The sequence below is a fragment of the Apteryx rowi genome, unplaced genomic scaffold, assembly GCF_003343035.1.
Source record: "Apteryx rowi isolate R43461 unplaced genomic scaffold, aptRow1 scaffold_400, whole genome shotgun sequence".
Lineage (NCBI taxonomy): Eukaryota > Metazoa > Chordata > Aves > Apterygiformes > Apterygidae > Apteryx > Apteryx rowi.
In genome coordinates, this window is record NW_020450531.1 from 444,735 (window position 1) to 508,768 (window position 64,034).

The 64,034-nt window shown below is 41.6% G+C and overlaps 1 protein-coding gene across 15 annotated transcripts; it reads left to right on the forward strand.

Annotated features, from left to right (window-relative positions):
* Window positions 1-423: 423 nt before the first annotated feature.
* Window positions 424-47,299, forward strand: BLVRA (biliverdin reductase A). Of its 15 annotated transcripts, XR_003255107.1 has the most exons (11): window positions 426-566; window positions 17,853-17,980; window positions 19,673-19,792; window positions 20,412-20,509; window positions 21,893-22,000; window positions 22,721-22,892; window positions 28,524-28,689; window positions 31,756-31,913; window positions 33,363-33,526; window positions 35,652-35,712; window positions 37,965-39,624. XR_003255107.1 is itself a non-coding variant. In XM_026075296.1 (10 exons), exons 3-10 carry the CDS (start codon window positions 17,862-17,864, stop codon window positions 33,412-33,414), a joined length of 993 nt encoding a protein of 330 aa, XP_025931081.1. In that variant the 5' UTR covers window positions 424-566; window positions 9,928-9,995; window positions 17,853-17,861; the 3' UTR covers window positions 33,415-39,624. The 15 variants fall into 15 exon arrangements, 7 of the variants coding, with proteins under 7 accessions (XP_025931081.1, XP_025931080.1, XP_025931087.1 ...); XM_026075296.1 differs by adding an exon at window positions 9,928-9,995 and having other exon boundaries at window positions 424-566; window positions 33,363-39,624; XR_003255111.1 differs by lacking the exons at window positions 35,652-35,712; window positions 37,965-39,624 and adding an exon at window positions 46,099-47,299.
* The last annotated feature ends 16,735 nt before the right edge of the window (window positions 47,300-64,034 follow it).

Consider the following 64,034-nt stretch of genomic DNA (forward strand, 5'->3'; position numbering starts at 1 on the left):
CCTGCCAAGGCAAAGCCAGACGCAGATTGGCGTGTTTGCTTTCCCGCAGGGGAGGCTACCCCAGCCCTGGCGCTGCAGAAACTCCCACTCCCCTGAGCAAGGTCTCAGCCTGCAGCAAAGCCTACAGATGCAGCCGGATGGGTGCATAGGAGGCTGACGTACCAGTCTCCGCAGCCCGGTGCACAGCTGGGCTCCTCTGGGTAATGCCTGGCTGGGACAAGCACTGCTGCGGAGGGTTAATCAGGTCCTTGCCCCAGTCGCCAGGGAGGTGATACCCCTTACTAGCCAGGTGTGGCTTTCTCCATGTTTTCCGGGTGCGGTGAAATTTCCCAGCCTCAGTGCCCGCACCAGCCTTCCTGCTGCTATGGCTGCCCCTGGCTATAGCCCGCCCCTATAGTGTCCTTATTGGATTCCTGGCCGAGGGGGTGTTGCTGCACTGATAGCAGCGGTAGCAGCAGAGAGAGCAGCACATTGATACGCTGCAGCTGCTGARTGTTGTATAAGAAGGAGCTGCAGGGAGTGGATGAGAATTAAACAGGATCACGTTTCTCCTGTGAACTGAAGAGGTTAGTGACTATTACTTAATCCCCGCTAGCAGTAATTAGGATTTGGAAGCACCACTTTAGTCTTCTGACTGCCTCCTCCCTTCCCAAGATTGCTTGTCACCAGCGTTCCCCTTGCTCTCTGCTGTTGTGAAGGGATGGGGGAGTCTAGCAAGTCTTGGTATTTGTGTTGTCCTAGTTACTCCAAGGACAGAGACACCCACCAGAGTACAGGGAACAAGCCAGAACTCAAGGGGGGGGGGGGTAAAAAAAAAAAAAAAAAAGGCAGGGAGAAAAAAAGAAAAACAGAACACCCCTTTGTTTGGAAACRTGTCCAGGGTGCTCTGTGTTGAAGTGGAATGTCACCTCGTAAATAATATGAAAGTAACCAAGTAGTATCAGGGGTGCCCAGAGCACTGCGTGGTGAGATAGTGAGAGTTCATTCAAAACCTTTTATACAAAGTGTCTTCTGGGACCTGCAGAGCTTCCTGCAAATCCTGTTAAAATCTGTGGTTACTGTGAGTCTTTGAAACCCCTTCTGAAAAAATAGACCACTAACCTTGCTGTACCTCAGTTTACCCATGTGCAAAGCGTAGATGATAGTATTGTCCTGTTGCAAAGGAATGTAGTGGGGCTTGTGAGATACTGAAATATTCCAGATGGCCCTTGCTGGGAGATAGGTAACTCTTCTGTTCTCAGATATGGTGTAGAATCCATGTGTAAAATACATTGATACTTTGTTAATATTACTTTATGCTGTAGTCACAGCTACCACTTATTTCTAACTATCTTAGAAAACACATATCATGACTCAATGGTTGTTTCCAGTCTACACACAGTGAAAGATAGGCTCAGTCTTTATATAGCTTTCCTGGCATCATGCTGTACTTCTGTGTTGGAGGTTGTTCAAAAAACCAAACTAGTTAGTGTTAATTAGGGCAGCAGCTTATTGAACTGGTTTTAGGCAAAATAACTTTTATCAGGTACTGGGGGGCACTAGAAGATGATAATGTAGTGCATCAGCAGACTCCTTGCATTGGTTTGCCAAATTAATTTTTCTCTAATGGAGATAGTAATTCAGCTGTTGGTCCTCTGATCACAGATGCTAGCAAAGAATGACACTGCCAAAAATTGATAACGTAGTGTTTAAGCATCTTTCCATGGTCTGTGCCAATAAATGAGAAAATACAGCAATCTGTTTTGATAATATGAATCCATTGTGAAGTTTTAATTTTCACAAACTACAGAGTAATAGATAAATGTTTAAACTTATATTCAGAGGAGTGAGTGACCAGCCTAGCTAATGAAGTTTCTAGTTTGGAATAAAATATTCTTCATAGATTTTGTACGAAGAACTAGTAGTGTTTTCTAAACAAATATTCTTTTTAGTTCACCAGCTTGCCTAATGATGTATTTTTTTCATCTCACTAGTCTTGGAAGTTGTATCATTTTCATTGTAAAACTTCTCTTTCAAATAACAAAAAGACTGCAATTCAGATTTGTTAACTAAACAAATACTTATTGAACACTTGTTCACTGAAGTTATAAATGAACAGCAAATATCAGAAAGCCTTAAATAAAGCCTTACTAAAACTATTGTCACAGGCAGTACCTGTTACTTAGACATTCAATAAGGGATACTAAAATATTAATGATTAATATCATTCTTACTATTAGATCAGAGAACTTTCCTTCTGCTTGAGAGCTGATGTTTTCTGGACCTTGTCCTGTTAATTTTCACATGCACATGGTCAACAGACTTTTTTCTAATACTAACCTCATAGTTTCTTTAGAAAGTCAGTTGAGTTGATGTTTGGGAACAAATGGAGTTTAGGTCAATGAAGTGTGGCATGTGTTATCCTTAAAGGAAGGGCAATACTTATTTTTTGTGGCTAAAATAGAGAATCTTTCTTCTTAGTTTTCAAACTTAGTTTTAGTGAAGAATGTCTGCAGTATCCACTAACTTCAGAAAGTAAGCTCAACATGTGAGAACAGGATGAGCAAAAGGCCAACTTGATCTTTGCTCCTTTTCGCAACTGAACATGAACCTTGTTGAAACAAGTAAAGATGAATGGATAAATGAACTGACCAGTTTCTGAATTAAAACTGGAATTGCTTCCTCTCTTGCACTTGGGTATCAGAATTTCAGTAAAATGCAGGAGTGAAAAAAGCACATTGACATTTGTGCATTTTAATAATACCTCTAAATCACCACAGTTGCATCTGGCTCATAGAGAGGATATTCTGCCTTGTGCACCTCTGCGCAGATTTGCTGTAGAAGCTTCAATAACTAAATGTTTTCCATCAGCCCCAATGTAGTCCGTTAAAGTACTATTTGTGCTGCTCTCCTTGGCCAGGTAAGCAGCAGTCAGATAATAGGACATAAAAACAAACCATTGTTGGAAACAAGTGGAGAAAATAACAGAAAGGGCTAGGATATGTGTCTGCAGTGGGACAGTAACTCCTCAGGCAAGGGTTCCTTCAGCACAGTGATACAGCAGCATTGACATATATGGGACCAGGAACGACTCTTTCACTTAGAGTTTTCAGGAACTGTATCTTTCTGAAGCTTTCAGTTAGTGCTCAGTGTAATAAGAGAAGTTCCTCAATAAAGTACAGTACAAGCATAATGTAAGGAGTTAAAACAGTTACTTTGTTGAGAGGGAAGAGAATGGGGTTTAGGGAAGAAAAGCAGACTTGAAAGCCAAGGTACTTAGCAGCTTAATCCTGTGGTAAAAATATTGAGTGTATACATGCCCAGTTGTAATTTAGGAGAACAAAAGTTACTGAGGGCCTATCTCCCTCCTATGGAGCTGGCCTTACACCGTGAAAAGTGTTCTCATGCACACAGGGCCGAACTGTTGGGCTTACGTCTTCAAACTTTATAAAATAACTGCAACAGTGATAAATATATAAATATGGTTGGCCTTTTTCTTCTCAACTAAGCAAGAAGAGGTTTGACTCTTTGTTTAACTGAACTTAAACGTTTCCTACAAACATTTGCAACCCAGACAGAGATCTGCTGTGCTAATTAGAAAGAATTGTAGAAAACACCTCTGACTGGGAAAGAGAATGAAATGGAATTACTAATCCTGTTATTCCAGATGGATGGAATCTACCATGTAAAAATAGAATTGAACTTTCTTTAACAGCTTGTGTTCAACTGTTAGCATAACAGAAGTTTGTTTCTTTTTTTTTCTTTTTTTTTTCCCCTCAGTATAGTATTATAAGCCAGTTAGAAAGACCCTGGGTTGGGCAACTAGTTTTACTGTTATATTAGCGTGACTATGCTAAACACTAAATTAAAGGCTGCACTGCATTTGCTAATAAAGAAAGCTGTTCTCATGGCTCAAGTAATAAAATGTGTAGGCAGAAAATGTGAGATCTTTATTGTCTTGTCACTACCTTTGTTCTGTGAATGAGAGCAAGTGAAAGCTGTAAGAAAGAATATCGAATTAGTAAATAATCACATAATCCCTAAAAAAGAGAAAGAAGTAGTACAGGGTATGAAGGGAAAAGTTTAGACCATAGTCATTCAGGTTGAAATGCCTGGATGTTTTTAGCTACGCTAAAAACTATAAAGATCTGCAGACCTTTCCGCTGCTAGAGCAAGCAGCCCTTAGTCAGTATTTACTGTTTTTTGCAGACTGCGAAGCAGATTAGCGACAGAAGATTGGTTAGCCTGTTAGTTGGTGATGAATTTAGAGGCTGCAGTGGCTTGCTCATACTTGTCTTTGGAGTAATTTGTTAATTTTTCTCAGGCATATCCACCATATGTTCTGCTGGAAGTGTGAGCAACACGTCTGTATAAATGTCTGTCTGTGCTTAGTCCTAATGACAGATAAAAATATATAGGACTGAGATTTTGTCCTTATTAAATCACAGGTTCATAAAATTTGGATGGAGAAGGCAAATTAACTCCTGACCTCTGTCTTCTAAAACTATGATTCTCCTGTGGCAAAAATCTACGAGGAACTTGCAGAAAAGGATAAAGATAAATTCTGTACTGGTGGCATTTCACTGCCTGTTAAGTGATGAGGTTATAAACCAGAGTGGTACAATCCTGGCATGGGAAGTGACCGTAGACTTTGTCTTCCAATTTAACACAGAGTAGACCTGATTTTTCATAAGTATTGAGTATTGATTACTTGAATTTGCAGTTTGACTATTCTGGACTGCAGTACCTGCTAGAATGAGGCCTGAAGTGCCTTACGTTCATCATCTGGAACTCAGGATAACCAGTGTCGGTGGCTATTGAACGTGTTTGCTTTGAGAAACATGATACTCATTTGGAATTTGTAACCTTCTTACATGGCAACAGCTAAGCAAAACTTTGATTTGGAAATCTATCTTACTTTTGTTTTCTTGCACAATATAGCTATCCTTGCATTTAGCCCAGTATTTATAAAGATAAGACATACCGTCCATTCTTATATGCCTGGCACTTGTAATGGACCCTTAAGACTGAGGGCTACTGAATAAATCTTTTCGAAATAAACAGGTCAGTTGTAGACTCTGATTACTGTTTAAAAATAACAGTATTCTGACAGGTGTTTCCAACTTGGTCCTTCCTGGACAGGTCCTGGTGGCAACCAGCTTGATCTACTAATATTTGCAATATGGACAAAATGAAAGCACAGCAAAAGAACCATAAAAATACCAGACTGCAGCTGGTCCTCTGTTGTTTCAGAGAGAGAGGAAAGATTCTCACATCCCTCCTACTCCACTTGTCCTCTGAGCAGGGAAGGTGGCAATGTAATTCTCGCTGCTTTGAAGCCAGCTCTTCTGTTAGGCTACACCAGAAAGGACACTGCTTTCTCATGAGGGCAGAGATGGAGAACAAAATCTTGCTCCCTACTGGCTACAAAGGAGGGCTCATTTTGCACCAGGGAAGTGCACGATAAACTTTTTTTTTCTTTTTTTTCGAATGGAGGGTCAGCAGTTGTCTTCTCTTCATGTATTCAAGTTGAGGGAGCTCTTTTCACAACTACTGCTGGTCCACTGCAGCTTACTACTGTCCCCATCAGTTGGCTGGGACCTTCCCAGCCTCAAATGGCCCATCGTATTGGAAACAAAATAGTCCTGTTTTTATAAAGTGGGAGGTGTAGTTCTGCTAGGTATTGCTGAGTTATCAGCTCCTAGGGAAGCATGAGGGTGCTGATAATCCTGAAGACATAGCCATTAACTTTCTGTTGTTTCAACCTTTACTGGATGAAGCTTCAGCTCTTCAGTTTTCATGTTTGAGATTTCATACCACCATGCTGACAGAGATGACCTTTTTCATTAAGAGGCTCATAATGAGTAAGAAGAATAAAAAGATGTTCAGAGTGCATTCTTTGCACTGTGCTCATAATTATTTTTAATTTCCAGCTCCTGCATGACCTTATTTTTATCTATATGTCTGTCTGGAATTAACTTCTATTCCAGACTGTGGAACTAAAATCCATATGGTCAGGAGGAAAAGCTGTCTGGCCTTAAAGCAAGTGTACTCAAATGGCTTGTGAGCTATACATCTGGCTCACAAGCCGATATTCGGCCACACTGTCATGCCCTTTCCCCAGCTCCATCTAATCCTAACCAAAGCAAATGGGTCTGAACAGGCTGTGCTCACAGGTCATTGCAAACAGTTGTTGGTTACATATTCTGAACTGCTGAGGCTCCACTACCCTCATTATGTACAGCAGTCTGATCATGGGAGGGCAGAACAGAGATTCATTGTCTGGTACCGAAAGCAGAAATCTATAAAACAGCAGTGACTTACAAATACCCACGTGTAGTGTTTGTGTTTATGGTACAAAAGTAGAATGCCTTGCGTTTTCCATTTCTACTGCTTGAATAAATAAGAAGAATGATTTGTCTGAAACCCGTTTTATGGAGAGGCCCCAATCACAGCTGGTCTCATGCATGAAATGTGAATGACTTAAATAATAGAAATTATTCTGTGAGTTTCCTACCCAGAACCTCAAAATGCTTTGTTGAGTTAGGCTAGCATAAGCCGATGAGAAAAGGGTTTTAGACTTAAATTTAAAAAAGCAGCAAGGCTGACTAAACTAATGAGCATGATAGTCTTTACATGTTAAAATGTCTTTTCTGTTCCCATTGGTAGCACAGGATGGTAGTGTTCCAGTACAGCCGTTCTCTTTTTGTCAGAACTTAGTGTCCTCTTTGGCCACTTACAGGAATGGTGCAGTTAAGAAAATGAACTTTTAGAAGAGAATGGAGTTCTTTTCTTATAAGGATAACTGATAAATCACTTCACGAAAATATTGCTGAAAAAATGAAATAGATATCTTCTGATAAAATCTGGATAAGACTATTTGTGTTATGCTTCAGAGGCAAGTATTGACTTTTGGAAATCCCTTACTTTCACAGTCTGTTTTTTTTTTTTTCCTACCTCTTTTACATGGTATATTTTTTGCTTGCAGTGATCTGAATATTGTCTGCTCCTGAATCTCTGCAGTAGCTGTTTTAGTTATTGCAAAGTTAGGCAGTTGTGCCTATCTTGTCAAAGGCAGTTCTGCCACACTTGTTATATTAAAATAGTGGTCCACACTGAGTGGGCTCACTTGACAGAGGAGATGAAAAGAGTGGCATTGGGTTCTTTAGTCCTGATTATGTGCCCACGTTGGCCTTGAATAGGTTGTGTGTCTAAAATATGCCTGTGTGCAGGYAGTCAGCTTCACTGAAACCTTCCCGCTCCACATCTTTGAAGACAGACCAGATGGTGAAGAGTAATGTTGTTTAAGCATATTCAATGATTGTAGGTTTTTTACAGAGGTTTTTGAGGGGATCATGAACTTTGTAGATGCTGCTAGCAGCTTCAAAGGCTAATACCAGTCCCAGTGCAAGAAGGTTTAATGAAGTGACTAGAACCTACACTATCCCTGGTAATCTGGCAAAATCCATCCCCTATCCTTCTCCAGCTATCATTATCTCATGGGCCCAAACATTGAGTCCTGAAATCACTTTTTAATGAGTTTTATATTTATTACATGTGTCCATACCTTTTGTGGTTTTGGTTTAAACAAAAAATGCAAGTGCCTTGAGGAGACTCTACACACTGTTCTATTTAGGGTACAAAAAGAGACCTGTTGTTTGGAAAAGAAAAAAACAGTAGCATGAACAGATGGCATAACATTAAAAGCATAATGTTTTAGTTGTTCCGGCCCATGTTGTAGGAGGCAGCAATCAGAGTGCTAATGTTATGCACAAGATGCCGCATACCTGTTCTATGAGCTGCAATATGTATTCATCTTTAGATATGTTTTTAATATTAGTACTTGATAGAGTGGCTTGTATGAAATAGGAGCTTCTGTTTGCTTGCTGTGGGACACAACTTGATGGCCGTTGATTAGATTTCTTTTGGAGAGTTTCTGTAGCGATAAATCTGATGATGGTGGATCTGTAAAGAGGCAGAGAGTTGTAAATTGGAGCCATTTTGTAGGTCATTCTTTTGCTAGTTTGTTTTTCATAACAGTTTCAAGCTCTGGGTTGGCACATTCAAATTTGAAGGTTCAGGTTTAGGCATGCTCAGAGCTGTCTGACTGTACATGCAGATCAAAACTGCTGGGTAATCTAGCCAGCTGGTTGGCATATAAAACTGCCTCTCTGCTTGTAGAAATCTTGGGGTTTATTGGGGGAGACCTTGCAAGGGGAGATGTGGAATTTGTTTTTGAAATGCGTCCTGTTACGCACAAAGCATCATTCTTCCAAAAAATTTGCGTGAGACATAAGGTGCAATTGAAGTACCATGGGAAAAATACTTTAAAAGTATTTCTGTAACCTTTGTATGCACATGCTTTTATTCACTTTATTTTTTTATCACTATAATGTAAATGGCATACCAAAAGCTCCCTCTAGTGGCTGATATTTCGATGAAGGTGTTTTCCATTTCTTGGGACAATCTTAGTAGATAAGAGGTATTTCAGAACTAGCTGACTGCTAAATCRCATTGAATTGCAGACTGACAGTTCCTGAGAGAAAAGGCTAGTGGCTGGCTTGTACGCTTTTTGAACATTATGATGGCCAATAACATAAAAACACCAAGTGGGCATTAAAGGTAGGAGGGATTTTAGTCACCTCGGTTACTCTTCTTTCTGGAAATTTTTTTCTCTCCTACTCTCAAGCAATTGCTGCAGGTGGTAGCTTTCCAAAACTTGATGGGGATGGAAAGCATCAATTGCTTTTTCCAGGTCCTTTTGAAGAGTGTTAGACTGATAAAATGACTCAGGTGTTAGCCATTGCATGCATCACTTTTAAGATTACAATGCTATGTGAAGCATCTACTCCTCAAGTGATCTTAATCTAGTTATAAAACAAATGCTTTCCATCACAATCCATTTATTTTAGAAGGGTGAAAACATTTTGGATGGGATGGGGAGAGAAAGTCAAGTAAAAAAGGCACTTGTCTGACTAGCTACAATTTCTGTATGTATATATTGTTTGCTCTGCAGAGAGTATGGGCCAGGCGCCTGGTGGTGTGAACTGCCATCATGTTCATGGTGGAGGCTGAGAGTTTCACCAGCCATGCTAAGCACTAGCTTTATAGTGTCTGCAGCTTGTAGCAGGAGGTGGAGGGGGGTTTATTTGTGAGGGAATCTCAAAATAGGTCATCCTGTCATGGAGCTGGGATTCGGTGACCTTCAGTGGACCGGAAGATAGATATCATCTCTTGGGCTGAGTCCATAAAGGTATTAAAAGGACATGCCTGTGGCTGGATATGTGTTTTGTTCTTGTGCCTACTAATATTACACTTAACAGCAAAGGCTCCTATTTCTTAGTGTACAGGTATGAGTATTCTTGTTAAAATCAATGGGATTATTCATGATTAAAGCTAAGCATGCATATAATTCTTTGCAGGGCTGGGATTTCAGATGAATTTAGTAGAAAGCAACAGAAAGGAAAGAAAACAGACATTTTCTTGTTGTGCATTGTATTGCATTGTTTTATTGAGATATTTAAATACAAAATTGGTTATAACCACTTTATATATCTGATTTTGGGGGGATTTTCTACAGTCAAAGAGAAGTTGTAATAATACCTACCTTTTATGTTATGCTTTTCATCAGTAGGTCTGAAGGTACTTTGCTGAAGAGAGAAATTTCCTCTGCTTTGGAATTGGGCAGGATTGGCAGGGAAAGGTGATGTGATTTGCTTGCTTTAGGTCGCCCAGCAAACTTTTGGGAGAAAAGAAGACGACAGTCTGGAAATACAGTTTTGCTGGGTCTGCCCAGCCCAGTTCTAGATTTGTTATGCCTTCTGATGAAGAAATTGCTTACAGAACCACAGTAACTGGTGGGCAAATTCAGGGGCACACGTAGAACTGAGAATACGTTTCAGAACATTTTTCTGTGATTGTCCATCATCGCTTTCATTTGTATTATAGCAGTGGTTTGGAAGCTGCTCCTGGGGTCAGCGTTTACCTGTCCAGCACTCAAGAATGTATCAAGCGAGGTGAGGCCGTGCCTGAAGGAGCCTGCCATCTCCATGGGCGACAGAGAGAAAACAAAATGAGCAGCATGGGGAGGGAAGGGAATGTACTGAGATTCCTTAGCATTTCCCAGCCCACTGCCCTGTCAGCTTTACCTCTTGTGATTGGGCTGAGTAATGTTTCCCCAAAAATGCAGGTAGGGTTGAGTAGTCCTGCTGTTTCTTTAATGGAACATGAGAAGCTCTTAATTTTAAAATTAAACAGAACAGCAGCGTCTGTGCAAGAAACAGATGCGTAAACAGAGTCTCAGTAGTTAGCATTCAACCACTTAGTCATGCGGAGACTTTACTCTGGCTTTATTTTTCTGCAGGGAGGGAAGGGGATACGGGTTCACAGTACGCAGGGATCAACTCTGGGTTCAGCTCTGATGGTTCAGGGTTTACATGAACATTAAGCAAGCAAATGGTGCAGCACACCCTCAGGGGAAAGGGAGAGCAATCACTGTTGATCACTGGTGTTTCACTTAATTTGGGGAGGGGTTTTTTTTGTTTACCATTTAGCTAACATTAGTAACATTTAGCTTTACTCAAGTTATAATCCTCCAGCCTGTGCTGAGGCACAAATTGGTACTGTAGCAATAATATTGTTTGATGCCAAGGAGAATTCAGAACTGTGAATTGCTGGTAGCTCCATACCACAGCTCACTCTCCTGAATGCTCATCTACACTGGACTTAACTCCAAAGTAACTGGCGATTGCCTGTTACAACATTCTTCTTCTCTTCTTCTACCACCATGCACAAATTCACTTTCAAAAATTGTTACAGCATATTAAAACCTAAAACAAGTGTTTATGAATTGTTTGTGACTCTCCTTTCTGTAGTTGTATTCTAATCAGCCACATATAAACACTGGTTAAAGAATAGCCATGATGAAGCTACAGTTATGTGGAGTAGTTTATTTACCCACCAAAAGTTCACAAGGCTTTTCACTCCAGAGTATTCCCTGGAACCTTAATGTTACAAGTAACTTTTTTTTAATAAAAAGGGTTTTTTTATAAAATAAAAACTAGAGTCCTTCATATCTTCCTAATTTTTTCAGGTGCCCAATAGAGGGGCCAGTTCTTATCTGGGTAATGTCGGCATTAGCAGTGTAGGTATACCCAAATGGAATTTGACTCTCAACTGTCACCTACAGAAATCAGTTATCTCATGCAAAGCACTTACAATAGGCAAGACCCGTCATTTGAACTGGCCACACGAATCACCATTTTTTCCCCAAGACTGAAGCAATACAGTTTGTCCTAGAGCAGAATTACAAACAAAACTAGTCATATTGAGGAGGACCCAACTTCTCTGTTCATATCTGAGGCTCCTCCTCAGAAGTGTTATTTGTCTTTTTTCCTCTTTTGTCTTGCAACCAGATCTGAACCACAAAGGGAGACTGTGGACAGAGAAGGGAAACGGGACAAAAACAATAATTTGTACTCATGTGTTGCTTCCACCCAGCCATTCACATAACAGTGCTGTAACTGATAGCAGACCACCCTCTCACAGCAGTACTGAATCTTTTGATTCAGTCCTCCACAGGATGGGATATGGGCTAAATTAAAAACAGGTCTTCAGATTCTTTCAGTACTTCTCACACTTTTATATTAGTTCTGCAAATGTTTTGGTGCCAGTATGGAGTTGCAGGCTGTGGAGAGCCGCCTGTCCCTGTGGTGTGAGTCAGGAGGGCTGTGGACGGTGTGTACTGTAGTCAGCAGAGTTAGGTTTCAAAAGTATGTTTTAATAAAAGTTTTCCTTTCTGCTCAGGCTCAGGTATTAATACTGGAGACAGTATTTCTGTTACAAGTGCAGTCATTTATTATTAAACATCACAGTATTTCTGAAAAGCGTCTGTTTGGCACCTGTAACATAGCATCTGGCCATATCTTTATATAACTATATCAACTTCAGCTTTGGCAGCCAGCTGGAAAACCAGAATTTAATCAGAAATCCTGGACAAAAAGGCATTTTGTATAAATATCAAACTATGCAGGTGTGTTCAAATAGCCAGGGAAAAAAACTTGCTCTGGCTGTATCCAAGGTACAGTGGTACAGTGGTGCCAATCAGGATGAGGGACTGTTTTCTGATGGCAAACCTGTGTGAAAACTGTTGCCTAGAAGTTATAACTCTAGTGCTTAGAAGTTTTAACCAGAAGCCTATGCTTTCTATGCCTGGAAGTTATGACCAGACCCTGTGTGCCTGCCGGGAAACTGTGGCCTGGGTTGTGATAGCTGGTTAGAAATGGAGAGAGGCAGAGGACTGTTAAGACTGATAAGACCACAACAAAGTGCTCTCAGGGAAAATGTACATGGTTACTCTAAACCCCCAAGATGCTGTTGTCTTCCTCTGAAACACAGAGATTGTAAAAGGACTTGGCAGCTTTTTGAGCGAATTTTTCTGTGGCTCTCATTTTCCACACAATTAATGTTTTGAAGAGATGCAACAAAGGGTCAGAACATTGGCTGTTACCTCTGACTGTCTCTTTCTTCCAGAAGGGCTTGTCTTTATCTCTAGGTTGCAGCAAAGGCAGAGTAAAACACAAACTCCCACTCTAGCATGTTAGTGTTCAGACAACTACTTTTTTTCATCTCCATTCTGTTTTTTCTTTTCTTAACTTTTGCCTTTAGTTAGGATTGATAAGGCCTTTGCTGTGTCTACTTAGCAAAAGTACTTGAGCACATCTAGAGGTTAAAGTGCATAAGTAGTTCTCTGCAGAACAAAGGTTATTTATGCCTTTGAATAGTCTGCTGAACTGGGACATTTGTGCAGTTCTGCCCTTTTTAAAACAACACTAACAAAAGCCATGCTGCTCAGATTCTGCTTTCTCTGCTCCAGGCAGATGCGTCTTGCCCGGAGCAGACAATAGTGAGAGTAAGAGGTGGTGATGCAGCCTGCAAGGTGGGCCAGTACCGCGAGTACCGACACTGCCAGGGCTCCAGGTGTTTGGAATCAGAGGTGTAGGGCTGGAAGGGACATCAAGGTTTTACCCTGTCGATTTTACAGAGACTGCAGCTGTCTGTCCAGTGTGCCTTAAAAACCTCCCCTGAGGATGATGCTGCAACCCTGTCTCGGTGCTTTGCTGTGGTAACAGAGAAAACAATCTCTGTACTATCTTATCCATGAGTCTGCTGTAAATGAAGCTCTGGGAAACTTCCTCAGTCCAGTCTGGATTGCCTTTAGGGTTTCTTTACTCTTAGGAGTAGCAGCAGGTGGCTGCCAGGTCGGTGGTGACTGTGTTGTGTGTTTTTAAGTAGCAGGAGGGAAATGACAACATTTCAAGCACTCTGGCTTGAGAGAGTTATAAATTTAATATAAGCAAAGATCTGACTGGTGAAAGGGGGCACTGGAGAGAGTGAAAATTCCCAAAGAATTACTTTGGGAGTTAAGTAGTTCAACTGTTGAATATGCAAAAGTGAGATAACCTTGACAATAGCATTTTCAGATTAAGTGCTCATATTTAAAGTTTCTGCTAGTCGTCAGATATGTGTGGCAGTAAAGTGCTAATCATTTGAAGTAGCACATTTAAAAAGACCACACTGGGAACACTTCAGGAAAGCCTCCCACCTCAGTGTTATGCTACAGCAGATTACATTAATTGCAAAATATTTTGATTTCTGATATGAGTCACTCATTCATACCTGAGGGAACTAGAAAATAGTCTTTGAAAACTGCAGGGAGGATGCATAAAGCTTATTAAAATATGCTGTATGTCATAAGAGAAGATACCTGCCCTCATCCTGTAATGTCTAGATATGCTGTGAAGTAGCGCATTTATGATATGCCCTATCATAAATAGGGTGTTTATTCTTAAGTTCCATCCTTTATCTTGCCTCTGCACTGGCTTTGCACAGTCTTAGGAACATTGCACGAAATGGAGGGAAAGCTTGCTTACCTAAAGCTTGCCTCTGCGAGCGTTAGCATTTTTGAGATTAAGGGCTGAAGTCCTGCTGTGATTGCACTGGGGAGGAATGCATTTTACTGTGTGACCGATCCCATTGGGCATACTCCCTTGCCTGTTTTTCTGCTGAATATTCCTGTTTTACTGCAAAATTTCCCCAGAATGCTTAGGTATGGAGCACTTTTTGCTACAGAGTAAACATCTAGCCAAGGGAGGAATCAGAAAGCAGCATAAGCACATAGAGCTCAACAGAGAGCAGAAGGGCAAAGAGGCAATGATAGATGTGCGGAGGATAAGTGAGCCTCTTCAGTTAGATTCCTTTCCCTAACCACTTTTCAGTGTCGTGCAGGGCTCATCTCTGTCAGTTGGGAAGAGCTTGCGCTCCAGCATGCAGCCACTGTCCCTCCAGTTCAGTGAGGGCTTCTGTGCCTAGACCAGAGAGGTTGCTGCTGGGCGGCGGGGGGCACACTTTGATCACACGCCCTGAGTGTGGAGGAGGTTCCTTTGTAATCTTTCACCAGCCCCTTTTCTTTCATTTGGCCAGTTAGGAGAGGAAAAGGATGGAGAAAAATGCTTTTGGATGCTCTTTGGTATACTGCTATATCCCTTACTGTATGTTTTTTTAATACGACAGGCGTCATGGTTCAGCAGCCTTGAAAATGCCACTGAAATCTTTTTGTCAAAGCTTTAGCTGAGGTCATGGATTTTAAGAAAAAGAGATGGAAGGCAGGCAAGGCAGTTTGCAGTTCGGACTTCCTCCTTCATCATTTTTGTGCTTGAAAGATAACGGTAACTGTTGTCCTGCTGTTAAGTTTTGAAATAAGGAGGAAATGAGTAAATATTCATATAGTCATCAGGACTGATTTCTACTCTCTCATGCATGACAGTTTGCCTTACAAAATAAAGGAAATAAAAAACAGCACTGGTGATGGAGACACAGTGATTTTTCTCTTAGCTACACGCATAAGCAAAGGTTCTGTAATGTACATTTAGTATCTGTCTCTTTCTGGGTGAATTCTGTATTAACCTGTGAAACCTTGAAGAGCTCGAAGACCTGAACGGAATGGCTAGTTGCTATGACAACAAGTAACAGTTTTTATTCCTAGGTTGAAAGGATCTTGCTTCTCCTATATATGACTGCTTTGGGAGGTCAGAGGTTGTTCTTCAGATGAAATTAGGGAATCTTTTCAAAAGAGAAGTGAAAATTTTGATGTTTGGCATCCTAAGCATTTCTTGAGAAATGTTCCTTGTTTATGGCAGTGGAAGAAGATGGTCAGCTCCCCGCTCCTTCTCTGCTTAGATGAAGTGGAGGTCAGCAGCTAGCCAGAAAAAGCAGTTCTTGGAAACAACAACTGTGGAAGCTTCAGGGGAATTTTCTGCTGTGTGACTCCCAATGCCAATCCCACTAAAGGCAGTAAGCAAATATTAACAGCTTAAGACTCCAGTAACCTTGAACATTTCTGAAGTTAAGATAAGCCCTGATCAACTGTTCTCCAGCTGGGCTGCTTCTGAATTTCAACTGACCTGGTCCTGATTCACACTGGAGCCCTTTATGAATCTAAATTTTAAAGAATTACAACCACAGACTTCAGGAGAGCAGCTTCTGGCTTGTTGATGGATCTGCTTGGTAAGATCCCATGAGAGACTGCCCTGGAGGTTGATCTTCAGGGACAACCTCCTCGGAGCTCAAACGTGAAAAGAAAGTACGCAGAGACAGAAGCCGGGATGGCTACCCAGGAGCAATATAGAGATATTTCCCAAGTTTGCAGGGATGGAGTTGAAAAAGCCAAAGCTCAGATGAAGCTGAAAGTAGGATGTGAAGGGCAACRGGAAGGGCTTCTCTGGGTACATTGGCAACAAAAGGAAGGCTGAGGAAAATGTGGACCTGCTGCTCAATGGGGCAAGGGGCAAAGGTAAAGGTACTCCTTGCCTTTTTGCCCCAGCTGGAGGGGGCTGAAGCACATGAAGAACAGTTGAGGGAGCTGGGTTCGTTCTGCTTTCTGAAGGGAGATTTTTGCTGTCTACAGTTACCTGACAGGAGGGTGTAGAGGAGCTGGACTCATAGTGGGAGATGCACAGTGGAATGGCAAGAGACAACATGGGAAACTCTGAATAGATACTAGGAAAAAATTTTCTTTATGAAGGTGGCCAAACACTGTAACAGGGACCCTGAGAGGTTGCTGGATTTCCATCCATGGACACAGCCAGAATGTGAAAAGGTCCTGAGCAACCCGATGTAGTTGGCCTCCCTTTGGGTGGGGTTTGGGTCAGACAACCTCCAGAGGTTCCTCCAACCTAGGTTATTCTGTAATTCTGAGTTGGGTTGGCTGTAGAGAAAAATGGGTATAAATGAGAATCCACCCCTGAATTCTGCTTGTGAATGCAATTCGTAATAGATTACATGGTGGTGATCTTGCTGTCCTCTTTTCTCCTCTCTCTCTGAGAGCCCCATACCTCTCTTGTCCCTGGTGAGCAGTGTCATTATGTTATACCACAAATATTTGATAATGACATGTCACTGCAATCCCACTGGAGATCTCTTCCAACATCACTCCTTTCTTCTTTCATATTAAACAAGTCACTGAATGTTTTACCCTTGTACACTTTTGGCATGTATATTCCTGTCACTGCTGAACTCGTCTTACTTTATACATGTAGGTAGGAGCTTATAAAGAAGCAAAATACAGACATGACGTGATTGGATAAGGGCTTTCTTTTATTTTTTTCCTTTGTGCCAGCTGATGTAATTTCTTAGCATCTGTCAGCCTCTAGCACTGTGAGAACTGTTACTCACGGCTGTGCTGCTGCACTGTGATCCCATTAGACAAGAGGCAAAAGGAGGAGCCGAGTGGAGTTGTCCATTTATCTGTTTAAATCTCAGAAGGATTTGAAGGGTTGCAATCAAGTACTGGAAGTAATCAAAAGAGCTCACTCAGGTGAAGGGTTTGGCAGAGGTAGGAGAGAGAACACCAAAACAGAAGAAACAGAAATGCAGGGAAGTTGTAATAGGATGGAATGAACTAAAAAAGAGGCTGACCTGACTTGATTTTAGGGCTGGTTTTTCCCCCTTGATTTTTAGGGCTTCATTTTTGTGGAGGAACAATGCAGGTTGGAAGGGTTACCCAGGTTGCTCAGTGCTTCCACAAATCAATGACCAAGCAGAGAACAGGCAGGAGAGGTTATTACCAGTGGCCCAGCAGCCAGGGCAGTGAGTGTACTGCCCCTGGCTAGTGCTCCACATGATGCAATTTTGTGACTGGGACGTGCCTTTGGGAGATAGAAATCTTGAGGCTGTGCCAGCTTATCATTAAAGAACTCGTGGAGCTTGCTTTGAGCATGGAAATGTCAAGAAAGCATCCTGGCCAAATTATCAGGTGGATAGTTGCATCCTGGCACTGTAGAGTTTGCCAGCAGTTACATAGGGGAAAAAAAATAGATATTCTTTGCTTCCTGTCTCAAAGTATTCTGGCTGTGCTGCTATGCACTGTTAATGTCCATGTGTCAGCCCGGAGGAGACTGTGCTGCAGAGGCTCAGGACGTGAACAGCGTTTATATAAAACTTTGCTGGGTTTGCAGAACCTTTCAGCTTCTTTCCAGCATGGAAGCTCTGATATAGATAGAAGGATGTCTCACTTTTGAAGTCTGCCTTCCTTTCACAGAAATGAAGAACTTTGTGCTAGAGCTGGGGTATAGTAACTGTTAAATACAAGTCTCAACGCCAGTCATATGACACGCTGAAACACTTGAACGACATTTCAGTAGGATGTGAGTTGGCTCAGTTCCTTGTAGCATCACATCTTTGTTAGCTAGTTGCTGACATCTGAAACGGCTGTGTAAAAGAGGAGTTAAAGACTAGTGCATTCTCCCCCTTCCCCCTTCCAGTTGTTCCCTCCTCCCAAAAAGTCTTTTTTTTTTTTTTTTTTCTCCTTTGGTCAGATTAACAGGATGTTTGGGACTGTGGTGGTTGGACTTGGAATTGCTGGCTTAGCACGGATCCGAGACTTGATGAATCCGATGCCTTCCAGCCCTTCTGAGCATCTGAAACTCTTCGGATTTGTATCCAGGTTAGAAATTTCATCTTAGCATGTTTAATATGTATGTTTCAATGTCTCTTTCTCCCTGTGCGCTTGCCTTTCTATAGGGAGGACTATTATTTGAGGGGGATGGGGGAGCATGAATATCCAATGTTTTATATTTCTCTTACAATCAAGGCAGTCTGACAAGGGCAAGTTTATGCGAGTGTGCCTGTCATTCTGAGTATCAGCTAGGAAATGAGCACAGAAAAGCTTTACAAGGGGAACAAACAGGTTACCTTAGTGAGACACTGTGCAGATTTGACTCTATTTAAAATAAAAGCAAGAGACCTTTTCACTGCAGGATCTGTGTGATTAAAAAGAAATGTAATTCTGACTGACTGAAATTTGCTGTAGGTTCAGGATGGTACAAACTTATAACAGTTACATGAATGAACTAATATCTGTATGAAATGTATAGAATAAATTTACAGAAATGCTTGAAGTGCTGCAAAAAGAAAAGTTACAATATATTTTTGTAGAACTGACACTGTAACTGCCTCATAAAATTCTATTTATTTTTTTAAACCAGATATTGAAACTGTACATTTTTTGAAAGAAAATCCTAATAATTTAGTACCTACAGTGAGGTTGCCTTTTAGAGAGCAATGTTACTGTTTCTCTCACTAGCTTGGAGCAGTGGAAGTTTAGCAGGACTGTTACACGTATACCTCCCTCTGAGCGTTCCTGCTAGACCGCCTGCTCCATGACAGCAAAGCATAAAAGTTTTAAATAGTTAGGTGGTACATGCATGGATCTCAGGCTGTGAATGTATTTTTTCCAGCTATATTTAAATCATGCAGTCAGAGCTGTTTGAGACAGAAAGGATCCATTAGGTCATCCGCTTTATTGCCCTGCCAAACAGGGCTACAGCTAGCACTGAACAACATTATTGATAGGGTTTCCACTACTTCTGTGGAGAAATAGTGCTAGCAAAAGACACAGTTCAGAGACAGTTTTCCTCCCTCATTGTTGGAAATGTTGCATTGCTCTTTGCATCCCAATCACACACAGACGTTACCTGTCTTTGCTTTCAAGTCCTGCTTGTGGCCTACGCTCATCCTCTCTGTCATCTATCCTAATACTATCAAGGTGTCTGCTCCAGTCTTTACTAATGCAGAGGGCTTTTGTTGGGTGATATGCTCAGGGAGGTGGCCGAGAGAGTCTTTCTGTAGTGTTGTCTGATATGGTGGGCGTGCTGCATTGCAAGGCATTAGAGCCTAGCAGCTGCTTTGTCCCTCTCCCGCTTCTCCACGCCACTTGTAGTTGCACGTGGCCCTGACAAATTGGGTGCTTTTGCCTGCCAAGTCCAACACATCAGGGAGAAGTCCTCCCATAGAAGCACTGTCCCCTTTCAAGTCATGCTTTTAAAACTGTTCTTGTATTATGATGCTTATAAAAAAAAACATTTCAACAGCTGGGCAGCTTCTATACTGATACCACCACCTACACACTGACCCATATATTTTGTTCTTTTGTGCACTCCACTGCTCTCTGAAAGTGCTTATCTCTTTCCTGGACCACAAGCTTCCTTTTCTAACCTGGTTTAGCTCACTGGGACAGTGGGCCATAGGAACAATTTCAAGTGCTCTTGCACAGCATGTAATTGGGAAGAATGAGCTGTAATGGTTATGCTCTGATTGTGTTATTGTGTTTATTATGTATTATTGTGTTAATAATCAGGAGAAATCTGGGCAAAATTAATGAGGCCAAGCAGATTAGCCTGGAAGATGCTCTAAGAAGCAAAGATATCCATGCAGCCTTCATCAGTACAGAGAACAGAAGTCATGAAGAAACCATCAGGTATTTTGTGGGTTTTTTTCCCTTGATTTGTTTTGGTGTTGTTTTTTTTTTCTATACGTTAGAAGCATAGAGAAGCTGTGTAAAGCTGTTGAAGGAGAGGATGTGAACACCTGAGGAGAGACTGCCAGACTGGAAGTCTGAAGTGGGTGACAGTGACTTCCCTAGAGCACTGAATAAGCTGCAGAGTAGTTGGGATTAAGATGCATTCAGTTCTCTCATAATTGCAGTTGGCTACCTCTAGGCCTGTGCATGGTGCACAGGTGACTTAAAACAGGATTCAAAGCCTTTCCTCACACATCATATAGAGGAAGGGCTCAGTTTTCCCCTTGGTGTCTGGAAGTTAGAAATTGCAATGCTCAATACTGCAGCATTTTAGTGACTTGCTGCAGGTGAGTGAGGTCTGTGGGAAAGGGAGAAATAAAACCCAGCTCTCCTGGTGCTTAAATATGTGATGTAGCCACCACACCATCTTGCTAGGAAAGATGCTTTTTATTTCTGTTACTCCATGTTGTGCGTTCCTCCATATGGGGCTGACTGCAGGAGTGAGAAGCAGTTAGCAAAGTGGACAGAAATGATCGTGATAATATACTTTTAAAGGTTGATATTGTATTCCTTTCAGAACGTTTTTAGAAGCTGGGAAACATGTCCTCGTTGAGTACCCCATGGCTTTGTCTGCTAAGGCAGCCCATGAGCTCTGGGAGATGGCTGAGCGAAAAGGTAATGGCATTTATTCTCAAGGGTGTAAACAGTACTTAAACATTGGGTAGCACCAAAGGCATCTGACAGGGAGCAGGGCCCAACTAATCATGCTGTACAAGGAAGTGTGCCCATCTCAGAGAGCTGTCAATCTAGGATTTAAGATGTGTGCCAATGAGGAAGTAAATGCACAAATGTTGAAGCTAAGACTAAGGTATGTTTACCCTCACAGGAGCTCTGATCTCAAAGTTTTGTGCACTAAGAATGCAGTTAAAGAGAAGGAAAATTCTGTCATAGTGATAGTAAAGCACTTAATGAATGTAGCTGTTGGACTTGTGCAGCTCCCTGCCTTTTTTCRTACTGAAAATAAAACTGGAAGCAGCACCCTTAGTTTCCAGTGTTTGTGACATATGCTTGTCACGCACAGTTGTTTCTGCTGTTGTGGACCAGCAAGGCCTCCCTGTCTGAAAGAAAGCTTGTCTCTAAGCAAAATCTCTTTATTTCTGGAAAGCATGTTGTCCCATCCCTGCAGTGCTAAGGGTCAGAGGCTGGCAATTCAGTTGAGGCCAGTCAGTTGGGTTGTATGGAGCTATAAGAAAAGGAACGGTGCTAGACAGGAGGACAGTGCAAACCATTTGGACAACTTGCACTATTTATACCACTGCTTTTTAAAAATTTCCTTTGTGACTTTGTCCTAAAACACCAGAGGTATAGAATTTCCTGCTTTGCTATTTCCCTGTACCAGCACCAATTACTGACTTGTTCTTAGCCAAATGGCTTCCCATTAAGCAGAATTTATGCCTCTTCTCTCAAAGCAGCAGCATTTACTGTCAGCAGCCTAAATTGACTCTCTTGGAGACCTTCCAGAAAAGCATGTATTGAATGAGGGCCAGACTCAGATGAGGATTGGATAGCCTCTATTGCAAAGTAGCCCAATTAATTGCAATGGAGGGAGGTACTCCTTAACATATTGTTACAATCTGAGTCTAAGCATTGTGCTATTTTTCTTCCTTCTTAATCTGCTTTCCTAATACCCTGGGAGGAAGAGTGTGGAACAGAGAAATATGAGGGGAAGGAGGCCAAGAATTCACCCTTGTTTTACTTTGAAGACAAATGCTTCAGCTTTAGTTGGGTATTTGGTTTCATTGCAGAGTTTTGCTTAATCATAGTGGTTACTGTTATTATAGACTCTTTCTCTGTTGCCTCCTGAGAGTCATGAACCCAAACTGATGCCTCAGCAGTGGGCCTGAGTTTGATTTTTCTCCTGACATCATTTTGCCAGTCATGAATGAGGATGTTTTTAAGTGATCTCCCACTGGTGACTGTTGAAGCTTTCACTACTCTTTGATTCATGCAGAAAGCTCTTATTTGATCTGGCCTGATTTTTGTTTTTCTTACCAACAGATAAAGTCCTCCATGTGGAGCACATTGAACTGCTGACCGAAGAGTACAAGCAGCTGAAAAAGGAGGTGGCTGGGAAAGACCTGGTGAAGGGAACATTACATTTCACAGGTCAGTAGCTATGAGGAGACCTAAGTTTGCTTGGATTTATCTGCCTGCTCGGCAGAGACGTCAGCCCTCCTAGGCTTTATTCATTCATTTTAGATGAGAGTCTGTCTATAAATGGGCTAGAGATATACATGTCAGTTCTGGATGTTTCCATGAAATTACAGAACTGTCTACAAAACACTTTTGCTTTAACAACTAGCCATGGCTTTGTAAATCTTTCTGCTACCTCTGATGAAGRATTGTGTGTCTTGTTGAATGGGGGAGAGAGTGCTTCTTCATCTCTCCTATACTGTGATGATAGTGACCAATCCCCCTCATTCATACAGAGAAAGACAAGCTCTGAGGAAGTGTCCCAGTTTCCAGTGGGAGTCTTCAGGCTTTTCCACTGGTGTTTTGGTCCTGGAAGAGTTGGGAGAGATTGCTGAGGTGTTTTTTTTTCCCTACTCCATTTCCTTGTGAAGCCACATACACACTTCTGCCCTCAAAACATCCTGAAGGGTTTGTTGTGTCTGTACTTTGTGCTGCTTTTGCTGTCATAGCCCACCAGCTGATCCATTTCAGGGCTGACCGTGTTTTTTGAGTTCCCAAATGGTGAGATTTCCACTGACGGCCTCTCTACATCCTGATGTTCAAGCCCGCACCTCTGAAATTTCTTCAGCCTTTGCTATGCAGGGCAATATTCTCTTTCCCAGTTCTCAAGTCTTTGTGTTGCTGTTGCACCAGGTAGTGTCCTTGATGAAAAGCAAGCAGGATTCCCAGCTTTCAGTGGAATTGCCCGACTGACTTGGCTGGTTGACCTTTTTGGAGACCTCACTGTTACCTCAGCCACCCGAGAAGAGCAGAAGGAGAACAATTATTCCAGAATGACAGTTCATTTTCAGACTGCAAAAAAGAAGTGAGTAACAGCCAGGCTGCTCCGGTATCTTCTGCAGGAATTCTGCATCTTCTCTTCCTCCCATGAAAACAGAATGGATGAATGCTGGCATGACAGTGTAAATTCAGTACTACAAGAGAAACAGACCTGAAATTGTTTTCTGTGGTACTCACAGTAAAAAGAGCAATGTCCATTTACAGTTTAAAAAACCCTTTTCCAATGCCAGCACATAGGAATGGGTCCATAATGCATTTTRCCAAGTCCAGGTATGGAAGACCCCCCTCTCACACTCAGAAAAATTGTTCAGAGGCAGGATATTTTTTGTTTATCATCAGACATTCTATGTTGTGTGCCAAAAGGTAACCTTTCTTTAATGGTTGAAAATATGTGACTGTTTGAAAAGATATGCACTATTCATAATAGTTAGCTTTTTGGCACTATAATGCTTGTACTAGTATCATGTAGTACTCTCAGCTGGAGGTTAGGAGGGAATGACACATTTTGGGCGGAAGTATAACAAACTGAACTAAGTATAATGAAGGGCCAAGGTGATGAATTCGCTTTTGACTAATGCTTAAGTATGAAGTCCTGAAGTGTCCTTGGATTTTTCTGAGTAGGGCGTTAGTCTCTTTCTCATTTCTTTTCTTTTTGTTTTTGTTGCACCAGTCTCATGCTGCAAGATTAGGAATCCAGTAGTCAGGATTACCTGTCCATTTGTCCAACCATTACACTACGACTTTCTTGTGTAAAACTCTTATGATTATGCATTTTATAATAATGAGGTTAATCTACCTTTTATTACTTGATAACAATAGCCTTGCTGTAAAGTAATTTATTTTTAAGTATTCTGTGAGCATGAGGTAATTCATCAGCTGGTGTTCCATACTATGTCCTGAGTACTCAGCTTGGTCCTAAGTCTGGTGGTGTATTTTGCTGGCAATTCTCTGTTTTGATCGTTGTGGGTCATCCACATGCAGGTCATGTCCTTTCAGATAGGTTGAAGTCACCTATAACCACAGTCTCCTGCATGCTGGAGCTGCAACACAAGAATTGGCTGATACTGAAAGGTATAGAGAAGTTACCAAGATTTGTATGTTTCCTAGGAGGTGGGAATGGGGATGGAATGATTTATGGTTTTTTCCCTTCACTCCGATTTTCCTCTTTCTCCATACTGTTCTCTCTGCCTTGGAGACTTACAGGCATATGAGAAGAGGCACATGAGAAGACTAGGGAGAGCAGAGGGAAAAAATACACCACAGAAACATATTCTGGCCTATCTTTCTTTGTAATAAATTATCTTTTTTTGTTGCACATATATATGGCTAGAACCAAACACTTAAAAAGTAAAGCACACTCATAGTGACTTCTTTAAGAATTTCAGATAAGTGTTGAGTTAAAAAAMCAATAACCTGGAGAACTAGATATTTGGGGAGTGAAAAATCAGGCCTCATTTGAACTGATAGTTTCACTGAGGGTCTAGCTGAAGCATTTATCAGCCAACTCCTGCAAAGCCCATTGCAGTTTGTCAAGCCTCTGCCCTTTAAATCTTTCTCCCTCTCTAAATAAAACATTCATGCTCTTAGCAATTTGCCGGTAACGCAAGTAGCTGTAGCGAACTATATCAAGTGAGGTTTGAATTAATTCCAGCAAGTGGAACTAGCGGGTGGCTCAACATTTCCCTGGCTGTCCTGTCTCTTAGGTAGTCCTCAGCTGCTATGTATGGTATTTGTTAGATGCAGAACAATTTCTGAAATATATATTTTTTTCCTGCTCTACACAGCTAACAGAGGCCTGCTTTTCTTAGCCCACTGCTAACTATTTTTATGGGTCAGTGTTTTGCCATCATTAGCATTTTAATGTCCTCAGTGACTGCCTGTTTTATGTCTCTAGGATAATTTACGCTGCTGGCAAGTTACATAGCATTCTAGTGTGCTGTTCGGTTGCTGGGCCAGATTTCCTGCTGACCTTCCTCTGTTGACATCAGCGTAGTGACAACAGGAGAGAATGTGGCCCCCCTCTCTATCAAGCGAACCTGTGGCCCAGCAGTAATGGCAATGTTGGCCCAGTTCGGATTTGCCCAACCTGTATTTTGCTGCAGCTTGAGAAAAGTCTGCACCTTTCCTGAGAGCTGTCCCATCCTTTTTGGAAAGGCATGAGCACACTAACCTTGAGAAATCAGGTGAATTCAGCCTGTTTTCTGCCCCGTTGAATGCAGCAGGTGCAGAATGCAGCAGCCTGCATTCTGCTTGCTAAGCAGGGATTTGTACAAAGGCTATAGTCCATCTCTCCTGCATACCTGCACTGGCTGCTGCTGTGTTTCTGGGTGAATTTTGGAGGTGTGTGTTAACTTCTAAAGCCCAGCTATCTGAGAGATGACCTCTGTCTCTATTGTGTTTCCAAGACAGTTGAGCTGACAGTCTCTCTGTGATATAACATGGAGCAAGCCTGGAAAAAGACAAAGCTCTAATGACAGCACGGCTAGTTTGGGACTGCAGTTCCTATCCCAGTGTTGCAGAGCCTGGATTCAGTAAATGTCAAAAAGGAATTTTTAGTGCAAGCTGGAGGGATAGTGCTTTGTGCAGCCTCTATTTTGGTGTTAGCTAGGGGTAAGGTCTAGTTCTCCTCCAAGGTAAGGTAGCCCTTGTCAGATGCATGGTAAATAAAAAATTATTGATATTTTCAAAGCATGGAGATGTTTGAAAGAAATTGAATCCATTTTATGAATAAATATTCTGAGGATAAACGTTTGAAATGATGTTTTATCACGATCTAAGCTTGCAAAAGTCTAATGAAATAACTTCAAACTGAACATCAAAAAAACCATATAGTGCATACTTTCTGCAGAAGCTGTTGCATAAAATACTGATCTGAGTGGATCCAGAATGCTTTCAGGGATGAAACCAGCTTAATTTCTTCTACAAGTACAAAGAGAGTACGTTCTTCATTTTGGTTTATTCAACTAGTACAGTCCAACCACTAGGGCCACTGATCATCTGAGGAAACTGGGAATCAGAAAAGCAGAAAATCCTCTCCTCCAGACTATGAATAAAATTTAGCTATGAGAGCTCTACTATTCTAATATCTGGAAAGGTTCAGTGGCCATAAAAAGTCAGTGTGGTTTGTTTACTGCAGATAGTGCTTCCTTTGTAAAAAAGTCAGTATAAAAGTGGAACATGTTTGGTTAAACTTTCTTTTTTTCCTTTAACTGTCCAGCAAAATTAATGTGGCTTTATTTATTTGCCAAAAATTCCCTGTTTGTTGCTTCTAAATAACATTGCTAACACTTATAAATACATCCATAGCCAGATAATACTTTGATACAAATCCTTAATGAAAATGGATAATTATTAAAGAAACAGCAGCCATTCATACATTTCTGACATAAAATGCAAACTTGTTTCTTAAGCTACATAATTGCTTAAAAAATGTGCACGGTTACAGCATGTCTTTACAAGAAGGGGACCAATCTTACTGTAGAAGTTGTAATTAATTGTGAATTAACATGTTTTTGTTACCAATCAAATAGAATCTACCTCTCTTTGGTTAAATGATTAAAAATACAATTGCAGAAGAAGATAAATTTATGAGTGAAATCAAAATTTCCTGCTCACTGATCTAAATCAGTCATTTTAATCACTTTGATTAAATTCTGCCTTCTCTGCCTGGTTGTGCTTCTGGTTCAGCGGCTCTCCCAAGCTAGAGCAGAAGGAGGCATAAGCTTGAGTCCCATCAGTGATGTGCATCTGCTCTAGATAACCCCGGGGAGGTGACCCTATATTGACATTGCCCATTTTGGACCATGTCGTGTCTCAGACTCCCTGCTATTACATGGTGGAAGGTGTTTGCTTATGCCCGCCCTGCAGTTTCTTTGCGCCTACCTGAGATAAAGCAGCCCCCAGCAACAGTGGCCTGGAACCTCTGTGGCTATTTGCTGTTGTAAGGATATAAAAACATCTGTGATGAGCAAGAGGAAAACCCAGCTAGCTCAGCATCCTGCCTCTAACTGTGGTCGACAGCAGGCAACATAGATGGAAGAGGATGAGACCATGGGAAGCCCCGAGTGCTATGTTCCTCAAACAGCCTTCTGGCTGGCAGTGGCATGTAGCCTTTGGACTTTCTGAAACAGATGTGGTATCCTTGTATTTAATAGTCCTGTGCAGATTTTCTGTCTGATTTTTTCCAGGCTGTGATGTGGGTGCTTTTTTCAGTAGTTTAGTTGTGTTCAGTCAGGTCCATCTGGGCCAAGCTTAATTTGTAGGATCTGTGCATGACAGTACAGGTGAGCAAAGAATAATTGATATTGCAGTGTGAATATAGAAGCTGGCTCCTAAGTGGGAAGGAGGTACAGAGTCATGAAACTGAGAGCTCTGCAGAATGCGTTCAGTGTAGACTGACAAGGACTTTCTTTCCAGAGCTAATGATCTTGAAGATTTAGCGGGCTGCACTTGGAGACAGAATTTATTCTCTCATGCTATCAATGCCCTCGTAATTTCTGAGTGACAGACTAAAGTGGGGGAAGGGCTATCAATAACCAAGGGAGAAAAATAGTCTGCRTCTTCTAAACAGAAGCAGTAATGAGTGCTGATGAATGGGCTGCAGAAAGTTAATGGTACATTTTAGGCAGCTGAAAGAAGAGCAGGAGGAGAGGGGTTGTCTGTGGCTGGTACTGAGGATCATTTTGCAAGTGTTTGCTGTGTTGGACCATGATGTGGGGTTTGGTAAGACCCTGGCAGCAATGCACCACTGTCCCATGGTGCTTCTTTCCATGCAGTTGTGGAGGAAAGCACAGGGGCCGGGGTGCTGGGCCAGTGCAGTAGCCAGCAGCACCAGCGCATGGCCTAGAGGTGGTGGCTACTGCTGCAGCTTATCACATGCCATAAGACAGGACTTTGCTCTTATTAAGAAAGACCTGCCTGATTCTTTCCTTCCCCTGMAGGCAAGTGTTTAGTCTTTTGTGGGGAGATTGGGCAAATTATCAGGTAGGATATTTCTCCAAGAGCCTGTACTGAAAAATTGACACCTTCTGGCAGAACCTTCAGGATCCACTCAGTGCTCCCAGTAAAGAAAAAGAAGCATTTTTGAAAAGTTCAAAGAGAGTACAAAAGCTGGTGTCTGCATGAGTTTACTTGTTGTTTGTCAAGCTCATCCTAAAAGAGTGAAGTTTAGCTTGCACAGTAGCACGTGGGTCATCATTATGTATCTGAGTGACATGTATTTATTCTCCCTGGAGGAATGACCAGATATCGAGGACCTTGTCAGTTTAGCTGTGATTGAGTCATACACAAAATATTTGGATGTTTAACTGCACTTTTTATCCAAGTCCACAAATTAATGAATTAAACTTCTCTCTCACCTGCATGGTGGCTAGACTCCGCTGGCTTCACTTTGTGCTTAGGGAAAACAAAGTTGGAGGGAGCTTAGATAGTGTACGGAAAGTCATGGCATGAAGCAGTGGTAGAGTTAAGACTATTACTGTGTGTTCAACTCCATAAGGTACAGTGGTCAGAATGTGTTATCTAAACATGCAGTGACTGAAACTTAAAAATGGAATGTTTATTAGGACATTTTCTGTAAATGCTGAGGAACAGAACTAGGACTGTTTGTTTTATTTCTTCATAAATGCTCTTTTGTTTCTCTGCTCCTCCACATTAGACCTCTGACTTGGATTGAAGAAAGAGGACCAGGGATGAGACGTGAAAAGAAAATCAACTTCTGTTTCACAAGTGGTTGCCTGGAGGACTTCCCTGAAGCCCCGAGGTCTGCTGTGGGCCTTTTCATGCAGGATCAGAACCTCTTTGCCAAAAAACTGCTGGGCCAGGTATCCAAGGAGGAGCTGGCTGCTGAGAAATGGCGAATTTTGCGGTGTCTCGACCTTGCAGAAGAGATTCAACAACACTGTGAACGGCCAGAGAAAATATGTTCCTGAGGCCGCTCTTAGGGAAGAAAGGATGTGTCGGCATGAAAGGTGCAGGGCTAGAGCTCATCACACAGTTGCTGTTTCTGTTTCATTACCTCCTCTTTGACTAGTTGTGACTCCTAGGCTCTCTGGGTGGGCTGGAGAGCCTGGGCCATACCCAGTGCCTTTTGGTGCGTGCCAGAACTAGACAACACGTTACCCTGCTCTGCCTTGCCAGGCATATAGGAACCTAGCAGCAGCAACTTTTCATATGGTTGCTCCCAATAAATTCAATTGAAAGTGTCCCTAAGAGCGGAACCTAGGGTACAGCAAATATTAGACATGATTTCCCTTCCTGTTTTTTTTCCTCCTCTTTTTAGATATGCCTGAAAATGAGACATATAGCATTTTCTAGAATGAAACACAGAGTTGCTTTATTAGTATTTTATCCACTTCTTTACTTGATCTGCAGAACTTGTGCCATCACAGTCCTGACCTATCCTTCTAGATACCCTGAACTATTCTGGGTGTTTGCTCTAATTAGTATTTGTGCTTTTGTTTTTTATATTGGAAATCAGCTAGCTTCAAACAGAATCTACACTGGAATCAACCCTAAACAGAAGAAATATCTTGTCTCTTAGTAGACACCATCTTGAGTTCACTAACTCAGTTTCTCTGGTATCCTGTGCCAACATAGAAATCCATTTTTTCCAGCAATCAGATTAGTACAGTACATTAAATGAATGCATCATCTGCCTGCTTTCCACTATATTTCATTGTAATGGACCTAAATATTTTTCTTTTCTTGCACTGAAAGCAGTATGTAATTGTCCTCATTTGTGTTCTGCATCTGATTCAGCACGTGAGGGGATCACCCCTAAAAATAATATACATACTTTAAAAATGAGAAATAATATACTCCTGGAAACACTGAAATTCAGTAGAAATAGTGATAAAAATAGAATCAAACCTTAGGAACTGGAGCAATTTGCAAATGTAGCCATGCAGTCATGGAGTATCATACCTGTGGGATGAATGTTTGACATTTTATAGTAGTCCCAGGGTTATATATGAAGACATTATCACTTCCCTGAAGAAGCATTTCAGTTTTAGGAGAAGCCTAAGCAGTGCACAAAACCATTAACGATTCCTCCGCTTGCCTTTTACTTTCTAATTACAGCATCTGCCTGTGTTAATGTAGCAACAAACTTTAGTATGTGCAGTTGTTGCACTTCAAACACAGAAGGCAGCATCTCTTTACTACGTTATCATTTGGGCAAATTTTTAATAAGGAAGCATGTATATTATAAACATATATATAATTACAACCAGTCAATACTGATATAAAAGTTCCTTCCTTTAGGTTAATCATGTTCATTGAGAAATTGGATACAGTTCTGTTAGTCTGGGACAGGGAAGGAAAGGCTGGGTATTTTTTTCCCAAATCATTCAGATTTTAGGAGCAACTTGAGCTTGCTATATGAATGAATTTTGCCTACAAAATTTGTTTAAATCTACTCTGTCTTGTTAAAATCAGTGGAAAGCCTCCTATTGACTTGAATGGATTGAAATCCACGTGAGTTGCAAACAGGAGATTTGTGTATGCAGATCATGCATTGTTTTACCCAAATGGACATGGTACTTGGCATTCACAGTGATTTCTTTACTTATTGAAGGGACATTGCTTGAGCAAATCTGATGCTATTGGTGAGGAGGGGAGGGGAGAGTTTCATGCTGCCTGATTTCATGGCGAAGTACGAAAGTCTATCTCAGATCAAAATGAAATTAAAATCTGCTGTATATGTGTATCTCCTATGTATGGCAGTGCACAAAATCTCCTGTTCCTTGACAAACTCCTTTGCTGTGACTACAGGGTGAATACCACTTGTATGCATGCTAATGCAAATGGGTCATTGAAGAGGGAGGGCAAAGGGAAGGGAGATGTCCCACTCCCCAGCTAGAGGCAGCAAAATTAGCCACCAGGTCTCCCTTGGCCAATGCAGTAGGTGGTGGTGGTATATATTCCCCTAGGGCCTAGGGAGCAGGAGTGTAATGTGTGGAGARTCGCCCTCTGTAGAGGCCTGTCTCTATAGAGGGAGCCTGGGGAAATCAGCTGGTTCAGCTGAGCTGGCAAAGGCAGATGCCCAGCGCTGGGTTGCCAGCACTCTTCCCTCCATCCGCACTGTTCCTCTCAGCTAACCCGCTTGTGTACTGCCGACTGCTCTGCCCTTCAGAGCCTGGAGCATCCACATTTCTTCGGCAATGGGAATTTGCTGATGTATCGTGTTGGTTTGTATACAGGAGCTACTAGATGTCAAGCTTAAAATTGTTTAACCAGATGTCAAATTCGCCAGTAAAAGTATTTGTGCTCTTAATTGTTCCTTTTAGTTCCCTGTGTCCTTCATTAGCAATTCCCATTGTCTGTGCTCCAAGCGTCTCTGTCCCCACCAATTCTTTTCCCCTCTTTCACTCCTCAAGCCCTGTGAAATCGTGCCAGTGACTGCAAACTGTGATCCTGTTTGAAAACCCTCTGCTGTCTCCCCCTCCTGTTTTAAAGTCTTGAATACAAGTGTCTCACAGGTTATGACCTTATCTCAATTTGTGATCCCTCCCACAAAATTCCTGCCCTTCTGGTTTCAATCTGTCTCCTGGCCATGAGTTCAGGCAAATTTAAATCTCAGCTGTGTGTATCCAGTTTCCCATTCAAAAGTGGTATATTTTAGTGACCTTTCTGAATCTACTAAATAGAATCTGTAACATGTATTGCAACAGGTTTCCTTGACATTTATTAAACAGCTTGATCATAATAGAAATACTGTCAGAAGATTTTTTCAGGGGGTGTTTGACACAGTCTGAACCCGGTCAGTTTTTGGAAATGTAGAAGCATGAAAAAATAAGTATAAGGTGTGACATGCACAGGTTGGTATATCACATTCTGTGTAAGTATCTGCTTTTCTGCTTCTTACACTAAAAATCTCCCTGTTCCAGTGGGACACTATAGGAAGAAGTCCATTGAAGTATGTTTTATTAATTCTGCTTGGTGCTATGGAGATGTTACGGAAAGTGCTGTATTGCAAAATGCTCCTATGTGAAGGAGGGATGTTCACTTTGCTGACACAGGCTGAAGCTTGTCTCTGGCAGATGAGGTATGTGGAGTCATTAACTTTAACAGCTTTGGCCTGAACAAGATGCTGGCTGAAACCTAGATGAAGTGGTTTGATCCAAAGGCCTTTTCAGGGGGTTAGAGATCAGGGGAACAGAAGATTTCCAAAGAACAAAGAAACTAGCCTTTGGTATGAGGCTTTGCAAAGCTGTGCAGGAAGCTCTGGTAGAGAAAGAAAGAAGGTGGATGTGATTTTTGCACTGAGTGTTTGTTTGAGAGTGTGTTTTGTGAGGGCTGGGGGCAGGGGTCTGATTTAACTCTGTGATTACTGGAGACTGTAAGAAGCTAGTCTGTATGAGGTGGCAGCATGAGTCGAGAGTAGCTGGGACCTGCAATAAAAGGATCCTAGGGGGTTTCCAGCCCAATAAGGAAAGCAAGGGAAGGAAATACAGGGAGAATCTTTTAGTTTTTGTACTGAGATCTGTGAACTCTTGGGCTTCTGAAGTAGAGAGTCATACAGAAGGGGACAGGAAAGTGGGTGGGAGGGAGGGAGAAATCACATTATTTGTTTCTCTTGATGTTGTCCAGTTTTGGCAGGTACTCTAGGGTGATCCAGCGCCCCAGGTCAGCACAGTCCCAGGATACAGGCTGCTGCCCCAGAGGTTGCTTGGGACTGGCACCCCAGAGGCAGTCTCTGGAACACACTCCCTTTCCTGTATTTTATTTCTGGTGTCCAGCGTAACACTAGAATAATAATAGTTTATTTGCCTTTTGTCCAGGATGGAGGAGTCTCTTGATCTGTCCTTCCCAGTCACAGTCTCGGGTACTTAGCCATGGCCAAGGCTGGGGCAGTTAGGAGGAGGGAAGTGGGGGAAAAGGAGAAGAGGACTGGGGACAGCACAAGAACTGCTTAAGCTGGCTTTATTTATGGCACTGGAAGCACAAGAAGTGACCTTGGGTTTTGAGGGCTGGTTGTAGAAGGGGAGGTCTAGCCCCACTCTATGAATTCAACTTCCTCACTGCCTACTGCCCTTGACTTCTCTTTAACCTAGAAAAAAAGAGAAAAGCCTCAGGGCAGCCAGAGGTAAAAAAAAGAGGTAACTGGGAGGATGTCCTGTTGGGGTTGCAGGCCAAGGCCAAGTTTGGGTGATGGGGAGGGAGAATAATTAAAGCATACCATGCCTGAAGTATTTACTATATTTTGTTTTATACATGTGTTATTGAAAGCTGCACATATTGTAACTACTGCATAAAAGTAGAGTGCAAAGAGATTAGAAAGATCTGAACCTATTTTTAAGTGGTCTGAGTAAGTCAAAACTCTCTATTTTAAAGTGAATAGTGTGTATGGCATCTGGGTAAAACTGCAGTGCTGACTTACAGAAAGTGCTTCATGGGTTACAGGTCCTCCAGCAGTCCTCAAAGGGCTTGGAGTTGTAAAGACTGAAATGTACAGTTATTTTCAGCTCTTACTCATGATGTTTGATCCCTTCAGGTTAGCAGTGTGGTCCAGGGCCTCGGGCCCCTCACAGGATGGTGATGAGTGACCCACCAACAGCAAATTCAGCTGGATCTCTGGCTCCACTGCAGCATCTGCAGTGAAACTCGCAGATCTGTGTGCTGATGTGGTTCACGCAGCAGCATTTACTTCTCCCTGAGGTATGTGGTATGTTCTGCGCAATATTAATATATAGCATAATACCAGGAATCTTAGGATATACAGCAAAATAATAACCCAAGACTTTTGACAAGGGAAGCATCATATCTGGTTATCTTTAAGTGCTGTAAGCTGGTATCTGTAGAGGCTGGTGTTATATGGGGATTAATGATGTTGCAGGACTCTACCGAGAGACCTGTTAGAGGTTGTGTTCGCATGAGGAGTGCAGCACAGGTATTATCAGTGCAAGTTTCATCCCTAACTTGGAAGAACCAACCCCTGTAATGGGGAGATAGGAGATATTGTGCAGCACATTGTGGTTCTGTACAAAATCCCTGACCTAGCTCTAGGCGAAGTCTCACCTAGGTGAGGGCAAGACAGTGGTGTGACTTAATCCAGAGAGGTGTGCCCTGCTCCTCGGCAGAGCTAGCTGGCCTGCGGGGAACACAGTGCTAACTTGTTAGGCCATGCAGACATACCCGCAGCACAGCTCTAGGTGCCTGTCTGGTTCCTGGCCTGCCCCATGAGATTGCCACCATCAATAGTATCTTTCTCCTATTTACACTTATCTGTTGGGCAGCAAAGGGAACCCAGACTCAGCTCAGGGAGGCCCATGGCTGCTGCCCAGTGATGCCTGCAGAGCTGCGGGAGCCTCCCTGTGCTACTGCTAGCAGAGCTCTGAGCCTTCATAGCTTGACAATAAACACACCTTACTCGATCCAAGCTCCACAAAGATAGATAAGGAGGGAAACTTCAAAACAATACTTTAAGACAAAAATACAGTCATCAGAAGCTTCAGATAATAGCCTGCAGATACACACACTAGATGTTACAACAATAATGTATCCTGGTCTAATAAAAATGATTTATTTAGTCCATCACATGGTTACTGCTTCAAAAAACTTCTCTAAAACTCCATCCTAAATCACATTCAGTGTGAGCTAACTTTGTTTTTGTCACTGCTGTTAATGTCATAATCTGCCTAATAACATTACTGTCTAACATACCTAGTGCAATCATACCCTCCTGTCTGATCACCAGTGAGTCACTGCTTTTCTCTGATAAAGGTAAACTGTAAAGAATCCAGAAACTTGTCACTAAATGGGTTAGATTACCTCAAAATAATGAATAACTAATTTGCTAAATCCTTCATGCATAGGTGTTATTCAAGTGACAGATAATTAAAAATGATYTTTAAATGTTGGGTTGAGTATTAGCAGAAAGTTGAGATAGATCTCAGTGCCAGGAAGAATGTCCCTTTAGATAATCTATCACTTAGGATATCTAAAACAAGCTAGAAACATAAATTAATATGGTGGGGATAGTTCTACATTAGTAGGAAGCACAGTGAGTGAACTATTGTTTTCTTTCTCTTACATAATTCAAATATAGTCTCTTCCCCTGATTTGGGAAGTGCTTTGTGTTACGTTTCACATCGCGTGCCATGTTGATCAGTTCTCTAAGAGAAAGCATGGAACTGTGAAAGCAGCTAACTTGTTTCTCTGTCTTTTCTAATCTGCCAACATCTGGCTTGAGTTATTTGTTCAATGAATATATTTACTGGAATGACTTACAGCTGATGTCTTAGGCTGTAGTATCCTTATTCTTCGTGGTTCTAAAGGAGATGTGTGTATATATGCGTGTGTACATATATATGGGGKGTGTGTGTGTGTGTATGCAAATTACACCTGTGTTATTCTTTTCAATCTAGCCCATGCCAATGGTTCCTCTGCCTTTTCAAAAATACATAATTGTACCCTAAGTTGAAGTCCCTCTTTTATTCTGGTCCTTGTTATTAGCAGTACTTGTAGAAAACATGAGTTTGCAAAGCTCAGTAAGATTTTAAATGAATCAGGACACCTTTTCTTAATGTCCTCTGATGTGAGATTTTGTTTTATGAACTCCCCTGCCAATGGGTTTATTTTCAAGTTCATAGTCTTAAGAACTTTCTTTATAGTACTGATGTGAAAACATGTTTATTATAGAAAAGGCCTAGATTCTGACATTTCCTATCATTGACAGTACCTGCGTTTTAATACAGCATTTTTATAGATGGGGAATGTTTAACATCCTAGTCTCATTCATATAGACAGTGTTAATGTTTGGATTTTTTCTTTTACTCTGAAGAAGACTTATTTATGCTCAGATTTTGAATATTATGGAGATTTCTTCAGGACCTGTTAAGATGGTGAGTTACAAATGCCCTATCACTGTCATTATCCTGTTTTGTCCTATAGCAAAAACCAGACAACTCCAAACCATCTCTGTCACTGTTTCTACGCAGTATGCCCTGATCCTTTTTGCTAGTCTATATGCAGGCAACTCATGCAGAATGGGTTTGTTTATAGTTTTTCCAGCACATCTTTCCCCTTGCTGGGCATGCTTTTTGCTTTGCATTATGCAATTCATCTCTGCTGCAAACCTGCTGTGTCTGTACATTTGCTTCTATTGTAATGCCATGTCTTGCTGTTGTACCTTCACCTCTGTGTGCACATGAGACTGTTGCTCATATCTGTTTTATTACATTCAGGTCATGAATTGCATACCTGAGCACTTTCATGTGCTGTTACAAATTTTTTATGTTAAATTAACAGCCATTAGACCTTTCTCTACTTCTGCTTTTGAGCTTGATTTCATCGGGAGCTCATCTTCCAGCCTGTCATCCCTGCCTGTCAATCCACAGTCATCTTATTGTCAGCTGTAGCCAGGTACAMACTCATGAGTCATTTCAGCATGTCCTTGATTTCACTCATTAAAAAAAGCTCTTTGCATGGGAGTGTTTTTCAGTGGAAAACAATGGGTTTCATATAGCTCAAGTGGTGCACCTAGGATTTTTTCCATTCTGCTTCAGAGAACTTGCCACTGGAGCCCCATGCTCTGCTGATATCCCCACCTTTTGCCCTGGTGCACAGCAGAACGTGAGCTACAACCCCCAACAGCCCTGACATGATCAGGTCGGGTATTTGCTTCTACACAGTCTATTTCTCTGCAGTCCTTGCAGTTTGAAAAACCATGGGAAAGCAGCATGTTTCTTCAACGTCTCACATGAAAACCCATTTTGTATTATCTTCTAAGATCATGTCTTTGGTATCCAGGAAGGACAGCGTAAATCAAACAGGTTTCCTCCGTTTTGTTGTTTGCAAATCCACTCAGAGGTACTACACTCTCAGAAGCTCAGCCCTGCACATGGCAGAGCATGTGCGTTAGCAGTGGTGTTTTAGGGTGTGATTTGGCACGCATTTCTTCTGAAAGTGCCCACCAAACTCCCACCACTTGTCCCTGCCCAGCTGTGTCCATGCAGCTGTGCAGGATATCTTCCAGATAGGCCATCCTGGCCTATCTGTTGAGCTTCCTCCAGATAGGCTGAGCTGCTGCCATTGCTGCGTCCCCTTTCCCAGCGTCTCGTGGGCGCTGCAAGGTGCGTCCCCAAGATGACTAGCGAGGCGGACCTCAGCGGGGCTGGAGAGGGTTGTGAGGAGAGGAATGGGTGGCAGCATCTCTCTGCCCCAAATCTGGACAGCAGTCTAGCATGGAGAGAGGAGTGAGGAGACCAAACCGTGACTGTCAGCCACAGCACTGCTCAAGCAATCCCACTTCAAGGAAAAAAGAAAAAGAAAAATGAAAGAAAAATGAAATCCAGTATGGAATTTTTCAGTGGAAAATAACTCAGGAAACATAGATAACCTTTCTTCTTGGTGTTTGTGTATGAAAGGTCCAGTATAGTCAAAATCATAATTTTCTGTAGCCCATTGATTGCATCTTTTCTAGGAGCTGTAGGTGACACATGGATTACTCCTATGTAAAATGCCCGTGTGTAAAAAACCCAGCTGTCATATCTTGCCTGCTCTGCATTTATTGGCTCTTTCTATCCAGAGGCACCTTTTCTTGTGCTGAAGAAGAGCCAGTGGCTGGTGGATTTTTAAAAGAAAATAAGAGAAAGCAGAGAACAGAAAAAGGCTTATGACCTCAAGTTTCTCTTGCAGGCAAGCCTGCTTTCCTTTTCTGGTAACTCATCTCTTTCTCAGGAGCTGTCATTGTATCTGACTTTATGTTTGTAATCAGGCTTTGGGAGGCTTTTCTTGCAGTGTGAAGTGGGCGAGAGCAGGCACAGCGGATGTGCTGTGGATCCATCTGTACTAGACATCCATTTACTACAGGGCAACCTTACATTGCAGAGGACCAGGCTCTGTGACCCAGTCCCACATCCTGAGCTCTTGGTCTCCTCCTTGATGACCTGCCAGAGCTGGTTTCGAGGAGGGCAAGTGTCCATTGAGATGGTTGACATCAGTCACCAAGAGGAACCTGACAGAGAACGGTTCCCAGCTCTTTGTCCCTTCCTGCACACACACCTTCCTTGGGTATACCTTGTTGTCTTTTGCATTTTAACAAAGAAACACAGTCTGGTTTTACCTGGACATCATGCCTTCTTTTTCTGCTAAGTTCCCACCAGGTGATCGTAGTTGTAACTGCTTGTCTTCAGAGTTTGGAAAGCCTGGCATGGAGAATTCGGAAACTTCCACATGGGCTGAAGCTCTGGACTGAATATGGGATTGGGCTGATCACTGTCAGTTCTGCTTATAACGCTTTAAACAGCAGCATTTGTGCCTTCTTTCCCTGATGGCTTTGTTAAAGTCATCTTTTGAAGGAGGAAACAGCTGGCTTGAACGGCTACAGAAGTTTTGATGGGGATGCCACTGTGCAGGAGGCAAGCCTCACGCTTTCTCTAACAAGGCCTTTGGGTAAGCATCTGGTTTTGCAAGCAGAATTTAAACTAGAGCTTGATCAGTTGTACTGCAAAGGAGCATCGCAAGTACTGCAAAGTACTGGATAGGAGCCTGATTCTTTTCTGTGCACCATGTGCAGACCTCTTGCCTGTCTTCATGTGCATTTTATACAGATTCAGGCCCAGTGCAATGCAATGAACAGTTGTTATGGAGGGTGAGGAGTTATTACAACACAGATATATGGGAAAAAGATAAAATGGTTAAAGCTAAGTCATTCTAATAAAGAAACTGTAGGGAAATTTTTAGCTCTACTCTTAGTAACATCAGTAAAATGCTCTACAAGGTTGATGTAACCTCTGCATATTTAGCTGAAAGGATTTTTTGTCCATCGATATTCATTTTGCAACAACCTATAATAAGATGTCACTCACAATGGTCTGGTCACTGAATACGTTAAGGCTTGTTTATTAGGCAGAAATCTGCAGTAAATCATAGTCAGGTAGTTATCACTGGCAGTATAATGTCTTGCTATTGATGCAGCTCTGATCTTTTGGAAATTCAGGACACAAACTAAGACCTGTCAATGTCTCAGAATATTCTGGGAACGTATCCTGCCGATTCTTAATGCATTAAATAATCACAGTTTAATCTGCCTGTCTGCTTTTAGCCATTCATGTCAGGGAACAAATTTCTTTTAAATGATGTCTTGCAGTTATTTTCCTTTTGGCTATTCGGTTCATTCAGACTAAAGCAAACAGTCTTCCTATCTGAAGCCTCAGGTAGTAATTCATACCCATACAAAAGAGTACAAAGTGCAACCGTATCAAAAGCCACTAAATCTCACTCGCTTTGAACAAAGTGCAAAACAACAGAGAGCCTATTAAAGTATTAGGCAATTGGTACCTGTCTATCTGAATTCCACTTAAGACCCTCTCAGGGAAACAGTACTGCTAACCCATCAAAGCAAAAGGAAAATACTGCGTTTCCAGGGAACAAAGTGAGGCCAGTGGGGCACCTATTGACTGAAGATGGAACAAAATTGCTCCCGTGAACATCAAGGAGTCACGGCTCTTCAAGGAAGATGTTGAGAGCATCAGCGGACATGTGCAGGTATAGAAATAGAAGCAAGGGCTTCAGCTTGCCACCGCATGGAGCCTGACAAGGAGCTGCTGGCCCGGCAAAGTCTGGAGCAGACTTGGCAGGAGAATAATCCCATTTTGTGGCACCTTTGCTGAGGTTCCAGAATCTATTTTTTACCCAGCCTGGAAGAAAGCAGAATTTCTGACCACTTTTGTGGAAACAAACAGTTTGTTTGAATCCTGCTGGGTAGTGATTAAGATCTGTAAAATCCAAAATAAAATCTGTGCTTTACCTAATTCAGAACAGAGTTTGTTTTTCTTCTTTTTCTTAAATCACTCCAAGTCTGACAGAGCATGAATTTCACAGTCCAGGGTTTTTGCTGTTCACAGCAGAATATCTGTATCTGTTTTCCTCTGTGAGAAAATATTCTGATTTAATGAAACAGAAAATACGAAAAAGCTCCATCCAGCAGATTGAAAGATGCTTTCCCAGGGTTGAGTACCACCAAATGAGAGAGCTGATTTTTCCAAGCCAGCTCAATCTTTGTATTTCAGGGATGGTAGATAAAAAATAGTTAGAGTTAAATCAGATTTTAACTTATATCTGATTTAAGTATGCTTACTTAAAAATTAAATCTAATTAAAATTGCATTTGAAATTATAATAATTTATATCAATGTCTAACATTACTATATATTCTATTAAAACAATGTAATAAAAACAAAAAATAAAGCAGTACATAGTTGCCATCAAAGTTTAAAATAGAGTAAAGTTCCTGAAACTGTGTGAATTTTTTAACTAAATGACTGGGCCTAGAGTTTGCTGAAGTGATAAAATAGCTTTTGATAGCCATGACTTCTTTTGAAGACTCATAGAATGTTTTGTTCTTTTTACTGTATTTATTTCAGTGTAGTTCCTTCCAAAGAATACTTAAGTAATAATAGAAAAAGCAACTGGAAGTTTAAAAAGCAGAAATACTCGCTTGGTTCCTTTGGCCTATGCTCACAAACTAGGTATGTGGGGCTATCTATCAATTCAAAAATTTTCAGGCTTAAGTTCACCTACCCCAGATTATACTTCCTTTGTAATAAACTGTTTTTAAATACAGAACATTTTGAGGTAAATTTACTATTTATCTCCTGTATTCAGTATATGTGGTAAAGTTTTATACTACTGCCCTTGTAAAATAGAGATATACATCCATCATCCCAAGCAAATCACAAGTGAAATAATTAATAATTCAGAAAATAAGAAATGTCATTTGTTCTTTTATAAGATAAAAAAGCTAACAGTAGGAATATCAATGCATATATTTGAAGTTATATGAGCATTTACATCCCTGTGTTATACCCTCCTGAACAGTAAAAGGTAAGGAAAAGTAAAAAGCGAGTTTTGCACAAAGGTTATTTGTCTTGTCACCAGTGGTTCTTCACTGATGCAGTTCAATTTTGGTTTTAAAAAAAGTGCAGAGTACATATTCAACTTGGGATTGAAGCCTGCTCTTTAAATTAAGCTGTTTTGACTTGCTTTTAATTCCCAAAGAAAACCAGAGTTTTAAATCCCTGTGATTTAAATTATTCGGCAGTACTCTCGGTGGAGGCTGCCTGGGCCAGCTGGGCGCTCGGTGCCAGCCCGCCACGACCACCTCTTCTCACACAGCTTTGCCGCGAGCAGCTGATGGTCATGACTTCTGGTCATATCAGAGCTTGGTTGGATTCAGGGCCACAAGATGATGCAAAAAAGTTCAGGAGTCTCTTCCTGCAGCCTTCATCGCCCGCTCCATCAGCTGTCAAGTCTTTAGTACATTTTAATGGGATATTTGTGGACAAGTTTTAAAGGAGAGAAGTGCAGTTGCAGCAATTTATTGGGCTGTCAGCACTGCATGACACTTAGTCCTGGTCCCAATCTGTAAAATAAGCGTTGGGCTATGGAGGGGGTTGGGGATTTTTGAGCCTTTTTCGTGTTTTTTCCTTCCCCCCTGCTCAGTGTGCAGGGCTGCACCGGCTGGGTGCTGAGCTGCCCCGTGCTCTTCTCCACCTCAAACAGGGGTAGGAGGGCGTATTTAGGTGGTCTCCAAATTCTCCATGTGCTGGTGCTGAAAACCAATCTGGCAGGGAATAAAAGTACTGAGACTCGGACATGCGACCCCACAGGGTGGGCACGAAATGATCCAGCCTCAGAAAGAGAATAGGGGAACGTTTCAAGCTGTGGTTCGGGCAAACCCATTAAGAAACAAGGTTTAGCCATATGTATAGTTCAAGTCCAGACTTATTTGTTGTGGTGTTTGGATTTGGGCTGTGCTATGCATTGATGAATGTAATGAAGAGATCACCAGTGTCTGAGAAATGAAGACTGCAGATTTCCCTCTTATTCAAATTTGTGTTTATTAGCGGCGTTTGTGGGCAAGAGGCAAAAAGCACTGCAGCAGAAGTGCTGTCAAGGGGGGGTGTTTCATTGCTTTGTGAAAAGACAGTGGCTGTGTTAGGCAATAACTGTCCCCCTGATTTCCCGTGAACTTAAATGGGATTGCAGTCTGCCCTGTAGTGTGCAAAAAAGAGCCTATCTGAACCATCAGCAACAGAGTTTTCCAAAAATAACAGGCTTTCTATAGAAGTTATATGCTGGTATCCACTCAGCAAAAATCGGGGGGGGGGGGGTTGTGTAAATGTCCCCAAATTCATCTCACCAGGACTGTCAAGAGCTTTTCCTTCAACATTTTCAACTTCTGGGTCACTGTTTGCTTGACATAGTTTTGTCAAATGGTTTAAAAGTCTGACTTCAGTTTTAGAGAAATGCTTTCACTTCACTGAGCTCCACTTCTACATTTTAGACAAAAACCCTCCGGTATTTCCAAACTGCCCTATTTGGAAATCTGATTTCTAGTTCTGTTGTAATAATTTAGCTGGAGAACAATTTCCTGCTACTTTATCCCTTGCTCTGTCACTTGGGAAGTTGGAACAAGCCTGTAAATAGAGGAATATTTTCCCCAGCGTGCTGTTCTGTGCATGCCTGATCCCCACAGGGGGATTTTTTTGGTGTGTGGGAGTAGGAGGGGGACTGGTCTATTTGGTATATTTCCAATGCCTAAAGATGAAAAGTTGCAGCTCTTGGGAGCTTCTGCGCCAGACGGCCAGAGACATTGAGCAGCCAATGCATGGAGATGCTTGTTGGTAAAAACTGAACGCTTCGTTGCAACTTCGCACGCAAGAAAGGGAGCATCACAAGTAAGACACAATTTTGTTCAGTCCCCTCCTGACTGGAAATACTCACTGTTGACATTTATTCAAAAATCCTTCAGCAGCTTGAGGATATTTTCTTAATGCAAAACAGAATATGAATATGAAAACAGCTATGAATTTGGTGCTGAAGAGGAGTAGAGGAGTATTTATATGTAACTAAAGCTATATGCTCTCTTAAAAACACATTTCCACTCYGTAAAGTGACAACAAAATCAAGGATTTCCTGCCTGTCTGCAGCTCTGACATCAAATATGCCCCTTTTTAGGAGTCCTAACTCTTTTCAAAAACCCTTACGATCTACCAGGCGCTTTCCTTCCGGCCCCTTACCACCAAACACAGCCCAGGGTCTCGTGCCTGGCTGCGCTCTCCGACCCTGGCTAAACCCAGCATAAAGCACCAGAAACGGCTTTTCCTGCAGACGCCCAGCAGCCAGGAGAGGGCTCAAGTGCTGAAGCAACAGGTTCCTTGCCCTTCAGCCCAGCAAGTCAAACCCCAGCAACGCTCCCGTTGTTTTTCTCTGAATCCTGGTTTGATTAATGAGTATTTCTTGTGCTGAAGCTGCACTGAAGTGGAAGGTCACCGAGCTGCCTCTGCCCCCATCGTTACTGGTGCCAAGACTTTTTCCTCCAAACCCTGAGAAAGCCAAAGCAGTTTGTTAGGCTGAGGTGAGAGCATAGGGAGACTTTTTTTTTTTTTTTTTTAGCAAATCCAGCTTGATTCATAGACAAAGATTGCTACTGATACAGACTTAGACTGCACAGAAAGCAAGTCCTCTGAGACTGGTGAGAAAAAAAATTCCTTTGCAGAATGAGACTGGCTAGATCTTTTAAATATCTTCCCAACAGCTTGTAAGGAGGCAAGTTAGATGGAGGAGTGGTGCTGGCTTACCTGTATTTCCTCATACTTGTGGTTTTGAGTTGGGTAAAAAAAGAAGCCTCAGCAGTAATTTTTTGTGGGAGAGGAATCTCTAGTTTTGAGGAAGACTCTGTGCAGAGACTCACATTAGGATCTTTGGGATGTTCGTTTATGAGCACAATTTTCCTGAGAATGGGGAGGTGGAGGAACAGGGGAAACAAGAGAATTGCCTAAATGAAAAAAAAAAAAGAAAAAAATAAAGACATCTATTGCCCTGTGCAGCAGGGTAATAATTCAGTAATTCAGGTATTGCTGAATTTTAACACTGTTCTAATTGGTAGCTGTGGTACTCAGGTTGGCTTCTGTGGAAAAGCTATTTGAAAAAAAAGTCCCCAAGTGAGGCTATACTTCTTCCTGAATCTCAAGGATGTTTTGTTTCTTTTTATACACAAAAAAACCCAATGCAAATAAAATCATAGGAGAATTAACATTTAGAATATTCTCAATTGAAATACAAGATTGTCACTGATTTTACTCCCTCAGAAGCAGCATTTTGCATAAAGATTCAGACAGGACAAAGATTCAGCTGATTATTTATTAATGCATATTTGCTGATCAAGAAAACAAAAAGATATTCTCAGAGGGAGGGGAAAGGGGCAGAATGGATGCCCCTTCATCCTGTGGGAAAAAGAAGGACATCTGAAAATTATCTCTGTTCCCAGTTTGGGAGCAGGCTTTTTTCCCCAGGGAGACATTCTTCCATCTGCGTTGCTACTCTGAATTGGCAGAGCTTCAGCAAAACTGGAAGAGTTTGTGGTTGAGGAGAGAATAGAAGAAAAGGAAAAACGTGATGGGGACTCAGGGAAGATGCAGCCTCCAGCAGCTGAGACCAGAAGAGAATAAATTTCCCCTTCAAACACAGTTGCTGTAACTGATATCACTGGGTTGTGACCAGAAATCATTAACAACGCAAGCACTCTCCAAGCCTAGGTAAATCTGGATGGTGCTGAGTTACTTTCCTTTGGAAAAGAGATGTGTCCAGTGTTACTAAGTCCTTCTAACCTCCCAGACTGTACTACCTGGCCTCAGGCRATGACAGAATTGAGGTCTGTTAGCCCGGTTTACTACCTACTGCCTTGGTTTGAATTTATTTTATTGACCTTTTGGGAAATACAGCCCACAAGCTGATCTTAAATATGCAGGAACACAGTGAAGGTTCAGCTTGACCCTGCCTGGCTGTAAAATGGCATCTCAAAGCTCCATGCAAAATGAGGACCTCATGGACTGACAAATGCAATTTGTTACACTTGTCATGTAAAAAAGAAATTGTGACTTGCAGTCCAGCAAGCTTCCCCTGCAGTATGTAAATCTGAAATTATTGATCCTATTTCAACTCGTGTTTAAGTCCAATAATTGCCATGTGTTTGACAAGTAATTGCTAGTTATTAAGGGTTGTGGAGGCCAAATTCTGCTGTGATTTCAAACAGGTAATACCCCGTATTTGTACACACACAGAGCACAACTGGATTAAATTTTCAGGTTGAATAGAAGTAACAGACGAAATGTTGTTAGATCAGTACAAAGAAGTAGTCTGTTTTAATCCAGTGGATTGGGATTATTTTTACCAGATTCTTTTTTTTTTGAATTGTGGGTCTATTTTCTTTTATATGTAGACAGCAAGTCCTTCATACACTCTTCATAGCTTATGCTGGTATACTGCCTTCTGTTGCTGGTGATTTTTTGCTTGTTCTGCCATAAAGTTCAGAGTCTGTTGACAACATTCGTGCACAATCCTTTCTTAAGTGCTGTGGCAATATTTAAGTTTAATGTAAGGAGAATCCTTTACATCAGCTTTTAGTAACCAACTCAATGTGGTTTGCTGGATGCAAAGTCTACAGTTTGGCTAGAAGAGCTGAGGGCTGCTTCAAGACAAAACACATGAAACATTTGAAGCTATTAGAAAGTGCAAGACTAGAGACTGGAAGTCTCAATTTGTCTGCTTATTTGAGACAGGTGTTTCTCTTCCAAACAACACTAAATGCTCAGATGCTTTATGTTAGTGCCTCTTTTCAACATTTGCAAGCAGCTGGAAGTCCTTTTTTGGGGGAGACTTCAGAGGTCACTGGGCAATTCAGTGAAGAGACCGCTTGGGTACAAGGATCAATAAATCTGAAAGCAGCAAGTGAGAGGAAATGGTGCATCACAAAAGAAGGAGCAAAGACAAAACTGGACCACTGAATGCGTGTGCTCCCTGTGCTGGAAAATACAAGAAATATCTTCTGAAAGGAAAACAATGTGCAATGCAAAGTAAACATAATTGACCAAAAGCAGCAGGGACCTACAGTGACAAAGTATGAGTTAAAGGGAAAATCAGAAGTTGGTACTGTAGAAGTACTGAGATTCAAGGAGGTTGAAAAGTTGATGATCTCAAGGGGAAAAATACATTGCTATTTGCAGCCTGTTTCAGACTGGGCTGTTACTGATCTTGAAAATATGAATTAGAATTACCAGGAGCAATGAGTAAGTGCTCTGGGATGCTAGATGTTCTGGGAAGATGCATAGATAAGTATTTGGCAGCATTTGGCGAAAAGGTTGTTATACAAATGTGCCAGAATTTGCTTGAAACTGGAGCTGAAAATCCCTAAATCAGCTTTTTTTTTTTTTTTTTTAACAACAGAATACTGTCAAGAAGAGAGCAGAGCTGCAGTCGTTTCAGATCTGACAGACACAAACTACTGCTACAGCAGAGCAAAATGAGGCCTTGAAACAGGATATGGAAAGTTAAGCACACAGATTAAGAAAAAGATGCAGGTAAAATTCATACACTCATGCAGAAGATCACCGAACTGAGAGATGATGTGTACTACAACTTCTGAAGCCCTGACAGAAGAAGCAGAGGAATGCAGTGAAACACCAAAGAAGCAAGTGGACAATTAGATAATTATTAGAAAGTGAGTGGAGGACAGAAAGTTCAGAGGTTACCATGAGGTCAATGCACTACAGTATAACACATTCACCTGGGAAATGGGTGTTTGTCAAGAGATAACTCTACCAAAAGGTAGTGAGCCAGAACTCCTACTGCTGTTGTCCTGCTTGTTCTGGCAGCATCAGGGAGGGAGAAAAGGGATTTTATAGAGGAGAAACAGGTACTGTCACTGGGATAAGGCTGTGGACTGTGTCCTCAAATGTTTCATAAAGTGCAGAGACCAAGCTGAGTTTCCAATGTGACTAGAGGTGACTAGAGAAAGGTTTACAGAGCAAGTTAGGTTGAGATGTGTGACTACAGATAATTCTGCCTTAAAAAGAAGCTATCAGTAGCTGCTTTTGCATTCAGAATTCACTAAAATGGGAAAAAAATTGTTGCACAGCTCAGTGGACATCCAGTGGATAACACAGGTAGCTGAAAGGGTAGCAGCTCCTGGGAAATGATGGAGAAAACTGTAATGGTATCCTTCCTCCTAAGTAACATTGAAGAAGGACCTCAGGATGCTGCCGAGCCTTGTGGAGAATGAGTTTCGTTAGGAAGGCAATGTGTGTACTTTGGCCTGATCTTTCCCCAGAACCGGTAGCAAATATGCATTTTTTTAAACTTTGTGAGCTTTTTACCCCAGGGTGTCCAGGTGGGACCAAATATAGAATAAATCTCTTCAAGCTGTTCAGAGAATGTGGAGCAAATAAGATTTTTCATCAAGGTAAGGAATAAGCTAGAAGTCACTCTGCATATACAGGAAAAAGGAACATCAATGTATTACTTTATTAAATTATTAATTCAGCAATTTATTATTTTAATTCTTGATAACTGGCTTGTTAATTATTTATCCATTAGTATAGTTTCTGTACTGTACAAAAAGTTTCTTGGGAGTTGAAAAACTGGAAATTTAAAAATTAAAATTCAATTAATGCAGTCCACAGAGAAAAGCCTTAGTAGTCTCTTGTATTCTTTCTTAAAGCAAGAATTTTTTGCAGGATGAAGTATTTCCAGTAAAGTCTGAAGCACATGGGGAAGAAAATCAGGTAACTGATGGAAAAATAGTTGCATGCTACTACATTTAAAATTAAGATCAGAAAGGAAATAAAATGGTCTACATACACCTCAGTCTTATTGCCTAAAAAAAAAAAAAAAAAAGGAGAATCCATCTGCCACAAACTTGAGGCTGAGCCAGACCCAGAATAGGTGTTCACAAGTCAAATGCAAAAGGAAATGACTTTAGTGAATGAAATGTCATCAGCAGAGATGTGTATGACGTGTCTGACTTTGGGAGGCTACATAATAGAGGTCTGTAGGCTTCAAGTTGAAGAGTGTAGGGCTGTTAAGTACCTATTACAGTTTCAGCAGAATGTGATGTAATTTATGTCTAGATCTATAAGTGTACATTCATTTGATGCTAGCTGATGAAACTCAAAGTGTGAACGTTAGTGCAGAACATGTTCAAAAAGGGGTGACAACAGCCGCTGCATCACATTTTCAAGGCTCAGTAGATGCATGCAGAAATAATCATGTTTCCCTAGCAGTCCATCCTTTCGCAGTTCTTCAGTCCACCGACTGAGCCAGAAAAGTATTAGAGACTTTGATCTCCTCTAATTCTGCTCAAGGCATGACAGAGCACCTCCCTCCCTCCTCAATGCCCTGAAGTGATGGTAACTTAATCTGGAAGTTTTCTTCAGGATGACAAATGTTGACTGAATATAGCAGTAGGATCTAGCAATGGAATAACTTGTAAGTAATTGGGAGCTTCAGAACATGTTTAATAATGTGCAGTTTTACAGATTATGTATAATGTGAAAACCTGACAAATTTCAAGTTGCCATGACAGCTTTGTCACAAGAACTGTATATACTTTACATGGAAATGGTGACAGAAGTGATGTGTGCTTTTTAAGTTGCCAGTAGATGAGATGGTGTTGGGGGCGGGGAGGGAATCCGGCATGCTGCAAGGGAAAATTTTCCAAAATGGAGGGAAAGAAGAGATTTGGGGGACTGGGTAGAAATATGAGCTTAGGGATGTCCACCTGGGACCCCTGTGGACAGAAGGGACTGGTGGGAAAAGAAGCGAAGCGTGAGGGTCCAGCTGCAAAGCTTATTGGCAGACATTAATAGCTCTCAGTGAGAGGACACAGAAAAAGACTTAAAAGCCATCCAGAATGTGAGTGACAAGACATCCAGTTAAGAAGTTTAAAAATAGCAGTTAGAGCATTTTGTGCCAGGCCAATATATGAAAAACAAGTTCCTACATATTATATAGCACCTCATGTAGTAGAAAGGATATAAGCAGGATGCAGAGAAGCCAGCCAAGGCCGTTGTTGGAGGCAGAACAATGCCGGGGTCACAAAGGCTGAGAATGGCAAGTATTGGGTAACCTCCTGGGTACACTGGTGGGTGTTTTATTTAGTGATCAAACAAGTAACTCAAGCGGGAGATGCTGAGATTTATCCAGTCCTTGGTCATGAGTCCCACAACATTCAGCTGTTGACCTTTTGTGATTGCTACTCTGGAAGTTTCGGGCCAGCACAACTGAGTCATACTTCCTCTGTGCTCAGATGGCATAAGTTAATGAGCAAAGAACTAAAGGATTTGATAGCCTACAGAATCCAAGCCTCCAAAAAAACAGCTCCAAAGAGACAAAAATTTGCTAGGAAATGGTACTTGGTTAGAGTTACCCCACACATGATCAGAGTATCCATTGCACGCAGGAACCTGGTGAGCTGTTTACAACAAAATGACGTTATAGTATTGCCAGTCATTCTCATATATATAGCTAAAGGCTTGGAAAGAAGCTTGAAGAAATGTATAGAAAGCACAGACCTTGAAGCCTTAGAAAGGATTTGGAGATTTCAAAATACTGAGAATTATTATGAGGGTTTGTTGGACGGTTTATGAAGAAACGTGAATGAATGTTATCAAAGTTTCAGAAGACTGAGGTATATAGAGAAAGAGGATCACAGAAGTAGGGATACAGAGAAGTTAGAAAGCTCAGGAGGAAAAGAGACAAAGATAGTTGAAATGGATCTGGACTAGCAAGGACTTTTAGTAACAGAGAAGAGTGCTAATAGTAAAATTAAAGGTTAGCACACAGAGTAAAAGAAAGTAGGTATTGCTAATATAACAAAGGACTGGGGGTGTCAAGGAGGTATTGATCCCAGCGGGAAGAGAAAGCTATTGTGCTCCTGCTTTCAGCTTGTACTTGTGGGTAATTTTACTTAATTGATTCAAATGTTACCTGTATCTCATTTATGTGGTAAACATTATTCCAAAAACTGCCCCTTCCTACTCTTGAAATAGCAACCTACCACCTTGCCAAGGCATAGTTTGCTTTCCAAGGCCAAGTTCATCCAAGTTTATTCTCCAGTTTCAGCTGGTTGTTTCATTGCTGAAGAGAAGTGTGCTGGTATCCGGTCATTAGCACTCTTTATCCTCCTTTGCTGTAACTGTAACATCTATGCCTGCTTATGCAAAATCTTAGTGCAGAAAATATAGCTGGGAGAGTCTTTGGATGTGTTAAAGGGGAACTGCTTCACAGGTGAGATGGGAGAGAAATTTCTCTGGAGAAGCTTTATGGGCCCTGGGTCTCTCCCATGCTCTGTGTCTCGCATGCTGTTAACCATGTTGCAGGGAAGAGCGTGACTCGAGATAACCTCTGCGCTCCCCTGGGGCCAGCAGAAACTGCTTGGCATTTCCTCAGTGTTTCATCCAGCTACTGATTGGAAAAACACTGCCAAGTGCCAAAAAAACTGCCCAATGCTCCGAAAGGTGCATTTGTACATTAACAGTTACTAATAAAGGACCTAGGCAATTCTGTAACCCTTCAGGGTACGTCTTTCACCCTAGTAGCGTGGATTTGTCTGTACTTCCTGAATCCGTGGTTCTGAGAGAGAACTGAAGAGCAGCCTGAAATTTATACATAGTGTTATTGGCGTGAAGACTATCATCTCCCCAATCTTGTAGCGGCTTATCATACGGAGACAGGGCAAAGATTTGTATTGTAATGCTTATTTATTAATGCAGCTTTTCCTGAGACAGAAAAAATATGTTGTTGTAGGAAATCTTTCCCCTTTCCCTGGAATGGAAAAAGAATGACATCTGCACATTTCCTACGCAGCTGCACTTGGGATGCATATCATCCCCAGACAGGCGTTTCTGAATCTCAGGACATTCTGGTTGCTTAGAAGTATCTCCGGTAGCCAGTTTCTTTTTCCCACAGAAAGCAGTTAGAACAAAACAGCCGTTCTGTTGTAGGTTGGTGCTCTGTTTCCTTCTTGAGCTCAAGAAACTTCTGCAAGAAGTATTTATCTGGGTATTTATCTACCCAGAAAATACACAAAAACATAATAGAGTCAAAATTTACCAGGGAGGTTCTTCCTCGATGGGTGCAATCAGAGATGGTTGTTGACTGCATAGTCTGCGAGATGGGGTTTTTGAACTTTCAGGAGGAAGATTTGGATAGGCCGATGATTCAAATTATGACGTTTATTTCTTAACGCCTGTTTTCTTGACGGAGAAACAAAAGAGGAGTGTTGGTTGGGGAGTGGAGGAGTTGCAATGAAGTCACTGTGAAAAAGATGAAAATGTCCTCTTTGGCTCTTTTCTCTGAGCAAACATCCCTCATTTGGACTGGTATTCTGCAACAGGGAGGTTTAAAATAAGCCAGAGGAGCAAAGTCAGGGGAGAACGAAGGAACAGGGGGGAGGGAATGCAGGACTCGACCAAGAGGCTGCACTTACAGGGAAGACCAGATGAATGACAAACATGCTGAAACTGGATATTCTGCTCCCTTTGGGGCCTAATTCACCAGCTTGGTACCCCTGTAGAAAGAGCCTAGACATGATTAATCAGAAATGTGATATCTAGCAGTCCCCATGGATCACAAATCCCAGGCTAAAGACAGTGCCAGTGCCTTGACTTCTCTTAACAAAGATAAACAAAGACCAGCTTACTAGCTCCCCACATTTTCTGGCCTATGGAACTGTATCATTTTGGATTAAATGATACTAGAACTGGCAGGGGTTGGCTGACATAGAAAAGCCCTTTAGTCATGATTACTTCCCAATGCCTTTTCTGTGCATCCTCTGTTGAGACTGTGGGACAGTGCAACCCAGAATATGATCTTACGCCTGTAAAAATACAGATCCTGAAGCATGAAAAACAGTAACAAACCACTTTTGTGGCTGGCAGATCACACTTGTTGAACTGGCATGTAGCAAAACAAAGGTCCTGCAGTGCAGGAGCCCAGCTGCCTCTGCCTCTCTGCAATTTATAGTTGAGATTAATGGTAATCTTTGCATTGGTACTAAAAATTATAGAGGCCAGTTCTGCTTGGTTAGTTGTCTCAGCTGGATACTTTCTGTATTTACACAGAGAGCAGACCGTACCTTGGATTGGCACTGACTTGAGACAATACATATATGAGCCTTTGGTCCTGGTTTTATTAATCTCTTCCACTTTTTCCTGAGGAAGAAATGAGAGGAACKGCACAACGCAAAAAAACCAACAGCTTCTTCTTCCTGTCATATGCAAGGTTTTACAGGTGCAGTTTTTCCTCTCTCAACATACTCAGTAGCTGAGGCTCAGAAGTGGTGAGAAAACATGTTTGAAAAGCCAACTGTATGTAAAACACTGCTTGTGTATTTTCTTGCTGTCAGGTATATAATGCTCTATTTCAGAGTATCGCCAACTGCTTCGAGATCAGCTGGCCAAAAATGGTGCTGGCAAAACTGGGAGGCTAATGTTAGGCTGAAGAGCAAACTGTCTCGTGTTAGCCCTAGCCATTGAACTTATCTTCCATCCTCAGATTTCCCCTTCATTCAGTTCTTGTAGCCAGAGTGACATCATGTCATGTATTGCCCGTAGGCAGCTGTGGCTGGTTGCACCAGACTGACACTGAGCTATGATCGTTGCCTTTTTAACATTGAAGCTAAATTGCTCCTGTTTTCCCCTTTTGCCAGGAATCCCCACATCTAGTTTAGGGAATGATAACTGCTGAACTAGCATCTTCTTCCTGCCCTTTCCTCTTTGGTGCTCCTCCAAAGCGGTGAAAGCAGAATTAGAAGTGATAGGAACAGCAGGGCCTGAAAAATGGATTTAACATAGGATTGTAAAATTAAACAAATCCAATCCTGTTTGTCTTTGTCTTGCATATACATTTAAGCCTGTTACCCTATGTTCCACTGATTAAGAACAGTAGCCTTAATGTCAGGAAATCATATAAATGGCTTCTCACCCTTTGTGCACCTCAGAAGGTGCCAGGCATCGTAGGGCTGATCTAGGTGCCCTTCTCGCTGTGCTCCTCTGTGAAACAGTCAAAGCCCAAGATTTAAGCTCTCATCCGAGTAAGATGTTGTTTGGACAATTTCCTAAGTGCATGCTAGGTGGTCAGTAGGCTGTACAGCTGGAGATTTGTTTCCATCTGTCTCAGTCTGTGCCATTTCCTTGTATAAATTAAGGAGATCCTGGACCCTTTTCAATTGCAAGGTGAATATTTTTTCAGTAAATTTTGACTGGTTTGAAATGAAATACACTAGACTTGATGACTTGACTTGACTATCAGGAGGATATGACTTACTTTCAGTTATTCAAGGTTCTGCAGGAAAACTACATAACTAGGAGAAGGGAAAGACATGTATAATGCAAATCATAAAATATTTAGGCCAAAAGAACAGATCTAGCATGTTCATCTTTGAAAAACATGTAAAGGAATCTCTCTGAGACTGGAGGAAGGTTTACAGCCCGGGGGCTTGTTGAGGCCTGGTCTAGCTCTGCCTCAGGTCTCTCAGGGACACTGTGCTACAACCACGAGCAGTTGGGGAGAAGACCACCACGACCCTGATAAACCGCCTGGTAATCTAGAATAGACTGTTAGGACAGACACCACTGCTAAGAGATATAGTGGGGGGAAAAAAAAACAATAGTCCACTGATTGTTCGTCCTCCTTCCTTGCCTTGCAGCATCTCATTACAGTTGCTTATCATATGGTAAAGTGTTATTATAGTATACTTGTGCAGCATCCTGAAACATCAGGATATTGATGACAAATAGCGTCCATGTTGAAAGAAGTGGCTTTCCAAAGAGGAACAATACCTTTCCTGTGCCTGCGCTGAGCAGCCCCGATTTTGTCTGAAAACCTGGCATTCTGCCATGCTCAGCAGCCTGTAATTCTATGCAAGAATTTTCCTCTCCTTTCGGGGATATGAATATAAATGACATTTCTTCCTTCGGGGCATCTGGACAGGCTCCACATAGATTCAACAGGCAAATTCATTGTATACAATATGTCCACCAAAGCTCATGCCTGAATGCTGCTCTTGATGATACGTGGCTTTGCTCTGCTCCATGGTAGGTGAGGTAACGGAGGAGTGCGTGCCCTGCAGCAAGCTGAGGAGCACATCACAGACTAGCCTGGCCATTCCCATGGCGGCAGTCTTGCAAACTTCCAGTGACCTCTGATGACAACAACAACAACAACAACAACAACAACAAAAAGGCTAAATGCAAAAGTTTCCTAGTTGTTTTTTTTTTAAATCATTTTCTTGTCATTTTTGGAAATAACTAATGCCATTAACAGCTTTTAACAAGTCTGTTTTTCTTTCTGCAAACACCAGCTTAAGAATGGAACCAAGTGAAAAAAATGGGAGTCTTTTAAGGATCTCTTTAAATCTTCCCATTGAACTTAAAAACAAACAAACAAATAAAAGTGTTGAGGCTTAAAAGAGAAAAGCTATGAGAATTAGGACTTGCTTTATGGCATATTCTGCAAATATTCTTACCAGAAAAAAAAGGAGAAAAGTAAATATTACCTTATCTGGTCAATATGAGCTGTTTAATCTAAACTGCAGTGTTTTTCTTTTTCAGCTTCTTTGGAAGACAATTATCTTCCTCACTTTCACAATTGATTTTCTTAGCTAAGTTATCCTTAGGATGCTCTTGTGTAACAGCAAAATAAAAATATTCCAATGACTGTTGCAGAGCACGATTATGTGTGTAGGTTGACATGCAACTGAATAGCCTCTAAAGCTCCCCTGCCTTTGTCTAAGGCTTTATGCTGAGTTGGATATGTCATTATTAGCCTGATAATTGCCCAGAGTCAAATACAACTTTTTCTATGAGCATTAGAGTTAATGAAGCCTGGCTTGCTACATCTTTGTGTCTTTTGTCCCCTAACTTCCTTTTCCACTTGCAAAGTCCATTATAAAATGCCAGCATATGAGAGACTGTGATCTGCAGTGTTGCTCTCTCCTCTCCTTAGCTGCCTAATTTTCCACAAAAGTTGTAGGAATCCAGATAGCGCTGAAATTATTTCCTCTTCTTTTCAAACGTGATTGAAACGGTCAATTGCTTCCAAAGCTTTTAGGGTTACCAGGAACGACTGAGCAACAGCTCATCTACAGACAAGCACGCATCTCATTTCCTTCATCGACTTAGCGCTGCTGGTGGTGAAAAGCACTAGCTTGGCGCCATCTGAGATGAAATATGGTTCGGCAAGAAGCTGGGCACACCCTGATGTATGCACCAACGAGCGGCGAGAGGAGATGCTTCCTCAGCTCTCCTCATCGTCGTAAAAGAGGTGGGAGAACTTGCAGGCCTCTCGCAGGAGGTTGCCAGCCTGGAGGAGAGCAGTAACTAAGCTGCAAAAACATTTGTGCTTTGGTGATAAGAACACAAAAAAGAATTGGATTGGGACCATCGGCCTTTTGCTACAGGGTCTGGATAACTGGCAGACTGCAATGCTTGTCATTACCAGAGCAGTCATCCGAACTGAAGGCAGTGGCCTCCTGCCCAACAGGGCTAAGCCAAGGAAGCAACAAACTATCGCCATGTCTCAGCGTAGCTCTCAGCACAATGCCGCCTGTGCCCGAGGGCTTCACGCGAAAAGTGACACCCCTGCTTAGATGTTTACAGCAGCATCATGGTTCTTGGACTGTCCCTAGATTGTTGTCACTTTCCTGGTATTTTGAAAATAATGAGACTGGTTATTTACAGTCCAAATAGCTGTGTGGGATTTCATTCATTATGGCAAGGATGGCATGCTCATTAGCTCAATTTTTTTTGCGTACCGAATTAAAATTGTGTGCAGGGTTAAAGCTGCTCTCGTAATTTTTAGCAGATGTGAAATTTCAGTATTAGGAAGATCAGAGTTTTAAATTATTTGAAATGCATGAGCAAGATGCTAATTTAGGAAAAAAATACCAACTGGCTGGAAATAACAAAAATAAGAGACAAAATAAATCTACTGGTTATTTTGGGTTTGGGTTTTCTTCTTCTTTTTTTTTTGAGTACAGAGAATTAGCATGTTTTGGATTTATTTTTCTTGGTTGTAATGTTTCTAGGAAGACAGGTCAGAAGTGGTTAGTGTGGGGAAGAGTAAGTGGCTGCCCTCTCATTTCTTCCTTTTGTGAGTATTAACTGATTACTTGGAGACACTGTGCAGCTGTCGACACAGTGGCCAATGACAGGGCTGCCAGGTCCTTTTTATGGCCGCAGGTATGAATAATTGCTGCAGATTCTGGAGCAGGAGAAAGTGACTGTGGTGGTATATCAGCAGTAGCTTCAGTGAGAAAATCAAGGAGTCAGAGGACAAGAAGACTGACAGACCAAGAGGCTGTGACTGGGTTTCACCAAACTGAAAGGAAATGTATCTTAGTATACTCTTTAGTATACTCTCTTTGTAAAAAAAATAAAGACACAGAAAAGCAGAATGATACAGGACGAGGGAAGGGAATTATGATCTGGGGCAGAACACCGGAGTAGCAGAAAACAGTTCTGATCTCATGGGGACATGGAAGTCCTTATCTTATTAGCCCAGTGCTGCTCTGCTGCTTCAGATTAAATTTTAGGATCTAGGTGTAAACTAGGTGGCTGAAGTTTAAAATGACAGCCTGGCGCAGTCCTGCCTGCTCTGACAGTCTGGCAACTGGCTAAACCTATGGGGAAGGGAGTCTGGCTTGATCCGCTCCTCACTACTGATACCAAGGGAGAGCATTTAAAGCTAAAAGAGTAATTCARTTTAAGTGGCTGCGACAGAAGATTGCAGCCTCCAATATGGTTTGACTGAAGCAGAAAACAATTTAAAAAAATGGCAGCACTTTTCACTTTCATAAGCAATCCCAAGGAGACCCCAGGGATGCTGAGGATTGATCTATGCAATCCTCCTTAGAGGCCACCTGAGAGGAAATTTGAGGTGGATTGATCAGACGGTAAACAGAAGGCAAGCAGAGACACAATGCCGGTAGAGATTATCCATTTACATGCTTCAGAAATCCATTAATTTTTCTTAAAATTGTAATGAAAAGGAATAATTCTCCAGTTGCTATACCGGTTTCCCTCGCTCGAACTCTGTGGCCACTTCACGTGTGGGAATTAATTGCGAGTCTTGCCCAGCAGGCAGGAGGCAGCTGCGCAGCCACGTTCCCGCTCGCTGCACACAGCTGCGCAGCACAAGGGACAGGAAATTATGGGAGAGAGATGAGAGCAAGGACACTCAGTTTTCCTAGCGCTGGGAGGAGTGGGTGATTTAAATGGTTCATCAACAGAAAAGCACTAAGTTTGGCCTGGCTTCTGTCAGGCATCAAAACCCTGTGGTAGAAGACATCTTTGCTAAAACCTTTCTCCTGGGCAAGTTAACTCTGAGCCACATACATAATAGATAAACTGTGGCGTTATCTATTGTGCAAGTGTACCAACCTAATTCTTAATGTTCGCTGGGAACAAAGCACTCCAAAGACAGCAATGAAAAAAGAAGCAATAGATGTAGTAGTATCTTGAGGACTTAAGTCCATATGAAGGATTTGTGGTAATCAATAAAGCATTTTGGGTGTATTGTGTTTTGTGTTGTGAGGAGTTATTATGTTTACAAACAAATGGAAACTCTTTGGTTGTTGAATTTATTTTCCATTGAGATTTTAAAAAATGTGGGGTAGCCAAAGCTTCTGTTTGCTTGAATAAGGGACACTCAGCAAATGGGCTAAGTAGCTCATCTATTGCCTCTTCACACTCTAGACAGTCACCTAAAATCCTTGAAGATAAGTTTAGGATAGCATGGCTAAACTCTGAGAATTCAGGTCACAAGTGCAAGTGGCATTTCAGCATTTCAAAATATCTATTTGGAATACACTTGTCCTGCTGATGTCCTTGAAGACACTTCTGGAAGTAACAGGAATGTATTTTCAGACTTAATTTTTTTTCTTTTCTCACAATATGATATTTTTAATATATTTATGAATGTTACGAGCCTTTAACCTAAGCACTCTCCTCCTGGAGGTCTGAAGTATCATTCTGAATTTGAGTTTCCTCCTCAAGCAAGAAAAATAATACTAGGAAATATTTAACTTTTATATTGTTGAAAGGCAGTGTAAAAATCATTTGGCATCTGCAGACATATTGGTAAAGTACTGAAATTTCCAAATCAAGGAACTTTAATTATTTTCTCTTGGTGTTTACTTATAATATTCTTATAAGCCACCATGGCAACAGAAGCCACAACATCTTGCACTAACACGTTCTCACCACGTGGGCCAGTTGCCATGTATTGCTCATGTTGACTTCAGCGTAGATGGCACATTCAGGATGCTTATTGCCACGAGGCCTTATTTTGGGTCTCACATGTATTCTACCCAGCTATTACACACATGACAGTTTTCTCCTCAAAAATAACCTGCTTTAAACATGTTATTCTGCCCCTGAAACTACAAGTGGCTGTGCTAGACCTGAGCCAGGTGTGTGCTAGTGAGGCAGGCCCTTTGCTGCTTTGGCATCAACAGCCTGTGTGAGTGTGCGTATCTGTGCAATCACCAAAGGCAGCAAGACCATGTCTTAGTAACGGCCCAGAGGACCTCAGTGATGGGAAACAACGCATGGGAAGTAACACAGGATGCTCAGCTTCTGATACCCTGGCAATTATAAACCCAAAGAGCTCCTTGTTTGCCATAGTAAGACCCTAGGAGAAGTCATAACACTCCTATTTTACAGTGGAACTACAGCTGAATCCCATTTGTAAATTGGACATATTTACATGTTAAAAAGAAATGTATGCTTTTACATGATATTTTCCCTCCACTCTGCTCCCTTCTCTGTCTGACCCATTTGCTTTGACTCCTGCCCTCTTTTTGCCTCTCCAGACTTTGCAGCTACCTTCTTTTTCGCCTGTTGCGTCTGCTGAACTCCAGAACAGCTTTCACCAGTGTCCTTGTTCCCTGTCTCTATTTTATATAATAAAAAATGTAATCATATTTCACTTAGTGCTCCCATTTCAGACTTGCAGCAGAAAGCAGAAGTGACAAGCTACTCAAGCCATAGGGAAAGTACTATTCCGAGTCCATGACGGAGGTATGAACTTTGCTGTGTTACTGTGCTGGAGATGTTTTCCATGTTCTCTGAAGATGTTTTTTATTATGTAACAGTTTCACTTGGTTGCAGTGTGCTGTTCCAAAATCATTTCAGGCTCTTCCTTGCTGATACTTGTACTATATAACAGCAGCAAAAATATTTTTCAACTATTTAGATACTTCCAAAGACTATAAATAAAGGTGGGTCTATGCCCCAAAACATAAATCCAGATCTTAACCACTCAAATGCTTTGCATCAGTTCTTTAAAAATAGAGACTCTTCACAGTAGTGTGTAATTTAACAAAGATTTTTCCTTCTCCTGTGTACGTTTTAAGACAAGCTGTTGACTTAACTGTAATTTTTGTTTAATTACAAAAGTTCTGTAAGATTCTGCTCTGTCTTATGCTCTACTTAAAATAGGATACCTAGTTAACATCCAATTGCAGGGCTAAAGTAAGCTCTCTCATGCACAGGTTCATCTGGAAGCAGAGTCTGATCTGCTAAATTTTTATTACTGTCAGCAAGAGAATTACCAAGTGTCAACTTTGCTTTTGTATCACAGACTGAGTTTTCTATGCTGGCAGCTAAAGGAAATTTTTTTACATGTAAAGGGAGATGTTTAACTCAGAAACTGCTAACACAACTAACATGGAACTTTATGTCGCTGTTTGTGCAGTTATCTATCAGGAGATAAATAGCTTACAGCTCCAAAGAAACAGTACAACATTTTGTATTAACGGTCTATCTAGAAATCCTATAGGAGGGATCTTTTAAGTGTTTGGGATTGATTGGCATCAATCCTGCTGAAGTTAAAACTTGCATTAACACAATGAGGAAGCAGAGTTGAGCTACTGCTGAGACCTTTTGAAAAGTTCATCCTGTGTTGCATACTGACTTCAACAACATGGCCATTTCCCCTTAAAGAGCTTTTGTAGTAGGTGATGCCTAAACCTGGGTCCTCCAGCTTTTTTCCCCTGACAATGAGCCAGAAATGAATAAAAGCAGAGCCTGCTTTATTAGGGGCAGCTGCAAGGCTCCTTGGCCAAAGGAGGCCGAGCGTAGGCACCTGTGTCTTCGTAGCAATGAACATAAACAATAACTCAGCAGGAAACAGCTAAGCATCTAGAAAAGCAAGTACATACTATTTGCAATTGCCAAAAAATTATGTTGGCGTATCCTGTTCTGAAATTCTTTAGGCATGATTTTACCATTCCGTTTTAATGAGGAGATTGTGCTTGTTTCTGACAGAACAAGAACATCACGCCAGGCTGCGGGCTCAGCAGAGCCCTCCTGTTGCACACAAAACTTTGTCTTTGAGTCACAGTTGTAACTATTTCAGAATCCTGCTTTTTTTCTGGAGGACTCTGTTCACAAACAAATCTATTGATAGATATGTGATAGACAATGATGAAGCCTAATATGAGAAACTGCACAGTCAAGCTTTTGCTTGCATGTCCTATGCTGTTAGTACAGAATCTGAAGTTTTTTATTCCACCTGATTTTACTGAGTAAAACAAGGTGATTTGGGAAAAAAAAAAAACAAAAAAAAGCATTGCCAGGAAGGTTGAAATGCTTATATGATTAACCCACTAGGCATAATGTAATAATACTATTGCTTACCAGAAACAATTTTTCTTTGAGCGCAAGCAAAACACCTGTCAAATTCTGTGTGGCTTCTTATACAACCATTTATGCAAATGTCAGGAGAAAAGATGAGGGATGGGAAGGGGGTAAGAAAGTATGCATGCAATGCAGGGCTTGTGTTGCAGGGGGAGAAGCTGGGAGGATTCTAGGTAAGGGGGAACATTAGATATCTGGGATTACGGAGAGGCAGATACCTATTGATCAAATGTGGTGAGACTGTGGTTGGCTGATTAAATGCTGTGAGAGGGGATATTTTCTCCCAAGAAACCCCTGCCATGGAAGATGCAGCTAGAGAAAAGCTGCTAGCCTTACCTGGACTGGAAAAAACATGTTTCTCAAGTTTAAAGTCCTTTCTTCCTCAAGAATGGTGAGTTTGGAGGGGATAAAGTATAAAAATGTACTCCTTCTTATGTACCTGCTATAGCTTTTAACAGAACAGTTTAAGATTAGCATCACAAACAACATGAAATAGGAATTAGTTCAGACCAGCCTACAAAACTGTCTGCTAGTAGTCTGGTGATATTTTGAAGGAAGGCTACATTTGTTTTTCGAACTGAAATGCTTAGAATTGAGAGAGAATTAACTGTACTGTGTGGAAAACGGATCTGTCACTAGAGGGAGGTTGGGAGGCAGCTTTGTCTAAACCCAGCTGCAAAAAGCTCCAGAACTGCAATTTAACTGACTTCATGAAGGCCTCAGCAAGAGGCCAAAAAACCGGGGGTGTTGGGGGAAACGTGGGCCAGGATATTTTACAGGATCCAGAAAAATAGGCGAAGCCACATTTCTTAGTAGTTTTAGCACTTAGGAGTTTTGGAAAAGCTGCAGTGTTGAGCAGCTGGGCTGGGATAGGGGGTCCCGGTTTGCCACCCAGCTGAGCTGCCACAGTAGAGAGATGCTTGAGGGATAGGCAGGCTTGGCAAAAAAAAAAAATTGTTTCTTTACTAAAAAGGTACTGCATTGCTTCCTTGAGCCATGTGTGTAAAGAGGGATGGTAGGCCTATACGTCATTAATGTGAGGATTCACAATATGATATTGAAAATGGAGAATGGATGTAGGAGCAGCAAAGTCCCTGACTTTCAAGGGTCCAGGAGACAGTGGACAAAGAAGATGCCCTAGATCAAGCTTAAGGAAAATGAGCATACTTTTGCTAAATTACAGCAAAAAGCAAATCTGAAGCAGTCATCCTGTTAGGGCAACTTGTCCAAAGGTATTTAGAGGCAATGGTAATTAGGCAGAAATCAGCTCCAAATGTGTCAGACATAAGGAAAATTTAAAAGAAAAATGCTAAGCTGTATTTAGTACAGTCACATACTAATAAGCCACTTCTGAATTCCTTTAATCTAGGTCTGTGGTATGTGTGCTGCAAAAGCCTGGCGAAAAGCACCTGAATAAGCTGTAAAAGCAGAGCATAACTTCATTTGTGCAATTTATGAAAACGACTGCACCAACTGCAGGTACTCCAGAGAGTGATGGCAGCGTAAGTACCTGTGGGTACAATAAAGTTGCTGTAAATCCCAGCTGAAATGAATCAATATTTAGTCCCTAAATTTATTTATTTGCAAAGCTTGGAAGCTGGGTAGAGCTTACTAAACCAGGCTCACTTCATGTGTCTTTGTAGTGGAACTAGAGTTGAAATTATTTCTAACAATGAATGTACATGAAGGACTATTTCAGTATGAGCAATTACCCTATGGGATAGTCAGTGCACTTGCTGTATATCTAAGAATAATGGATTAATAACTTCCAGGATAAATGTTGCTGCCTGGTACTTTATGGCACAGAAGTAAAGGAAAAAAATATCAGTGGGATACTTACAAAACCCAGAGGGAAGTCCTGAATTCTGCACCTCAGAAAAATATAAAGTGGCTTTAGACAGAAAAGGAAAATAAAATTTTTGAAGAAGCACTCTGATGTTGCAGGGAAGAATAAGCAAATATATTGAGTGGTGCTTGTTGGACATTCTTTCTGGCTGGAAATGGTACATGCAGCAACAGCAACCTTCCCTGTAAAATTAGTTGGAATAATATCAGTCACAGGTTGCCAGAGCAGCTCCTTTTGGATAATGGTCTACACTATACCTTAGAAGTATGGCAGATATTTGTATGGCAAGAGATATTTAAATTGGTCTCACATGGAATGACAGAATATTTTATATTGACTCTGAGAATGGCATTAGGTGAAAGTGATAGGGAGTCTTACTGTCGTAATGTATGGCAAGTTTTCTGTTTGCATACAGGTCAGTGCCAGGGACTACTCCAGCAGAGAGATGCTGATGCATTGTTGAAAGGTTTGATTTACAGCGACTAGACTTAGCAAAGCATTCAACATGAAAATGGCACAAATAGTAAAAAATCCATACTCTAGAACTCCCTTAGTTTTTCTGCATAGCGTACATAGTGCTGATACATTACTGAAAGGAAGGAAAGAAGTAGTAAGCATGTATGATAGAGCAGATATTGCTATGGCTGACATATTTAGTAGTGGTGGAAAGGAGAGATAAGAAAGAAGTGGCTTAATAATTGCCTGCAGATAAAAGCAAAGGACAGCTACAGAATATGGGCCTTGACATTAATAAAAAATGGCTACAAGCTTTCATAAGCTGCCAGAGGGAATCAGGAAAAAGTACTGGAAAGTAATACCCATGAAAAGATGAGGAGCTACATTTTATAGTGGCTGCAGGAGCCAGAAAGCAGGCTCATGCTTATGGCATTGCCTGGCCCAGCTCCCCTGATTTCTATGCTTGGAGAAGGCACCAAGAGAGTGGGTAGGCACACAGGGCAACCAAGGCCTCTACCTCTGTAGGAAGGGCCTTGCAGCGTGTGACATCTGTGGAAGCACAGATGGGATACACAGGAGCAGTCTGGACAGGGAGCTATGGCCAGCCCACCCGCAGAGCAGTGCAGTGCAGTGCTGTGCAGGTAGGTGTGCACTGGGGCTCCATCCTGAGGGGTGGTGTGGGACCTGGCGATCCCAAAAGCTGCATCGGTGTTCATGTATTGTGGATGCAAGAAGGGTTTGAACACATGTACGGACTCTAGCTTTCATTTTTAATGCAGAATTAGATGAAGGTAATGATTCCTGGGAGGAACATCCTTGACAAAGAAGTGACAACAAAAAACAGAGAGCAGCTTCTCCCCTGACTAGGTGCCCAACAGATCTCCCGTAAGGCTAACCCATGGGGTTTTTGCAMACAGGAGCAGTTTCTTGAGAGAAGATCAGCAGCAAATGTCGTGTTAAGCCCCGGGCTGCGTCCTTTGCCCTTGCACTAGGGCTGCAGCCCCTTTGCTTGTGACAGATGAATTATTTGTAGAGCTACTTTGTTGACTGTGTTTGTGAGGATGATCTGGGTTAAAAAATATATCTGAGGGGAAAAAGAAAGTTATTTTTAACCCAGATAGATTCATTATTCATGCTTAACAGGGCATCCTCACAAAGCTGGAAAGGCACAAGTGGAAGGGGAGCGCATTTTGCAGGGTAGGGTACACTCTCAGCCTCCTCAATCAAGGCTGCAGGGCCTGGGTTTTAGCTTCTGCTGTGAGCTCAGCTTCCAGAAACCTGGTAGGTCTCGCTCTGCTCCTGGGTTTATATTTTACAAGTGTTGGAGATCATTGTTCTGGATTCAAAGTGGAAAAGGTTAACTGTTGCTGCTTTTCCAG

Bases quoted from the DNA above. Each gene is read 5' to 3' on its own strand.
- BLVRA (XM_026075296.1), top strand. From the start codon at position 17,862: ATGTTTGGGACTGTGGTGGTTGGACTTGGAATTGCTGGCTTAGCACGG. The intron at 20,510-21,892 runs GTAATGGCATTT...TCTTACCAACAG, and splicing joins GGAGATGGCTGAGCGAAAAG to ATAAAGTCCTCCATGTGGAG. The intron at 22,893-28,523 runs GTGAGTAACAGC...CCTCCACATTAG, and splicing joins TTTCAGACTGCAAAAAAGAA to ACCTCTGACTTGGATTGAAG.